At 37.5% G+C, this 72,089-nt stretch overlaps 3 protein-coding genes across 3 annotated transcripts; 1 reads left to right on the forward strand and 2 right to left on the reverse strand.

Moving 5' to 3' along the window:
- Window positions 1-5,398: 5,398 nt before the first annotated feature.
- Window positions 5,399-8,636, reverse strand: LOC139721413 (cilia- and flagella-associated protein 90-like). The gene is made up of 3 exons (XM_071632729.1): window positions 8,463-8,636; window positions 6,936-7,052; window positions 5,399-5,975 (listed from the first exon to the last, which is right to left on the reverse strand). Exons 1-3 carry the CDS (start codon window positions 8,634-8,636, stop codon window positions 5,817-5,819), a joined length of 450 nt encoding a protein of 149 aa, XP_071488830.1. The 3' UTR covers window positions 5,399-5,816.
- An 8,086-nt stretch (window positions 8,637-16,722) lies between these two features.
- Window positions 16,723-52,966, forward strand: LOC139721452 (RING finger and SPRY domain-containing protein 1-like). The gene is made up of 14 exons (XM_071632768.1): window positions 16,723-16,826; window positions 18,727-19,308; window positions 21,595-21,647; window positions 29,342-29,454; window positions 32,575-32,760; window positions 40,933-40,999; window positions 42,257-42,388; window positions 43,556-43,671; window positions 45,258-45,401; window positions 46,284-46,395; window positions 46,981-47,083; window positions 48,263-48,415; window positions 50,505-50,609; window positions 52,804-52,966. The coding sequence occupies exons 2-14, from the start codon at window positions 18,872-18,874 to the stop codon at window positions 52,964-52,966; spliced, it is 1,884 nt and encodes a 627-aa protein (XP_071488869.1). The 5' UTR covers window positions 16,723-16,826; window positions 18,727-18,871.
- Window positions 52,967-66,806: 13,840 nt separating this feature from the next.
- LOC139721453 (uncharacterized) lies at window positions 66,807-69,938 on the reverse strand. Its single transcript, XM_071632769.1, has 2 exons — window positions 69,864-69,938; window positions 66,807-67,572 (listed from the first exon to the last, which is right to left on the reverse strand). Exons 1-2 carry the CDS (start codon window positions 69,883-69,885, stop codon window positions 67,193-67,195), a joined length of 402 nt encoding a protein of 133 aa, XP_071488870.1. The 5' UTR covers window positions 69,886-69,938; the 3' UTR covers window positions 66,807-67,192.
- Between the last annotated feature and the right edge of the window lie 2,151 nt (window positions 69,939-72,089).

The following is a 72,089-nucleotide window of genomic DNA, read 5'->3' on the forward strand; positions in this document are numbered from 1 at the left end:
ATCAGTCGAAGAACATGTTTGCTTCTTGTGTGTTTAGGAAGTAGTACACTTAGGAGTTTAGGATATTATTTGTAAGAGAAGCTCAGCAAGAGATCTGCTTGCTATTTCAGTGTACAGAAACTACCAGGTAATTTAATCTGAAACATTCCAAGTCCTAAACACCCTCCCGAAGACACTATAATGTACATGTAGCTTTGCAATAAGTTATGCATAGATTGTTGTCTTCAGGACATGTATTATAGCTAAGGACTCATATATGCTCCGCAGGATGTATATATATTTCAAAAGGACATATGTGTACACACTGTAACCCTTATTCCCAAAAGACTGGGATGGTCTCACTTATAGTTTCTTCTTTGATTGAAAGTTCACCTGAAGTTAACATCACAACATTCATATTGACTCATCCTTGATCAAATGCTTTATGTCAGTTTGACTGGAAGGGGTCTCTGGTATTCAAAGAAAAAGAAGAGGACTGCCATGAATGCTACTTCTCACTACAGTGAACTAAAAACATTTGTTATTTGAACACTGATATGCTATTCTGATGTCATTGACAGGTGAAATCTTATAAAAGTGAAAAAAATTATTTTGTTGTAGCACAAAACAAATTTGGCAGTTCAATCTCGAAAATCATTTTGAGAAAAAATAAATGGATGTGTGAAGGTAACAACTGCTGATATTAGCTAGCAAGTACATTATGTGTGTGTGAGTGAAAATATTCTTTGTTCGACTCTTTAACTTAAAGTTTATTGCGCTTCTTTCATTCAGTACACTTGCATTTGTTCTTGCATCATTCACATTGTTCATGAGTTTTTATGATTGTTCAAATAGCCCTGTGAGTTGATTGTCCTTCAGTAGGGCATAGGAACATATGTACAGTTGTACATACATACTCTTATGTGTTCAATTTTGTTCGACTTCAGAGGCATCTGTCTATACATCAAGTGTACTTGGGATCTATTCCACCACAATGAAATCAGCATGAATGTTGAAAGAATATTGTCTGTTTAATAGTCCATCATTTAGTGTGATTGTCCTCTGTAAAGTAGCATGAAAGGCAGAAACAAAGAGATTTTGGTTTTTGTCCTATTTTTTTTTTCAAAATTAATTATTGTGTAATGTTGCTTTTCTTTTTAACTACTGAAAATATCTTGAAAAGGAAGGAATTTCGTGAGTACAAGGGCTTTTATCAGACAAATATTTAGAAGATAGTGATCATAGATGGATATCAAATTGCTTGGACATGATATCCCAGGAGCCCTTTGAAGCAGCTATTTCACATGTTATAATATGCTCATGTATTGCACACACACACACACACACACACACATACATATATATATATATATATATATATATATATATATATATATATATGTGTATATATATATATATATAGATATAGATATGTATATGTATATACAGCTGTATATATATATATATATATATATATATATGATAAAAACCTAAAATGGCATTAAAACGCTTTATCCTTGCAAGGAAAGCGCATGTTTGATACCATATATAACAGTGCTTGACACTAACTTTTTCTCTCTGGTGGCCCCTTCGGTCCGCTTAAATCATTAAATCATTAAATCTTAAATTTTGGTGGCCCAAATAAACAGAAACATAACAATCCAGTTAGAATCTTAAGTGCCTGATCAGGCCACTGCTAATGTCAAGCCTTGATAATATAGATAGATAGATATGTGCATAACGTGAAGTTGTCTTGGCCACGTATGTGATGGGTGCTGCATTGTATACAAGTTTTCGTAACAAAGAAAGAGCAAATGGACATCTGCCGCAATGTCCGCTAGCTCTTCTTCCCTCACTACTATATACAAGTGTGAATATATATATATACTGTATATATGAAGAAACAAACTGGTAATGCATTTTTTGCCAATAAACTCGTGCTCTATTGGCCAAAAATGCATTACTAGTTTGTTTCTTCATTTCTTCGCGGAGCCAATACGTGAAATATTAACATGTTTGGAGATATATACATGTATATATACATAACATTATGAGTGAATGAATGAATGAACTGGGGCTGGTACATCTAATGATGTGGCTTTTGCACATTTTATTTTGCCAAGCTTTCAGCCTTCTCGACTCAGCCTTGATTACAGGTGTTTATGTCTCTACATTACGTAGTTGGTGTTTAAGCAGATGTGGTTATTGGTTGTGTGATATACAGTATATATATATATATATATATATATATATATATATATACCACATGTATATAAGTAATTTATAGTCCACGTGATGGTCAAATGATATTATCAATAATATGAGAAATTAAAGAACAGAAATGTATAATGTTGTCAATACCCACAGTTTATTTACAGAACACACAAATTTTCAGGCACCCAGCCCTTTGTCAAGTAATTTTTAACAAAGGGAAGGGTGCCCAAAAATTTGCATGTTCCATAAACTGTCGGTATTGATAACATGATACATTTCTGTTTTATAATTTATACTAATACACTGTATATACTGTATATAGATATATGTATGATATGCATATGTATATGTATTTTGGGGTAATGTAGGTAACAGTATGTCAAGCCTTCACACTGCAAATGAAACGCATAAGTGGTGCATCATTACATTGCCCTTTTGTAAATCAGATCATAAAATGAAAAATAGGCGTAAAATGGACTCCGTCAATATAACCTTTAGAGTTTTCGAATTTAAGCAGGTGAATCATATTTCAATTTAAAGCTTAGCATCTTGCAAATATTTGCCAAAAACCAAAAAAAATTATTTCCCCCGACATACGGCTTTTGTGATGATGCATTACGTTTTATTGCATACTACAGTCAAATGAAAAACAATCAAAAACAAATCACTGTGAAAAAAAGGACAGTGACACAAAGACGTACCTACACAAGCAATTTATTGACATCTCTATAATACAAAATCCTGTGCCAAAACGCATTCTTCAGATCCTAAAATATTTATGGTTCCAAGTCCAGACCCATCAGTTTTAATACAGCTGTATTACAAATCTCTATTCCACACTCGTAACTAATTATGCTACTGTATATAGATTGTATTGTAGTGGCTTTCTTTTCAGCAATGTTGCAAGTTGACTAGTGAGTGGATTCACAAAATGAACACCAAGCCGAAAAATTGTCCCCTGAAGATTTAAATTACTGATTCCTTCTCGAAATGGGATCACACCAATTTCTCATTCTGTCAGTCTAGTTTTCAATCGTGAATTTAATGGCTCACCAAAGTTGTCTTAACCCTAATCCCACCGGGTTTTTTGAGGGACTTGAAACCACCGGGGGGTCTTTTCGGCGCCCCCTTCAGATCTCGGTCATGGATCGCGCGATCCTTGCGAAAATTTGCACTAAGGTAGAGGCTAATGTAATCTACAGAACTGTATAGTTAGATTTTTCACATTTTAATTTACGTATTTTATATCAATTAATTTATGGTAATTTATGCAAAAAATTGCCTATAAATCAAAAAATAAAGCTCCAAGACTTCTAATTTTTGGTGAACATATTCTTTTCAATATCCTCAACAATAATATTGAAGCAAAAATTCGGCTTCATAATAATTTCTTATGTATTTTATTGTTTATTGAAATTCTTATGTATTTCGTTGTTTTTTACCTTTTGATTTTGTTGTTTTTTTCGTCAAAATTTGTTGCAGAAAATTTTTAAAGCATAATCAGGCTAAAATAAATCATTATCAGCCATTGAAAGTAAAAATATTTCTTTTTATATGAATTAATTGCAAAAACACAATTTACATTGGATTTGTACACAAAATCATGTTTTTGAGCAATTTTTGAGTCGACAAAGTTTTTTCAAAGGAGCGTGGCTTCAAAACGGTATGCCTGGGAGCAACAAATTTGGTCTCAAAAGTTGCGCGATACTTGAAAGAAAAGTCATAAAATGTCGCAGTGAGAGCATTATGCGTTGCGGAATAATCACGCGAATCATCGGGGGGGGGGGGGGGGGGGGCAAAATGCCCCCCCCCCCCCCCCCCCCCGGTGGGAATAGGGTTAAAGAGTAAAGATACATATGTATGAGCAAAATATTGTGCAGTAAGCCTGTTCTACCAGGAATGTGCTGGGGAAAATTAAACCATGCATATGATCCTCCACAACACTTGTAGCATTTTTCCAGATAAGTGGTGTCCACGCACACCTCTATGAAGGAGCTAGTGTGTGTGGGTTTGTTTATGTGCGGGTGTCTTTAGTTGGTTATCATGGCTCAGCAATTCAGAGTACATTGTATAGCCAATACGCAAAGCACCATTGTAGAGCCCTGTCACAGATGCACTGTTGAATAGCTTGATATTATTGTCACATTCTGGTTGCCTAGCGCTCCTCTTTTTCCATTCATGTGATGCAATTCAATCCATGTGTGCCTTTAGTTCACTACTACTTTTTCCACTCTTTGAAATGGGCATAAAAAAGTTAAAAGGTTTTCAATTTGACAATTTTTTTTGCCACTACAGTCAAGGGTCGTCATTGTGATGCAGCTGCAATTCCTCACATGGTGATAAGAAAAAATCTTCAAAAATACCTCTGGATAAAAGACATGACCTGGGTTGGTTGGTTGGCAAGCTTTCTTGCATTGTGCTTGTTCCTCGACTCATTCCAGTCACATTATATGCATAGACAGTATAAGAGTGGGACATTTTGCTAAAAAGATTTGGGGTTACGTCACACAAGTCAAAAACCTAGCTTGCATAATTGGCCACTCAGAGTTTGTGATATGCAAGATTTTTGGGGGGATGAGAAATATCACATGGGAGAAACAATTCAATTGAAATAATAGTATTAACTGATTCATGAATGCCAAAGGCCTTGCAAAATATGATGGACGCTTTACACTGTCATCATAAGCTTAATAATACTCTAACTTTGTTTTAGCCCTTCTCTTCTCATTCCTGCTCTATGCTGACAAAGTTACAGTAAGTACTGTAAGAGTGAAAATTTTCGCGCATTTCGCGCAACTAGAAACTAGCGCAAAAATAAAAGCCCGCGAATATTTTTGCTTGCCATATGTTCCTGTGCGTGACGTCCTGATTCCGCGCAATTAAAAACACGCGAAACTCTTCTGACCCGGCCAAGCGCGAAAAATTAGTAGCACGAAAATATTCACTTTTACAGTATCTCAGTATTTTTAGTTTAGCAAGGTCATAGAGCCCCCCCCCCCTCAAAAAAAAAGTAATTTAATAGGTCCACAGTCGTGAAACCTTACAGTGTACACGAGTTACATGTATACTGTATACGCCATACATTTCGTAAGGGTTATTATTTTCATGAATTTTGTGAGTCAGGTGCCATTCACGAATTAATAAACACACAAAATTATCAACTGTGATCCTGACACGAATGTGAGGTGCACGCATACATTTCTCCGTTCAGTACTGTACTCCATTTGCGCATTCACTCTTATCTTCAGACACAAATACTATACTAAGACACCAACTGAAAGTTACTCTTTAAAGAATATGCCACAAGATTTTAAATGTGTCTGCTTGACATAAATTACGGTAGATCAAATTGTGCATCACTGTTATTGTTCATCATAGGCTCACAGAATCTTCAAAGAATTTTGGTCCCAAAGACTATACATGATGAGCACAGAAGACTGTTTCTTCAGGGTTACCATGATTTCCCGGAGTCTCATTAGGCACCTAAGCTGCTTCTGTTGTCCTCCACTTCCTGGCATATGGCACGACATGCCTGATGCTTTCTGCTATACCTGTCCATATTGCCAAATTGGTTTGATAAACTCACAGAAGGTGATGCGTAAGTGTCAATAGTCATATGATATTTAGTATCCACCGCCTGATACGTTGATTCCATTCCGTCGATAGAATTCCGAGTTGACGTGGCCTACCCGCACATGTGCTCGACCAGGGGGATCAACAAAATCTTCAAGCTTGTGGCCATACACTGTGGACGACAGCGTTGGGGTGACTTTTACTCTCTCCTGCAAAGTCAAAAAATATTGTAAAACATAAATTTACATTAATCATGTGCTTATTGGTGGCCAGCCGGGGTGGCTGCATTATACCTAAATGGGTCGTCCATGCAAAATGTGTACTACTTGTCTTCTTGACTGAATACATAAATCAATCTTAATTAAATAAATGAAGCAATTTGCATTGCCTTCGCAAACTTCTCTGATAGAATGTGCAGGACACATCAACTTCTGTCCATTTCTTGTACTGATAAATTCACAGGTCACAATTGAATTCACAATGCAAAGAGCCAGATTTATACAGTGGTCTGCAACAACCTTTGAACCATGGACTCTCAACACATGGAATAATCTTTAAAAACAAAAGCAGTTGAAAACAAGCTGGCAAAATGTGGTTATTTACATGGAAGTGCTGCATGCTGGCTTTTGTCAATTTGGTTGAAATTTCTCCTGTTCTGTACATTCCAATACGTGCCTCGTGCATACATGAATATTCACAAGTTTTCATGCAGACCTAACACTGTCCAGTTTTTCAAATACTTCAGTCACGAGTCAATTTCAAGAGAAGGCCTGTAATGACATTCATCTGCACATACAGTGCTCAGAGTTCTGTGAACTGACTTATTGCAGCAAGACAATTCACAAATACTATGCAGATACTATGGCAGCATAAAAACACACACACAAACAAACAAACATCAGCTGCACCTCTTCAGATCGTTGCTGTGGCAAGTCATCACAAATTGCAACGATTGCAAACATGTTTATGAAGTGGACACAAAAATCCCTGTTTCAAGCTATCAAGGGTATTGCTGTACCGCCTTTTGGCCAGAATGATGAAATAAGTAATGAAACATGTAATACATAGATCTTACTGAAGTGTAAACACCCCAAAATGGATGTGGTATATAATTCTCAAACCGCAAGCATGTATTGGGGGGGGGGGGGGGGGATATTGCTTCTTTTTACCTCATCATTGACATGAAGTCCTTTTGACTTTGCATGCTCTCTGTCGCAACGATGTAGCTTCATGTTATACCCCTCTGGCTTGTTGAATAGTCTGTCGTACGTGGAGTGGGCCTTTGGCTGCAGAGAAACAATATGACAAGAAGCCATGAAAACAAAATACATTTGTATTATAAAAATGATGAACTTGCATGGAACACAATCATGAAATGACATCACATACTGCATGGTCATGGACTTTCAATTTTGAAATACGTTCATAAGTGAGCGAGTTTCTAATTTGCAACTGGTGATTTTGCATTACCATTTCAACCCTGTCTGTTCCACAGGGAATATTTTATTCTTTCTCTCCTTTGATACTGTGCAACACCCCTATGCAGGGATCAACCAGACAGACTTGCATTTTGAGTTGCGATAATGACATCTTGTCATAGCCATGTGTTGTGATATAGCATTCCTTACAGTAACTGCGACCAGCCCCAACACGCAGTGTTGGGGCTGCGCATTGTAGCAGACATGATCATGACAGGCGAAGTATAGCGCCTAAAAATCAATATGAAATCGCAAAAATTCTGCAATATGAAGACTTACAGGTGAAGATGTAATGTTGAAGACTGACTGCGTTCAACTTTTGGTTCTGGCAATAGTCCCTTTCTGCTCGGTTTGATGAGTTAAATGCGACTCGGTCGAGAGGAACTCGGGAGAACTACATCTTATACAGTCAATGGATTTGAGATTTGTGCGCATGCGCTGGCCATCAAGTCGTGTAGCTTTGTGGCAAGGCCTTATCATATTGTTGGCAAACCCTCTCGCTGTATATTGCGTTGCTTTCTGGGTGGGTGCGCGCGCGCAGGCCTTGTCAGAAGGCTAAACGCATTGCGACTCCGCCAGCACATGAATATTTACGTGCGCAGTGTACTGCATACTGATTTCGAAAATGGTGAATGGGATGGGGAGCTAGGACTACGGACCCGTATATGGCCGTGAAAAAAACGTTTTTTTCAAGATCATTGGACCAGTGTGAACAAGAACAAGGTGAACGAAGGGTATTAATTAGATAAGAATCTTATGTATACTATAAAAGTACGTTTTTTCCTCGTGATATTCGAAACTTACGGAGGTGCGAAAATCTGTGACAGACTGTGTATGTTTTTCAAGCTTACCGATATAGCACTCTATTGACTCAGGACGCTCCCACAGTGTGTAACTGTGTATACGGAGCGTCCCGGGGTTATCCTTACAGTAGCTACTACAAGTGGAGGATTGATTAGTACCAGCAAAACAAGTGAAGTACCGAGTTCAAACTTCCAACTAAAAAAAAAAAGAAAAAAAAAGACCATTCTTTTTTTTTTCATCCCTCCAAATTTCCGATACATACATAAATGTACTAGTAATATGATAATATTACTAATATTTAAAGTCTAGACGTTCTATAGATATCACAAACGTATTTCGTATTTCCGACACGAACAACATGTGATTGTGAAAAATAGGCTACCTGGGGACCATAAAAACCTGAAGGATGCTCACCTCAACTTTACTGTTAAACGCGTTCATTTCAGCAGGATCGTTCCTGGTTGTAGGAACGAAGCTGAACGCCGATTTAGACGCCAGTGGATGGCCGTCGTCCATCAAACCTGGGTAATCTTTCAAAGGTTTCCTCTCGGTCTCAACAACTGATTCTGCGGTCTTTTCCAACTCCATTTTCTGTTTGCCTTGTTGTCAGCTTCTTAAAGTGTCAAAACGGTATATTCAACAAAATTTAGCGTCGTCAAATTCTCAGGCAGGAAGCATAAAGCTTGCTATAATGTAACTGTGCCGTGTTAATCTATCTCACCAATGTAGCTTGACCACAGAATGCCAAATGCAGAGAAGGCAAGCAGTCATATACTGTACTGTACTACATGCCGTGATACTGGACGTGTACAAAACTAAACTTCCGGGTATACAGTCGTTTCCTAGACACGGGTACACATTGATCCAATGAATATTCAGCACTAAGACCATAATAGCACTCAATCTGTGCGTTCATTGGTTGTTTCCTAATTGATTGGGCTAGACGCGGTCACAGTCCCTTGATGTAAAATTGTAACGCTTTCTAGTGGGAAGAAAAAGGGGGTTTACAGATGGGACAATTTAATTACAGTAACTTCGTGATATGGCAGAGGGCGGTTGCAAAGAAATAACCTGGCTGATTTATTTGTTTGCTTATTTGTTATTTTGGTGTTACGTTTCTTATTCTTACAAAACAATAGTGTGCCACAAGATAGACTTGTATAGATCTTTTATGGTGTGAACCCACTTCCACTGAATCACAACATACGCTTTTGCAGCACATGTATTTGTTTGTTTGTTAGTTTTGATAAGCTCGTATATGGGGTCTTATGATAGATGACAAAATTAAGCCTCTTTTCTCGTCATGCTTGCGGTAACGTGGAATCATGTAGGCCTATCCATAAAAAGCCGAAAATTTACAGATGCACGGCCATAACAAAAAGAAAAAGCAACAGCACGAAAGGGAATTTTTGTGTCCGTCTTACGAAGACCAATAATGCTTTTCAGTGTGAGTATAACATAGGAGCCTACTCAGATGAATTCAGGAGTCTCAATGTTTCTAACCTCCTGGCAATTTATTTCAACTAAAAACATTGTTATTTCTATCTTATACCTAAAGCATTCAATCAAAAAATATCGTGTGGTTTCTGGTATTCCACAGTTTTTGCAGGACCCGGTGTCTATTCTTTAGAAAAAAAAATATTGTTTATGCCAATATCATCTATTTCTAAACATTCGTAAACATTCGTAAACACAAAAGACACGCAGTAGCCTGTTTAAAGACGCTCTAGATCACAACTCCTCGATAGTTCCATTTTTGTTTCATTGGCTTGTGTACAATTCTTTTCTCTTGTACGCTTTAAATGAACGTATATTTTGTGTTTTATGTTCCATCTTTGTTACCGTGTTTGTAACTTTGTGTTTTTTACTCGAATTGTACTTTGTCCGTGATGCAGGGCCCCTTGGCAGAGCAGTTCCAAGCGAGCTGAAAGGGCTACCCTGCTAAAAGAAAACTGAATAAATAAATAAATAAATAAATAAATAAATAAATAAATAAATAGCAGCACATCGATATATTTTAGGCCTATCATCATTGTAGACATAATCAAATTACAGGGGCCGTTTTGTCTTGACTTATTTTGTTTTGTTTTGTTTCCAGGTTTTTTTTAAGGGGGGGGGGGGCGTCGGGGGCTGTGGGCCGATGGGTGGGATGGTATATGGTCGACACCTTCCCTGCTTCGACGGGAAGAAATTCCGGGCGATTTTTAGTCATAGGTTTTAAAGAACTTCAGCCTATGTAGAATTGCATTTTAAGACAATGACCATGGTTTAAACTATGTCTCTTGTATAGACTGTGCCCTAATGTTCACACACACACACACACACACACACACACACACACACACACATATTATATCATATATATATATATATATATATATATATGATACATATATATCAATGTTGGCAAAATGATGCCTCTCTCATGTCTTATAATTATGTCATTTAAATGTTGTTTATGTATAATTGTATTGTATATATATTTTGTAAAGCATATATGGACAAAAAAGATTATCCATGATAAATGGACAATAAATCAAATGAAATGAAAATGAAATGTATATATATGTATATATATATATATATATATATATATATATATATATACATAATATACGCGCGCGCGCACACACACACACACACATACAATGACGGGAGAAACAATGACTTCATTAAATTTTGAAGCCACATTGTGCAATAATGTATAGGGATATGCTACACAACCTCTGATTTATAAAGGTGTGTCAGCTGGAGAGGAACCCTTATTCCAAGGTTTTATGTAGAATTTTGATCGCTTTATAAACAACAACAGCAACATCAACAACAACAACAACAACAACGGAGATTGTGAAAATGATGTGTGATAATCTCCTTGATTATCATCATCCTTATCAACATCATAAATCGTTTTGGCGGATTGATATCATCATTATAGCAATAATGAAAAAAAAAAAGTTAAATTGCTGAAATTAACTTTTCTTTTATACGCAGTTACTTGCTCCCACATGGAACTTTAAAATGTCAGAAGCTGAAACGTAATGCAACTTACGGTATCCGTGATGGCGTTTATTCTGTTTAAAGACAGGCATTTATAGCATTTGCATCAACTTGCATCGATTCTGCTCCCGTGTGAGAGATAGTTATAACAAAAACAAAACAAAACAAAACAAACAAAGACACAAACACATCCAAAGTCATTTACGAAGAATCAAGGACAGATGATGACAGTTTGGAGATTATCTTGATGTTGCTAGTGGAACTTACTCAGTACAATGTGAAAGGCCGCCCTCAGCGGCATGTATCTTGTACAGGCTTGGCATCTTCGATCATCAATGATGTATACATACTGTATACATTTTTACTGTTACCTTCGCAGTTATATGATTATCGAAGATCGATTCTCTTAAAAGCGCATCTTAATTACAAACTATAGATGATCAACAAAAATAATTGAAAACATCGCGACATTGCCCGAGACTGCGGATAGGGAGGAGAGCTGTGAATGATTATTGAACATGAACACCTATACTGCTAGTATAATGAACAATAACTTACTTGTTATAATCACTTGTCATATATTGTACAATTCTATATAAGTATTACTATACATTATATTCCTTTATATGATACCACATTATGCTCATAACTATTACATAAATTATACATTGCACTATATTTCACTACCACTACTTCCTACTATACTGCTGATGCTGCGACAACACATGCATATCATGTCTGTAGTGTCAGTATTTGACTCTATAATAATGTTAATAAAAAATCTCTTAATTTATATCCTACCCGGCAATCCAATTAATTTCATTTGCCTTTAACAAGGACTATTTTTTTTTTTTTGCCAAATCTGTATTCTCTTTTTCTGGTTCGAAAGTTTAGAATTCTCTTGATAGTAATAGAAAAGAAGCTTTAAGTCTGAATTCCTTTACCTTTAAATTAAAGAAATTTTTACATTTCATAATGAGTTATATCTTTGTATAAAGCCTTATAATTTCAAGTCCCTTTTTTTACCACAATCGTTTATCGTTTACTACAACTCCTCTTTACACTCCTTTGAAGACATTTGGGGCGAGGTAACAGCTGGTATTTTAATTCCTTCTGCACTGTACAACTGGTTGTTGAATGTCTTCTTTTTTTTGGGGGGGGGGGATTTGCAGGTGCATGTGTTCCCTCCTTAATACACGCAATGTATAAATCTTTAATAATTTTTAACCGTATTATTGTTATCATATATTGAGTCATATTGTTATTATCGCCAGAACGACAATGGTTCATCCGCCTACAGCATGTGGCTTATCCGACCCCAAATCTGCATTAGAGAAGAATTTGCTATATAACTGTATCAATGTACTTTTTTTTCTCTATGTTTCGGTCATTGTTGTACCCGTGCTCCCCATCTTAATCTTTAACTCGATTTTAATGGGACCTATGATACGCTCAACAAGCTCGCTTTTAAGTAGGTTCCTTCATATTTCTTTAGCATCCATTCACAGATTCAAAACGTCATAGATCGACCACTATATGTTTTATATATTTGCAATATTTTATGTATGTCTCCAGCTTGATATCATGCACTTCATTTAATTTTGTTATATTTGATGTATTTTTTCATCGAGAAATAAGAAAATAAATCGAAATCGAAATCTTTATTTTGGGGAGCTTATATCCCTTATGCCTCACGTGCCCTGGTTTGACCCATCATCTTCCTCTTTGAATTCCTTCTTTCTTCTTTTTGTTTACTATGTATAGGTGTCTCCTCCTCCCTCATTCATTCCACACTTAGGCCTACTTATACCTTTCCTCTTTCCCTTAATTACAAGAGAGCTGTTTGTTACACTGTGTCTGTATGTGTGTACTTTCTTTGTCTTGTCTCTCTTCCTTTACTTTTTTGCCTCGTTTTATCTGTTTTGTAACTAGAGATCTTTTTTTATGAGGGTCGGACTGCAGACTACAAGCTCTGCTTTTTAGCAGCCCCCTCCATTTCCAACCATTTTTTCTGTACTTGTCTTGAAATTTACAAATCTATAAATTGTATCACTGTTCTTGTTTTTCATTGCTGTTTATACTTTTCATGAGTATGTGTATTCAAATGTGGCAATTGTGCGATGTGTTGGAAATGAAATAAACCGAATCGAAATTAATAGCCATTAGAGAATCTTTCAAATAGCGATGAGTTCCCTGGAAGCGCTATATCCTGATTACAGTTAGTATTGGAAATGAAGTTCGGTTTATCGACGAGTCCTCAAGCGCAAAAGAAGAAGAAGAAGAAGTTTGAAACCACTGAATTACTGAACTTTTTTGTTGTCTTTTGTTGTTGTTTTTACCTTACGTAAAACACACACACACACGCACACACACACACACACACACACACACAAACACACACACACACACACATACACACAAGCAACTGAGTTACCCTGCCCCGCACACAGAATCCATTATCGCAATCGAAGACAAATTACATTGTATATCATTACCTGCATATAGAATTCGGTATAATTTATTTCCCCAAAGTTTTGTAACATACAGTAAAAGAGGGGCTGAATTACTGCTATAAAGTTAGCCGTGCAAAGCGGCTGGGAAAGGAAGGTTTGGTATAGGATAGGAAAAACAGAGGAGCAGAGGCTATAGGGAGGAGGGGAAAGTCGGGGAGGAGCCTTGAGCGTTGTTCTGGATTTTTTTTTTCTTTTTTTTTTGGGGGGGGGGGGGGGGGGGGGTTGGGGGAGGGGGGTCTTCAAGTTTCAAGGCAGAAAAACCTGTAAGAAACCCGCGTTCTGATGTTTTGACACTATGTGAGATAAGGGATGCTTTCAACATTCATATATAATACTGGGGGGGGGGGGGGTGCAGGGGTTGGGCGTGTTTAAATGGGTTGGAGTAATATTTCATTCTCCAGAGCTCAACCTCATATAAAATTAATGTTGATCACATTGAACAACAAGAAGAAATTTATTGTAATCATGTCATATCGTCGTAACAAATCCTGTTGAATTGAATTGAATTGAATTGAATTGAATTGAATTGAATTATAAATCATATTTTTGCCAAATCAGATGATAGACGCCATAGGTCAATCACGACACTTCGATACAGTCGAACTCCTCACAGACATGCCATGCAAGGAGGTTGATACGCTGCAGGATCTATATATATTGGTCCGCTATATTATCAGCTGGTAATCGTCGTCTTTTGGTAGTGGGGAACGAACAAATCAAAACAATACATTTAGGAAAACATCCCCAGGAAATAAAAAACAACAACAGGAGAATCGGACCATCTTATTTATGTCAATTAAGTTTGACTCCCATTTTTGCATGACCAAAGGACAAGGTAAAGACTTGAAGTTATCTTGAGATGTTTTTTCTGGTAAAACGTTACACATGCAATTTGGTCACATTTTGAAAACAAACAAACAAACAAACATACAAACAAACAAACAAAAGTCCCCGAGGAAGAAAAAAATTACTGGAATTTGTCTGCGTGTTGACGGAGTGTGTGGGAATTATTTCAAAGGCCCAATGAATTGAATTTCTGATTTTTTCATGTCAACATGTCCTTGCTTAATCATATTATTATAGTGCGTGTAAGTTGAGGATGTTGATTTGAAAAAAAAAAATAAGACTACAAAATAATGTTTACGTCACTGGTGTTTTTAAGGGCATCCTCACGTTTAAATTTTGATCTTAAGTAATCTACTTTGAATCTCATCATTCTGCATGATTATTATTGCCTTATATTAACTCGATTTGTTTGATGCTTTTGCAAGTTAAAGTTATGGTCATCAAAACATTAACTTAGGCACAACTGGACGATCACTTCTTGATACACAAAACCGAGAGAAACCTAAGTGTGAGTCACTGTTTAAAGGGATCGTACAGTTTTGGCTGAGACCGAATTTCATGTCTGTAACATTTTTTGGTGAGATAATGAGAAACCTCATGAAATATGACAGAACATGTAATTCCATGAGGAATTCAATGTTTTGATAAAGGTTTTGAAATGGCTGAGATATCCAAAACAGAGTGATTCTAATAGAGTGTGGGACCCACATCATTTTTATTACGATCGCTTTGTTTTACTATGTTTTTGCATGTTTCAGTCATTCCAAACCAAATTTTCATCAAATAAACTTTGTATTCCTCTTAAAATAGTATGCTCTGTACTATTTCATAAGTGTTTTCTTTGTATCTCGCAAAAATTTAAAAGTCCAATTCTCATCTCCACCAATACTGTACCATCCCTTTAATCTGCATGGTCGATATAAACGGCATTTTCCAAGGGGAATTCTGACGTAAACAAAATTAAATTATGACACGAGATGTTGTTATCAAAGGCCATCTTCACCTTCAAAAGCATAGCATTTAAGATATAAACTTTGACCCTTATTTGCATAAGCAGATGGCCTAATCGTATAAGATGATAATTATGATCGGTTGATCACATGTTATGTGCCTACAAAATGTCGATTATATAGGGAACTCGGAATGCAACATCACAAAAAACTTTAAGACTCAATTACAACATTTTCCGATTTAAGAGGAAATTGACCAAATAATAATGAGGAAGATACACCTCCATTGACATTGTCATGTAAATTAATGATTGGGGAAAATGTCTCCCGTATATAGACATACACGTATGCCGCCTATTAATCGGGTTTCCACCACGATGACGAGATGTCAAGTTGTGATACTGCTTCGTAAAGGCAATTGTGTCACCTACAACGTATTGAAATTTGGGATAAAGTTGAGAAATAAAAAACGTTCAAAAAAACAAAGTATGAGAAAATGAATTCTAAACAACATGAAGTCACCCCATATCAGAATTGTCTGTCTGAAACGTTCTCATGTAGCCTTATATAATATATAAGCAAAGCTGGTGACTCTCGACCTCAAAGTTTATGTCTCAGAAAAAAATACCCCCTAAATGATTAATAATTTGGCTACAAAAGTACTTTGATCAATCATTTGATTCATATAAAAAACAAATAACAGAATGACGTCATGTATGATCGAACGTAACTGAAAGTTTAACCGTATTAATGTTGATTGCCATGATAAATGATTGAGGAAAATTTTCGTGTGAATTGGTCATGTCAACGACATTTTGAGATATCGGCCTAGGAAACTGAAAGAAAGATAAACGAATAAAGAAAGAAAATTCTGACGATTACAAAAACGCTAATGATTTTCAATGAACACCGTAGTTTCTCACTTTTTGTCACTGTCTGAGATTTAAAAAAAAAAAATTAATTCCTCTGCAAATTACTATGCGGCGAGTGTTGCTTTGATGCTAATAATCACCCGTCTTACAGAGATCGGTGATTGACGTAAGTACAGTGTCGGTGAGCCGGTAGTCTGCTTCCCAGGTACAGTCTATACACAATATTGCAATACAACGATCTACTGTAACAAAGCCCATATTATCATTGCAAAATATGATCAGTTAACGAAACTTGTAATTTTCAATAAAAGCCTTACATAATACTAACACAATCAAATATTAATATCCGCGGTCACTTTCTTTAATTTAAAAATATGTTTATTTTGACGAGCACAAAGAAGTAGTAATGTCCATATTTACTAATCCAGTGGCCTTCACCGTAGACTAGTTGCAGTTCGTGTTCATTCGTGTGTGTTACCTATGTGTGTACGTACGTATACGAATGGGATGGTGACAATCTCGGGTGGACGATGGGGTCGATCTACTTCCTACTTATTTGGGGGAGATGTGAGGTCGACATTGCCTAGACAGCTAGACCAGGTGACATATAATATCTCGTGTATACTTCTTTGTGCAGAATGATGGCGTATTTACATCTGCCAATAATTCTAAGATAGGTAAGAATTGTACTGTAATAACGTGCTGAAGACAAAGTGCGAGTGCGAGTGTATGCATGACCGCGAACGATGACTGCACTGCGTAGTCTAACGAGTAACGTAAAACACTAGTAGAATCTATAGAGTGTAAGAGTCACTACCACGACTACACACGTACGTATACACCGGTGTCCGGTCGGTCTTTCTGCTGATGATTAACGCTGGGAAGCAAAAATCATGGTAGATCTACACCATCACTGTTTAATGTGTTATTTAGTAATATCATAGGAGACCCCCCTACCGTTTTACACTAGTGACATGTCTTGATTAGAAATCTACAGTAGTTAGTCAACAAAATGAAAATACATTCTACACTTGATAATTTTACAGTCGTGCGATCATGCAGTCAATTCATCATCTATTTTCCATCTAGCCTAATATTTAGTAGTTATTTCTACTAGATCTAGAAATCTAGTGTAGATAGGTGTCCAACACATCGACACTGCACTGTACATTGAAACCGACACCCCTCTATTAGCTATTTATAGCATTGCGCGTAAAGAACAAACTTTCATGCATGAGACTGCACACGGTCAGTGCCAGTGGTTTTGCATTTTTCACTGGGGATTTGATGATGTCAAAATATTACTGAAAAAAAGAAACGATAATGAACAAGATCAACAGCAAAACAATGATATTGTAGATTATGAATGGCACATATGTGACATAGAATAAGCATTACGTGCATTTCACACGTATTGTCAATAGAGGGTAGGGGTGCTTGTTTCAAAATACGGCGCAACTGAGCACGTCAAAATAACATTTCAACCCACGCGTTCGAAGCAGTTTAGACCGTCTAATATCTTGGAGCGTGTACCGCAAATCCCATTTTTGATGCGCGCTTGTGAATTCAGAGTATTTTTTTCACATGAGTAAAATTTGAGGCAAATTGTGAGATATTTTAAGGATGTTTTGATAGAAAAACAGGGTGTCGATGTGTAAGACACCCAACTATACTCATGGACGTTAACATACCTCTGTGGGCTCTGTGTCTAGAACATAGAACTATCCAATGTCTACAGGGTACAGTCAGAGCACAGAAAAGACAGTAGAGTCTAGATGTCAACACTACAGCTAACGGTCAAGGATGCTAATGTACTTTCGTATTCACATAGATGTTTCAAATTCTGCTGAACCAATTGGCACCAAATTCACATGATATTAATTCTATACTAACATTGAATAACTTATTTCAAATCACTCGTGTAAATTTGAATCAAATTGGCTGTTGGAAAGTGTCACTATCGACGTTGTACCTGAAAGATTTTTCGCATATCAGTAGATGGCTGACATCAGTTTCAGACTGTGCAGGCAATGCAGCGTTCACCACTCCGGCGGCACTATGGCTCGTGAAGAGCAAGTTGTTCTGAGTGAAATGTGAAAGTTGACATCTATAGTGACTACATGTATATCAATGCTTCCTGGTGTGACTGATTTCTTTCAAGTTTAAGTGAGTGATTGGAAGTAAGCTAATCAGTGTATTGTGTGATTTTTCATTCTTTTTTTTTTTGCAATTTAGTTCAGTAGAGTCCGACATATCTACATGGATGCAAAAGTACATTAGCACCACAGTCGAGGCAGTCCGTCATACGTAATCCTGTCTGTTTGTTCTGCATGTTATTGCATCAACCATGTTTTTAGTTAGTGGTGAAAGCTTGAGCTATGATCGGATCAGAAAATTGGATTGGCAAATTTGCTGATAAAAGTGGTATTGGTTAGGAGATCGGCAGTATGATTGGCATCATAATATGTCTTTTAAAGTAGTCTTTTTCTCTTCTTTCCAGATTTGCGGCATCACCTCAAGCAGTGGAAAATCTCTGTTTCAGTGAGGGCGACAAACACAAAGGGCATGAATCGAACAGGAAGTGGGAGCTGCCAGAAGTGGAACCCCCTGATTGTTCTTGTGCCAAACTTGTCCGTGTTACATTCATGATCGTGTCCGCCTGGCTCTCCTACCTTCTGCTTCGAGAGACAGTCGTGCGGCAGTGGCCCCCGATCGGCCCTGCGATTGTCGGCTTCCTACGGCGCTGCATTACCATGGGCAACTCATGCATCAGCAAGGATCACAGACGCAGGACCCTCGACCATGGTGGCGAGCGCTACTCCGAGACAGCACGTTACGCCTCCCCGCAGAGCCCGACCAATCACAGCGCCCAGGCGGTGCAGCCCCTCAACTCCAACAGGCAGGCCCGGGCCCAGATGACGGCTGAGGGCACGCCCCGGTTCATGCAAGTGGTCCGAAACATGGCCGCTGCCCCCCTGGCCTTCCCATCAGACTCCTCCTACAACAGCGATGAGGACGAGTCTGAGCATGTAGATGCACTAATGCTAAGGACGTTGGAAGTCATTAGAACACTCGTGGATAAGTAAGTTCCCAGTGGTGCGCACCTATGGATGGATATAAATTTATAGAGGAGTTGTGTTCATCTGTGTGACGTCAAGTAGTGCTGCACAATTCCTATGGGACGGATTTATTTTCTGGGATGATGGATTGCTGGATTGTCATGAATTTCAAGTTTTTGTCACATTTTTGTCAGATTACCAACAGAATTATGTTCTTTGGTAGTGCAGTCTACTGTAGATGTAGAACCTTTGTTATGTTATATGTTGTTTTTTTTCACATGATTTTTAATGCCAAAATCTGCAGTTCTGTTGAGTCTCTTTGGCTTTCGTTTTACCATAATAATGTAAGAATAGATTATAGTCTCAACGATGAACAAGCATGGAATTTGATAGCAAATGATCATTTTGAAACAAATCTTCATTATTTTTTGGTCTTTTCTATATCACAAACTCAACCAAAATGACTTTCACTTGCATTTGTTACTTTTGAATGAATAGACTGTAAATCTGCAATGGTGTTTGCTTCATTCCATATTAGCAAAATCATTGAAAATTGTGATCACTGACATGACACTTGCAAAGTGAATGAAGAGAGGCTTTCATCACATTGGCATTGAACTAAAATCACCATTTCTTTGAGATAATATGACACAAGGCAGACAAGATCCATCCCCTGAAAGTGGAATGAAACCCAAATATGTACATTTGGATGAAGTGAATGCAGCTGTCTGTAGAACACGTTAGTGAAAGTTAAAGGAAAATCAGACAATCCGTTCAAAAAGTGTGAATAAAGGTTTGGTGCCGCCATCGCTGGATGTGAAGACTATGACGTTTTGTCACATCACGAATGGAAAATGATAAAAAGAAGTCTGCAAAATTTTATTTTTATGAAACATGCGCATTCCCTCGACTTGTTATGGCACGTGCTCAGGGTGTTATTCCCTCCGCTTTCTGAAAGAGCTAAGTTCAGTGCTCTTTTATTGTGCTAGAAAAGTGAAAATGTGTTGAATTTTCTTCATATTATCTTTTTCACAAAATGTTTTCATCTTCTCATCTGGCGATGGTGGCACCAAAACTTTAATAATTCATAACTTTTGAATAGATTGTTTGATTTTCCTCAAACTTTCACTGATGTGTCTTTCTAATATGGCTGCATTCACTCCATCTTCATGTATACTTGGGTTTCTTTCCCCTTTAAGCTCCTTGCCAACCTAATCAGGGTGGAAGCAACAGTTACTTGAAAACAGAAGAGAGTCCACTTACGCCTAATTTGACATTGTGACAGAGAGCTCAGTCAGCCTGTCTGGGCAGTGGAGCTGATTGAGAGTGTTCTAATCATGAGTGCACTGCATTTGCAAGGATTCTCCTATGAGTGACGTAATGATTAAAGGATGTAGCATTTTATGCTTTGCCGTCTGATGATTTGATCAATGGAGTCTGCTTCATTTCGATTCACTATTGAATTCTATCTGTCGTCATTGGGCAAATATATACTGTAATCTGAAGAATAACGAATGTAAAATTTTGCTCGTAGAGTCCTTGTGTGCACAGTATAAAAATGTAGAACTGAAAGGTTAATGCTCATATTCTCGCATTGTGCATCTACAGCTGTAGAAATGATTTATCACTTCTGAGACTCTTTGCTTGAAACCCCTTGTGCTTCTTTTCTCTTCCAGTGTGAGTGGAACCAAAGTGTCAGGAGGGGAAATGTCAGAGAGAATTTGTTTCTTTCCCTGTATAGCAATTGTGTATCAAACTTTTCAGTTTGAAGAAAAGAAAATATTATCTCTTCTGTCAAATGTCAGCTGTTGCTGTTGGCAATGCAGATGATCAAGGTGTGTGTGTGTGTGTGTGTGTGTGTGTGTGTGTTGCATTCTAGTCCACATCTTTTTTTTTCTTTTTTTTTTTTTTTTTACTACTTAGGGATATTGTAATAGCAATCACATTCTGTCAGGAGAATTATTGCTGTGTGTTGTATTATATTGCTGTATTTTTATGTTTATTAAGAGAAAAAAAGAAAACCTTGTAAAATAAAGGTAAAGGGGTATCATTGTTGTAATTCTCATCAGATATGATTTAAAAGTGCCAGTCATGTTTCATACCAACTTTACTGTAAAAAAAGGCTTATTTTTGTGACTACTGTCTTCCTCATTGAACTCATCTAAGAGTAATAGTATTATTTCTTTAGCCTACTAGATTAGTAGACGTTTGATCATGATATCTAAGATCAGTAATATGTGAAAAGTTTATCCCACCATTTAGCATATTAGCTGCCAACCTGAAGTTATTTGTTTTGTCATTTGTTACAGTGAACAAGAGCCCCCATATGCCATGCTGAGATTACATGAAATAGCAGAGTCAGGTAAGTCATAACTCTTTGAATTAGGTGATCTGAGTATCCTCTCCTCTCTTCTTCTTCTTCTTCTTCTTCTTCTTCTTCTTCTTCTCTTCTTCTTCTTCTTCTTCTTCTTCTTCTTCTTCTTTGTCTTCTTCTTCTTCTTCTTCTTCTTCTTCTTCTTCTCATTATTATTATCATTATCATTAACATTAACATTATTATTATATTATTATTATTGTGTGTGTGTGTGTGTGTATGTGTGTCTTTAGTAACATATTCATTTTCTGAGCTTGTTGGATTTCATTGATTATGTTAATGCCACATATACTGGAATGCCATCTGCAAAGGAATTGAATTATGCAAACTGTGCCGCAGCATTCCAATTACAAATGGTGAATACAAATTTATGTAAAAATATTGAAGTTCAGATTTCATCTGTACCTTCTAAGAAAGCATTTCACGTGTATCAGGATGAAATGCAATACCTGAAATTAAGTATGTTTTAATAATCAAACATAATTTTGTAAAGCTGTTTTTTTATTTAAGTTCGAACAATATATTTGTTTTGTGTAATTACGATAGATGACATTATGATTACTGAAAGGTGGCACATGTACATGTACGTGGGGTCAGTCTTAATTTCCCCCCTTTTTTTTCTTGACTTGGGACCATCATTTTGCAGCATTGTAATCAATATGAAAATTTGCCTCTTAATCTGTCAGCACTCTTTAGAGTCACAGTGTCCTTGCAAACTTCCTTGCATAACTGGCATATACAGTGAAGCAGTTGATATTTTGTCGTCTGAAATTTGTCGGTACACATTCTGGAATGCTCATCACATCAAATGTTCAAAATACCAGGTGTGTTACAGCTAATGAAATAGTTACAAGGCAGATGTTGTCCAATGAGCCTGCAATGTATTCAGATCAATATTTCCATTATGTGATACACTACTCCCAGAGAATTACTTTGAATAAAACTGCATACATATATCTGTACTTTGGGTGTATGATATACATGTGTAGTCTATGCCATTACCTGTGTGCAGTTATAGTACTAGTCTGAAAGACATGTTTCTTTGTAATTCTACTATCATTCAAATGTTTACATTGAGTAATAGCTGAATGATAGCACTCTATATATTGTAATATTTTGCAGTTATATGCTTCTGTGCTAGTTTCCGTACACAGTCAAATACATACGCCATTAAGACATAGTGTATTTTTGCCCAGCTTGTAGTACGTGGAAAACAACAACAAAAAACACCAGACTGCATTGATCATGGTTTGTCAGGCGTGATTAATCAATGGGAGGTACCTGTAGCTTAGCTATGATTTTTATATGTGAGCTCATGTAGAGTGCTGTATAATGGAGATTTTTTTTTTTGGATACATTTCAATACAAAGCAATGCAAAAGGCCTCAGTATATATTCCCCATCACATCTCTGAAATGAGTGAATGCTGCAAACCGTGTGTACATGTGTGTACAAGAGTATCTGTTTGTCGTTTTCAAGTGTTTACCTTTTTGATTATGGGCAGTAATTGGTTGGCTTTGTAAAGAGATCAAGGAAAATTAGAAGCTTCAAAGTAAGATTAAGAAGCTGAGTTAAAGAAAATGAGCTTACGATGTAATACATATAGTACACACATAGATGAGACATACATGTATATATCCTGTAGTCTGAGGCTGTTAGACTCGGTGAAATAATGATGAATCACAGACAAATGACGAATGAATAATGTGGGATAATATTTCACAAATCATGACAGTTAAAACAAATTTGCTGGTACATATTTTTAGATTTGAGGTTGAGAGCCAGTTGCAGAATGAGAAATATGTGTTTTTCCTTTTCAAGTAGTAAAGATTGTAGGAATTTCCAACCAAGGAGACAATACACATTGCATTCATGGTACATGACAGGTGATATCGTAACACTTTGGCAGTTTTTCAAACATCAGTCGACTCATAAAATGTTCAATTCTAAAACCACCATGAAGTATGTATACTGTAAAACATGATATATTCGCGGCATGAAATTTTCGCGAATTGGAGCCGACAGCCTTTTTCGTGGCAAGAAATTTTCGCGAATTGCCTCTTGCGTTCAATGCATATAGTGTAGATAAAGAAATTTCGCGTGCATTTCAATTTCGCGAATCTTGGCACTCGCGAAATTCGCGAAATTAAAATGCACGCGAACATTTCTCGTTTTACAATACTGTGTACACAGTAAGATGGCCAGTGGTTGAGTTGAACAGTTGGCCCTTATGCACCAGGTCTTCGATGCATAATTTATCTACTGGATGTGGGAGTTCAAAGTGCATACATGATAGTTTGACATGGAACAATTAGTTCCTAGTCTTTCAAAGGGAGCACATGCTCCATAAAGCGGCATGTGTATACAATTGTATGTGACCCGCTACAACAAAAGGATCCAAAAGTCGAAGGAGGTCGATTTTCTGAAAATGACATGGCATTATTCCCTTACTCTTCCGCTTTCATTTCATGTTATATAACATGACTCATAAAAGTGTGCGGTTGTGGAGAAATTGATGACTTTATGAGACCATATTGAGTGGTCTAGGAAATCAGTGTTTCAAGAAAACCGCCTTCAAAGTTTTCTTTCTGATGCAATTGTGATCAAAGGGAGGAAAGACAGTTTTCACTTCTTGCTCATAGCAACTTCCGCAATGTTCTTTCATGCTCAGTGACAGCGGTCTACACACGACCAATCAGTAACCAGGATGCCACGCACTGACCAATAAGATCACTCCCTCGTTGCTAGGGGCGGAGTCTATCTGCAGCGCTAAATCCAAGTCTTCAGACACGTTTCTGTTCCGTTGAAAGTTGGAAAATCATGGCCCAGAAAAACGCTAATTTCTTGCCTTTCCTTTGATCATTTAGCTTAGAAATATTGGCAGATGATAGATGCAATATTAGACTACAACATTATGCCAACGACAAAAATTCGATAGTTTTGAGGGATTTTAATGATATGACTTCAAACATGATTTTCTCGGCTCAGCCGTCAGTGACTTAAGGATCCTTTTGTTGTGGCAGGTCACATATTGTAGTGTAGATCTACTGAGACATCGGTGGAGGATACTTTTGATGTGAAAATGCCTTCAGCAGGAAACCATGTGGTTCTACTCCTTAACCTCAGCAGATATTCAGCTTATCATGATTTGGCCGAATCTGTGCTACCATTATTTGATAACTACTGAGACATCGGTGGAGGATACTTTTGATGTGAAAATGCCTTCAGCAGGAAACCATGTGGTGAGACATCTACTCCTTAACCTCAGCAGATATTCAGCTTATCATGATTTGGCCGAATCTGTACCTTGCTACCATTATTTGATAACAAGTTTGAAAACTGCTGAGCAGTATACTAAGTATGTATGTGACACAAGACATTTTGTAATGGACAGTGGTCAATAGGAAATACTGTGGTATTGTACAATTCTTCGACTCATCAGCCAGATGGAGATGATCTCCATTTTCATTTGTACCAGGGGCATGTACAACACATCTCTAACCAATGCGTAGATCCACCTTTTCTTGCGACCCAGGTGAATGTATGAATTGGCAACGTTTGGAACAAAGATGGCAGGCCCCTTTATATGAGCAGCGGTGTAAAAGGCTGTACAGGCTGTTGTAGTGGAGTAGACCATGTCTAATAGCATCACACTTACTTTTTCATGATGCATGAATGTTGGTGCTTGGTTACGGGCAAGTGTATGATGTGTCAAGTGTGTGATGCTCATGAGATAATGCATGTTAGCTACACTTGTGCTCAGCAAAACAGGTCACCCAGGAGAATCAAATGGAACTTGCACCAAAGGACACAGTGATGTCATTATAAAGACTTCCTGATTACAGATCATGTAATACAAAGCAATAAAATGCATTGATTATGGAAAGCAAACTTGAGACTGTGAAGTTCCTACAAGCCTACAAGTATGAATTTCTCATACTGTAGTGCCAGTGTATGTACAAGAGCCAGTACCATGTCTGTTTCAAGAAGCCCAGGGATCTAGATCAACAGTTAGAACCATGACGAGATAATGAGATAGAATGAAAACTAGTCTGGGTGAAATACGAAGGATTGTGCTTTTTCAGACTTTTAAATTGTGTAAGTTTCCAAGCTACGGTATCTGGTACAGTGTACATGTATGTATACACTGTCCAGCAATGACATGCAGTTACATGGCTTGTATTGATCTGTGATGGTAATGGATATCCAAAAAACAAACAAACAAACAAACAAACAAACAAACAAACAAAGAACCTCACATCGAATCCTGTATCTTTCTATGGAAGAAAAAGTGTATTGAAGTATATAATTACTTTGACTAATTTTCCGTGTGGCTGCATACATATCCTTTGGTATTAATTTGTCAATGATTGGACAGTGTTTCTCTGTTTCACTCAGAACTGCAGACTGGTGTCATGGACTAATAGGGCATTGTGTGTGTTTTATGTTGTTTCTGTCTCTTTTGCTTCATGTCAAACTTCCATTCACTGAGTCAGACTCGCAGCAAAGATTACAACAATAGAATATTGCAAGATTACATTTCACCCATGATGCTTTGAAATGATTCAGTTGTGACTGTGCTGAAACTCGTCCGACTGAAAGGCAGGGCAGACATGGCTTCCTCTACTGGGAGGGCCCTGTAAAACCAGACCCTCACAAAAAACCTGCACAGAATCATTTTTTTTTTGGGGGGGGGGGGGGGGGTAAGAGAGAAAGAATGGGTTTCTGTAGTCTACACCATGCAAACTTTTTTACTCTCCATTGTTGTACTGTAATGCTTCCAGGCATTGTGTTTCTAGCTGCCCGTATACACATCTTTATTTGTGCCCAACTACTTCCTTGATAACACAATGAGTTTGGAACAAACCATGTGTTGAACTTGTCACATGATTGAACCAGCCATGATGAACTGATTTGTTTTTTTTTGTTTTGTTTTGTTTTTTAATGATGAAGGTAAAAGCTACCTGTATGTAGTCAAGTTTAGAGGCCAAAGGTTTATGTTGGAATCAATAGCATGGATGATTGTACGCACATGTTTCAAAACATGTATGTGGCATTTACTATCCCGATATCATTAAAGATGACAACTATTCTCCTAATACTGAAAGATATAGAATTAATGAGTGAAGAATACAAAATATGAAAAAGTATGATAAGATGTGACTGTGAGTGAATTTTATATGTTCATTGCACTCTTATGTGTAAATTTGTGAAAAATTTCTGTGTTGCGGTGAGTGACCTAGATATACTCATAAATCTCTGGGCAAAACATTCACTTAGATTTGCATTATCTTTGAAGTTATTTGCATACTCAATGAGAACACATGGAAAAGTATAAGTATTTCCTTATGATTTACCTCTTTAAATATAATATTTGAATGCTGCTTGTTATCAAAATATCATGACCATACTTCTGCAGAAAATGAATACAATTGACCAAGTTTATTTCAGTGAAAGAAATGAGACAATATTCTGTGCACGTCCATGCAATGATATTAAAGTCTATTTCTGGATGTATGATGCCACACCATTCTGTGTCAAATAGAAGGATCATGCAATTAATATTAATGCTGTAAGCATATTTATTGTCCTATGATAGATTGAAGGCTTATATGAAATAGATGTAACGATGTGAAGTGGTATAAAGTGTACTTGTCATAAGACATGCCCATTGTTCTTTGTCATTGTATTTATAATCTCAAAAGCTTCTTTCTTTTTGTGTCAATATGTGACACTGATGCATCCGCCTCCATATAATATGCTGGATTCCAGCATGTCTGATCATGTTTATGACTGCAAGTTCTATGAGCTATAGACTAACCCTTCGCTTTCATAGAAAATGAATAACAGATGATATAATGCCTCCATGGCTTTTGTGCTGCACAAGCATGCACAAAACATGCAATATGAATACCTGTACGTTAAAGGCACAGTTTACCTTTGGGAGCATTGTTTAAAAAATGTTCCAGATATCACATTTGATGCATATGTGTAGGACAGTTGTATCACAAAACATCCTACCATGTAAAAAATTTGCAATGAAGCCCAAGATAAAAGGAGATATCACTATTTTTCTCAATAAAGCATAACTGTAGACGGTTTAGTCTAGAAACATTTTTATTACAACTATTATTCACATTTTATATATTTAACAATACTTAACATTAATCATACTGATTCAAATTTTTACATCGGTTGTTTCTATCCCTAACTCACATCTTAGAACTATTTTGAAGCACTAAAGCTGATTTTTCATTTCATCTGCAAATTATAAATTATGCCTTTAAGTTTAGAGGACAGTGCACTATTTCTTGCCAGTGTCAAATTCAAAAAGTCATATTCAAAGTCCAGCTGTAGTTGAGTCATACTCCATTGTTTATCTCCATACATTCGTTATGACTTGTTAGCAATGAAAAATAATCCCACAATTTTTGCAATGTGTTTACTCTTGTACGGTGAAGGCACAATGCAGAGTGGTCATATACACAGTGTAGTGTATACACATTTTGTTTTTTGGGCATATTATATGTTAGCAATATGTGTAATTGAATGCGTTGGAAAGCTTTAAGGCACGATTCCAAATCATAGTTGAATCAAACTAACCATATGAGTTTCTTCAAAATTGAACTTGCAAAATGGGTTAAATTCCATTTTTAAACGTTTCATAGTAAGTCCACAGGCTGGACATCAGATAGAGCAAAATAAAACCTTCCCAATGACATCTCAGTTGTTGCATTACAAGGAATATTTTTGAAGGCATGATTAAAAATGTCTTTCTTGTTATTTTCTCTCTTTTTTTTAGCAGGTTTAATCACAAATATTTCAAATTGACAAGACTGGAGTTCAGTTGTTTTGCAATAAAATTCTTCATTTGGAGAATGCTATGCCATTACCCAGTTGGATCAGAGATTTGTGGTGTTAGTACTGTGGCAATAAGTGTAAAGCCAGAGAGCTGATTAGCTGTTGTTCTTGCATGGAAATTCATCATTTAATACAGTAACGATGGTACCACAGCACAGATGCACATTCTCACAGCTCATTAGCTATGGTTGTGATGTGGTTGTTTGTATCGAGCATTTCCAAGAAAGTGATGATCTCCTGCACTGGGGACCTCCTGAGAAAAACAGGGATGGGTGTTATTATTATGTAAAAGTAAAGATTAAGCTACAGTTTAAGATGCCAGTTTTGAAATGAGCTCATGTGTATTGTTCTCTCTTTTATCAGAGCGCGTACACCATGTAATGCATTATAAGCTTGCCTGATGTAACAATTTATGGAATTCACGTTCCCACAAAATATAATAATAAACTTGAGTAGACTAGGTGACTAGAATGACTCATCAACACATACTTCTGCTGTTAATATTGTCAAATACCATGCAGGCTTTAATAAACACAGTTGCTGTTAAATGGATGTGCTGGCAAGCACCATTTGTACCAATTACATGATTGATCGGTACATCACAGTATGCTGAAATTTCATGTGTGCAACATGATTTTATGCTTTGATTTCACAGAATTAAACACACGCAAAATTCATCTTACCCGACTGAGCATGAAAAATTACTTGTAGGAAAATTTTGCTTTGACATTAGTAAATGGATATATGGGATGATGAGTTATGTGCATTTTATACTAATTACGTCATTCCCCACCCCCTTATCATTCTGATTCTGATTTGCAGAGAATGGCTGGTCAGAGGTCGTTCAGGCGATGATACGAGTGATCCCCATGGACGACCCCCTCGGTCCGGCTGTCATCACTCTATTGATCGATGAGTGCCCCCTCCCTACTATGGTGAGTTCATCATATTCTGAAGCTGTCTTGTTAAAGCTTTCCTTTGCGAGAGAGGTTTTGGATACTGTTGTCACTGCTTGAATAATAGAAGTGTTTCAGCCGAAATATGCCCCCAGTAGAGCAGTTTGAGGTTCGGAAAGGGGTGAAAATAAGACATAAAATGATTGTTACATTAAATTTTGTTGCATTTAAGTGGGGTTCCTGCTGAGCCTTTCGGAATTATCCTGTGAACACTGTACCATTCATGTCCTGGAAGAAGGACAGTGAATTCAGAGACTCCAACTCTCCCGTTTTCGACGGGAGATCTCCCGCCGAAAGCCCAATTTTGCAAAATCTCCCATTCTCCCGTTTGAGATTTGATTTCTCCCGCCCTGGCTCTGTGTTTCCCGGTGGAAAGGATTTCTTACTTATTGCTATCGTATGTTGAAAAAATAAGCCTTAGATAGCACCAGAGAACATCTAGAACCCTAGGAACTTCGCGCTTCGCACACATCAACTTGGAGTCTCCCGTTTGCTAGAGGTTTCGGGCGGGAGAATTTCCAGATCAGAAGGTGCTTGGGGTTGGAGTATCTGTGAATTTGGGAATACAATTTCAGTATGAAAGGTTGACATGTGCTCTTCTGTTGCTGTATACCAGCTGCAGATTGATTTCATATGATAATGGGAGGATGTTGCATCAAGTAAAAAACACCCTACCTAACCCTTGTCTTCGAACTGGGTAAGGTCTACTTTGTGTACTTGTAGACAGCAAACAGCATAAAAATGTCGCAAGGTACAACAGTTGTGTATATTTGCATAAAAATTGCCATGAGCCATTTGGTTACGATTATACAGCATGATCAATCTTTCAGAGATCTCATGGACGAAGATACATTTTATGGTCTCTTTCAAGATACTATCTCACTCCTTTTCTCACTCCGGCTTTCCCTCCTGTGTTTCCTTGTTATATAATGTAAAGATAAAAGAATCAATACTGTCAGTGATGCAAGATTCACAATTACTGTAAAACGAGGAATGTTCGCGTGCATTTTAATTTCGCGAATTTCGCGAGCGCCAAGATTCGCAAAATTAAAATGCACGCGAAAATTCTTGTCTACACTATATGCATTGAATGCCAGTGGCATTTCGCGAAAATTTCATGCCGCAAAAAAAGCCGTCGGCTCCAATTCGCAAAAAATTCATGCCGCGAATATATCATGTTTTACAGTATGCTATCCTGCACTACTTCTGAAAGCCAATGATACAATTTGTGCTTGCCTCATTTAAGTGAAAGGCTTTATAAAGGACACAATATGCTCATGTGGGACTATGAAGATAGAAACTGTAGAAATGATGAAGCTTTTTATATTTGGTGATCGAGGAATCACAATTTTCATGTATTCACCCTCATACTGAAACATTTTGTGATCCTCTCATCATACCATCATGTTATACAATTTCCAATTTGAGATGGTACAATGTAGAAATACTTGGGAAACATTTCTTTCATTGCCTTGGCTTAGTACTACACTTCCTCTCTAGATCTTATAGGAAGTATGCCACTCAGTTTGTAGTGCCATCAGTGGTACTTTAGAGCTGCTGGCTGCAGGGCATTAATCAGAGAAATAAAAACAACGTTATGCCATCTCTGAAAACATGTGACAAAATCTTGAATTGATTGTGACACAAGTACTCAAGAGCCACTTCTGTAATGTCATGACCCTGCTTGTCATGAGATCTCAAAAAGCGAAGGTTTATATGATGTGTAATGCTACCTTATAGATTCAAATGACTGAGTACTGTATACGCCATATATGTTTCACGAGGTTTTTATTTTCGCTAATTATGTGAGGTGGGTGCTAGTCACAAATTCAACAGCACCAGAAATATTGACTCGTATGCTGACATGAATGTCACTTGCACGTGTACATTTCTGCGTTCATCACTGCACTCCATGAAAGTGAATTCAACCACTCACGAAATTGTCAGGAAGTCTTGATTCGACTCGCTAGATATATGGCATAAACAGTAAATGGGGTGAAAGGGAGATGTGTGTTATATATCATTTCTGATTTCTTTTGTATACGCTATAAATTTAGAGAGTCTAATTTTTTGTGAATCAGACTTTCCAATAATTTCACATGTAGTTAAATCTATGATCGTAGAACCCGGCAATGGACAATTTTTCAGTATCATTCTCTCACATTTAGGAAGAAGTGCGCTCATTCATTCACACTGTAGGCGTGCCAAGACTTAGGCCTACTAAACTGTATCATCATGCAACTTCATTCGTATACTGTGTACTGCATACCAGCACATGTACGCATGTGCATCACATTCACATTGGAGTCAGGGTTACTACTTTAAACATTTTGTGTGTTGTTTAATTCGTGAATAGCACCTGAATCCCGAATTTTGTGAAGAACCAAAAAACCCATTATAACTGCCAATGATGCTTGTCATATGTGCCTAAAATTTTCTCTGTATCCATAGTGCTCTGAATTTACTTCATCTCTCAAAGTAACTCACTAATATGTGTTTGGAAAGTATCTGATCTCTTTAGATCACTCTGTATACAGGAATTCTTTTTACCAGTAAGAAGTTTGTAGTTGTTTATCGTAACATGTAAACAGTCCCCTTTCTTCTTGAGATATTTTTCTGCAACACATAAGTTATTAATGCCTTTTCCACTCTTATTTGTGCATGCCCTGTGGAAAGTCGTTTTGGAGCCAGACAGAATTGAATGTGCATTATGACAAGGAGGGAGACTCTCACAATAATGATTCTAATCTCCAGTCCTTCTCACAGGTCATGGGAATACACTATTGATCTTTTCCTTCTCTTTCTTCCACCTCCCCCCCCCCCCTTTCTGACAAATGTTGAGTATTAAAAATGCAGAACTGTTTGTACTGATACTGAGTTTACTGACACTACAGCTGCTGTTATCACTTACAAGTTTTAAATCAAGTGGGACCACTACTCAATCTATCCTTTTGACTTTCTTCTACTGCTATTCCTACATACATGTAAGTTTTCTACCCCCCCCCCCCCCCCCCCGACCTTGCCATTCTGGTGTGCACATCTCCATAGTTACCAAACTCTATGTCATCTTTTCTTCTTTTTCTTCTTCTTATTATACAGGAAACTGTCCAGCGATTGTATAGCGCCCTCAGTATATCTGGCCAGCTTGCTCAGGAGGCGAGGCTGCGGCCACCGAGGCATCGAAACATAGCCGCCGTGCTTGGCTGCATCGCTGAGAAGCTGGCCGGTCCCAAGAGTGTCTCCCTCCTGGTGCCGGAAATCATTGACTACTTGTTCAATATCTTGGTGAGTCCCTGTTGCAACCTCTGAAACTGTAATACAGGGGCGGCGGATCCAGGAATTCCGTAAAGGGGAGGCGTCTTTACAAAATCAAAGCAGGTTGCACATGCTCCCCCATTTTCTTCTTTGTATTTCTTTTGTTTCAACAAAAAAATGAAGAGGGGCGCGCACCTGGTGCCCCCCCCCCCCCCCCGATCCGCCACTGCAATAGGTTTCCGTAGGTCAACTGCAGGTCTGTTGTTGTTGTTGTTGCTGCTGGTGCTGAGGCTGCTGCTGTTGTTGTTGTTGTTGTTGTTGTTGTTGTTGTTGTTGTTGTTGTTGTTGTTGTTGTTGTTGTTGTTGTTGAGATTATGCTGTTATTGTTGTGGGGTTGGTACTTCTTTCTTTCCTTGCTTTGATATTGTACCCTGTCTGTGTGAATGGCACAGTTGCACTATTACATGTTGTTGAATCCCTTTAGTGTAAATGTATTGAACAGGAATTGGTTTCTGCATACACATTTATTTTCTCCTCAGCAGCTATACTACAGTTGTAGATATGACATTCTTATGTTACTTTTCTTTCCCCCTGACTAAATTCTCACTTACTCAAAATTAGTAAGTACTCTTTAATGTAAAAGATAAGAATGATATGTCTGAAGTTCTTTGACATAGAATCATGTGATCGTGCCAAACGTAGGCTCATCTACGTACACAGTTGGTATTACTATTACCATTAATCAGAATGGCCTGGAATTATGACCTTTGGCAAGCTTAATTACATGTAAGTGCCTTAATTGAGGGGTCAGAAATTGAGGTCCATACTCTACACAAAGAGCAACACATTGGCCTATATGTTTACATCACCTAATTCACTTGAATATTACTAATATAACAAGCTCAGACTATGTGATTACGTCTATGCATCTGCATGCAGTCACCAAAGACAAGTTTTTACATCATTGTAAAAGAGCAAAGATTGTTGAATAAACTTGTAAGAAGGATTGAATGTGAATAGCAGCATACTTCTTAAATGGGCTGGGCTGGACTGGACTGGGTGGGTGGGGCTGTTGACTATGTTCTATAATGTGCTGCCAAGCAATAAAACAATTGTATGCTAACTGTTGATTAGTCCCACATGCACATACATACAGTAGTTTCCATGAATGTTAGATGGATATTGAGGATATTGAATATACTGGCTACACTTTTGTAATAAATCTACTGGACTTTCCTCCTTAAGACAGATGAATCTTTTTAAAAAATCCTATTTTTCATGGACATCTGATGCAAAATGTCTTTTTTTAAACTGCATTTTTTGTTTGTTCTGTTTTTAGAGGTAAAACTAACATGCCTTTTGCAGTTATATTGCATTTTCATCGTTCTGTTAAACCTGTGCTTTATGCTTATTCATGCCTTGTTAAAACAATGATGACCTTACTTGTTAGTGCACATTGTACCGAACCCAGCAGACAGGAACTGTTGTACCTGCAACGCATCCCTGCAAAATTACTGTCTAGAGTTGTCCCGTGATGAAAGTCTACTTACATGTACATGAATGAATTCCTGGAATTCTTTAAAGTGACATTCTGGCTTTTGAGACATCAGAAACTGTACAAGGATGATAAAGGGATTTGAGACGAGGTAAAAAGGAAGATAGATGGATACCTTATACATATTGTAGCTGAATAGAGATGGACAGAATGAAGGACTGGTGTGTGACACAATATAGAAAAGCTAAAGATGGATAGATAGATGATAGAGAAATTGGTAGACAGATGGATAAATGAATAACTGGATAGAAAGAGATAAGGTGGATAGAATGAAAAACTTGTGGAACTTACTATAGAAAAGCTAGATTGATTTTTTGATTAATAATCATTTGGAAATACATTATCAAGTGCTTACAAAGCACATCAGGTACAATTCAGTAAAAGCTAGAGGCTTGTTAAAATAGAATATTCCCTTTTAAAAGTTGCTGAATGATGGTAGATAGATAGAGGATTGACAAAATGAAAGACTGGCATGTGATTCATCATAGGAAAGCTATTTTAACCACTAGTCTGTAATCACTCCAGCCTGGCTGTAATGGGGTTTTATTATAGCGTGATATAGTCATAGATTAGTATCGTACCACAGTGCAATTAAGTGTTCAGACCATGGAATACCAGGAGCCATTTTTCACCACATATATTATGTATGTACATCCTTTCCACTGGCTTCAAAGAAAATGATGCAACGATTATAAAAAAAAAAAAAAAAATGAAACTAGATGCTTTGCCCACAATGACTGAATCCACAAATACAATGTAATATGCACTATGGCATGCATTCGATGTTAAAGTGAACATATTTCAAGAAAGTAAAGGAGCATGTTCCGAAAAAATATTATTTTCAACATTGTTTGTCAATTATTTTTGTTAGGCAAGGGAGCAGTATCATCCAGAATTTGGTACATGTTCTAGATTTCAATACCCACTGTCATCCACAAAAAAAAAACTTTACCGACATATTCAGTTTTAAAACACTGTAACTTATAAATGTTGGCAATAATTGGGGGCTTCCAAAATAAGAAGAAAAGATGATGATGCACTGGGTTATGCAACAAGTCAGGTGCATTCCTAGTAGATTAACTATTGTTAAACATACTACACCCCCCCTCCCCCCTCCCCATGTCTATATTAGACATTACCACAAAATACAGTGCCCAAACTGAACAGGTCTATGTGTAAAGAGGAAGAAGAGGAGAACTTGTAAAACAATACTGCTACAAGTACCTTTAAAGGAAGATGGAGACGATAGGGGTTCCTCTTTCAGTATCTTCCAATCAAATACATCTACGCTGCTCGCAGGGCTGGTTACACAGCCAGCTATAAATAGAAACGTAATAGGTGTCGCAATTAGGGCCACGTGTGACTGGACAATCAAGCTATCCGTTTCCTGTTGGCAGGGAGCTGGGGTTAGAATGTTTATGGTTCACTAGACTTTGGTGAAAAGTTATTGAATTCTTTTTCTTTTTCAGATTGCCATTAGGGCTCACTGCTTTCCTTTCTCTTAAGTGAAAAATACAGATAATGCCACATTTTTGGCCTAATTTTTTGTTGGGGTTTTAGTTAAACAGTTTTTTTGTTTGTTATTTTGTTTTTTTGCTGATCTTTGCCGTGCCCACAGTATACATAATCTCAAAGAAAGAAAGAAATTTGGCCGTCCCAAATTTCATATTAATAGCTTTTCTTTCAGTTAAGTCAGGAATATCACAAAATAACTTTGATATTTATAAAGTTAATGGAGTGAGTGTTTGCCATGTTGGTGATTTTTGGTGTGTTACTAGTACAGTATTCATCGCATAATCGGGATCCTCGCTTAAATGATATACGCTTCCCAGAAACATTTCGAACGCACGTTATTTTCACTGGATAATCGGGCGGGGACCTCTGATTAACGGGACAGTTTTTCTTCAAGCGATCTTTGATTTTGTTAATATTTTACACAAAAAATCTACCAAAATACCACAACAATATTTCAAAGATTCGGTATCAGTTGTCGTTTACAACAAACTTACAAAGCAAGCTTCGGATTGGTGTGTTTTGACCTCCGTCCATCCAGTACACGTACATGCATAGCCACGAAAGCGCCGTGTATAAGTATCCATGCCATTGCAAAGCACATGCCTTCGCGAACATTCTTCTCCCCTACATAAGCAAAGCCATGTGCTCGCACTCGCTTGCAATTCCTACTCGATTCACATCCAATAAAAAACATGCCTCGCTCATACAGCCCAGGCTGTGTGCGTTGTTTAATCTCAGTCATACACTCTGAGGGCAAAGTCCATTGTTATCGCGCGCCTTCGTATCTTGTTATCTACTGTCTTTGGTTTCAACTTTCAATACAGCTGTACACTGTGATCTGTGTGTACGTCACAATCTTCCTCAGTTGTGACTGGGCAAAAGTTACGTGATTGAAATGAGGGCTATGAACAGTAACGTATTCAGTGAAATGGGGGAGAGAGTGGGAGGGAGAGCGTGAAAGATGAGAAGGGTTCAATGCATGTGCAGAGAGTGGGAGGGAGAGCGTGAAAGATGAGAAGGGCTCAATGTATGTGCGAATACGTAACGTTTTATGAATCTAGACTATGAGCTGACATTGATTACGTGTACACGCGTGATTGACAGAAGAAGAATCGAACACGGTTGCGATTACTCTACATCATTGCGAGAATGCAGGGAGAGCTGGAGGGTCGCGCCGAGGGGTAGCGTGTTGTGTATTCATGTACATGTACAGTACGTCAGTATGCATGTGTGTGTGTGTGTGTGTGTGTGTGTGTGTGTGTGTGTGTGTGTGTGTGTGCACTACATGTACATGTCGTATGCCGTTAGTGTATGGTGAGTATTCATCGCGAAATCGGGCACCTCGCTTAAAGGGGCCGTGTTTGCTACTCCCAACCTGTCCCGATTATGCGATGAATACTGTAGTATGTTTTTTCTGATGTGTTTCTTTCCATGCCCCTTTTTTTTTTTTTTTTTTGGTTAATATTTTTGTAGTTTCCTCTAACTGTCTCAGTCTACTAGCCCTTCAAATTATTGTTTCATTTATATTTCACTTGAATTTTCTCATCGAGCACTTCTTTTTTAATGCTGAGAAACCCATAAGCTGAAATTTGCTAAACTTTACCAGGGCAGTGGTAGTAAAATATCAACATGACAATTTTTATTTCAAATGTTGTCAATCTACTGCACACCTGTTTCTTACACAAAATTATTAAAAGTCAAAATTTGAAATAGTTTTACTATTAACGTGATTCAATGAATAAAGTAAATAATAATGTTCATAATTTGTATGTTGTTTTGCAAATAGAGACTACAAGCTAACTTAGCAGTGTCATCAATGCATAGATTGTTGAATTGATACTCTTTCTATGAAATTCTAAGGATCATAGTTCGGCCATGAATGTATATTTTCTGTTTAGCATATCTATCAAGCTTCTATTCTCGGATACAATGCAGTGGCCTTCTGTGCATTTTCAATTTTGTTTTGCATTTGTTCATTTGTATATGTTTATTTTTTTGTCTGTTCAATGTTTTTGTTTGGTTCAAGGAGGAATAACACTGAAATTTGGTATTTGAATCATGGCAGAATGTTGCTAAGAAACAACAAAGAATTTTGCATTAAGAAATGAAGGAAAATGAAACAAATAATTTACAATGTACCATGCACAAGGACTCTCTGCGTTGAAAGGACAGACAACAAATTTATGACCACTACTGACACAGAATTCAGCAAAAAGCTACCACATCCTTCTTAGGAGAGCGCTGAAGTGAAAGCAAGAGGATGAGTCCTCATTCGTATGATTACGTAGTAATGTATCACGGCCACATACTATGTGTGCAGCGAAAATGGAAGGGTGCCCGCCATCACTCAATTAATACTGCCATGCATACGCACAATGTGATTACTAGAGACATGTTGAAAATATGTGTGGGTTTTCAGTCCATAATAAGATGTGGATGTGTGGATGTTAAGAGAGTTGGAGTGTACATCTTTAAAATGACTAGGATGAGCATGTAACATGCTGTAAAAAGGAGACAGGCTGTTAATGACTTTTTTGTGTGTAAGGTAGCATTGCCAGGAATCAGCAAATCTGAGATGAAAGTGAAAATGTCACATATAGTACAAAAAAACCCAAACAAACAAATTCCTTGTACAGTTAATGATGTCATCGGAATGAATTTTCTTTCAGATATCCACACAGATTTTTGCCCACATATTCTGCTTGAAAGGTCTTAGCATGACTTGAAAATTCGAGTGTGACAGAATGCAAGCAAAAGGAAGCAAGTCACATGCCAGCAGTACCCTTTTAAACAAGAGCTAGATATAAAAGAGTGAAATAAAAACCAAAACCAAGATGAAATGAATGAAATGACTAAATCCTCAAGTTTGATTAACCTACTTATCAACCAGTCAACAATGAGATGAAACCAGTTATGCCCATTATGACCCTTCAGTCCAAGAAACCACACTTCTCTTGTTTGGTGCTCTGTGATGTTTTGCGAGTATTATCATTCATCGATTAGTACTTAATGAGGCAGAAATTAAAGCTTTCCTTTTATTTGAGCTCTTTTGTGATCGTGTATCTGTATGTATTTCAGTTGCAGAGTTATCAGAAGTCTCTAAATCGATAGATTTACTCTGGTGCTTAGATTGACAACACATTTAATTAGAATAAATGTACGATATGTCTGCCTCAGCTTGGCATAGTTTTATTGTTTGTTTGGTGTTTTTTTTTGCACAAATTTAATGAATTCGGCCAGTTTATTACAAACTCTGTCTGTAATATATTAAGATATGTTGTGAAATTCAGAGCTGTCATGTTAATGAGGACATAGAGATAATATCTGGAACAAAAATACCCCAGGACTTAATTGTTTAAAGTGATGTCAAATTTAGATAAGTTCTGTCTTCATTTTTCAGTCTACTGTGATATTTGTACATATAATGCATGTGGCATACATTTATGCCATGTTGTATGATCAATTCTTTGAGTGACGCATGAAATTCGGCTCCAGTTGAAAACAAATTTATTAGTGTTTAGTTTCCAGACATCCTGATCATCAAATGCAATTAATCAACCTTTATTAATTTGCAGAAAGAGCTTGTTTTATTAGAGATTATTACATTACATGAGCGGTTTCAAGCCATGGTGGAAATTTTGCAAAAATACAGAGTATTGTAAGATGTGGGCATTCACTGGTACTACTGGGTATGCTGCACAGAAGTTAACTCCACTGATTGGCACATATTCATGGGGGTTTCATTTTTTGCTTTTGTTTTACCTATTAAAAGACTTTTTAAAGGAAGCTCCCCCTTTTCAAAGTGGTAATGCATGTGAATGCATGCCATAGGATGCACTACATGGTGTTGCTTGAAGCCAATGGCACAATGATTAGCAGTGATGATGTGGATCATATGAAGAGAGAAAGATCAGGAGAAAAATGTTGAGAGTGTATACTGTAAAAGTGGAAATTTTCATGTTGTGGAAATTTTCGCGCATTTAGCGCAACTAGCACAAAAATAAAAGTACACAAATATTGTTACTTGCCATACACTCCAGTGGATAATGCCTTGATTTCACAGAATTGAAAATATGCAGATTTCATCTTACCCAACCGAGCGTGATAGATTTTTCACACGAAAATATCCACTTTTACAGTATTATGAACTTTTGTGCAGTATATTATACTCATGTGACAGAGAAAGAGAGAGAAAGAGAGTGGAATGTAACATGAGAGAGTCTGTAGGTATTTTAGTGGCTAAAACAGGCTCTCAGGACCTCTTCACACTGAACATTAATGATATTACCCCATTAAGTATCACAGTGTTTTAAGGAGAGTGAATCCCAAATATCATTTGAATTAAGGGAATGCACCAATGTTAGTAGAAAACAGCAGAGTATAAGGAAATTGGGACAATCATGGACCTAGGTCCATGGGACAATCCATTGAGAAGTTATGAATTGTTAACGTTTTGGTGCAGCCGTTGTTGAATAAGAAAAACTAGAACATTTTGTGACATCATGTATGGACAATGGTATATAGAAAATAAATATTTATAGAAAATTTAAGATATTTTTACTTTTTCTCAAATGATGAAAGAGCACTGGACTTACCTCTTTTTAAAAGAGGAGAAATGATATTACCTTCAGCATGTCAGTGACAAGTCAGGGTAATGTGTACTTTTAAAAAAAAAATGAAATTTTGCAGAATTCTTTTTATTATTTCTGTATATGGTTGTATACATGTGACATCACAAACTGCAGTAGTTTTCTCATCCAGTGATGACTGCACGAAAGCTTATTGTCTGATATTCTTCAAACTTTGCTAATGTGTTCTACAATTAGATATTGCTGTATTCATTCAATCTTTGTGTATATATCATATTTGGGTTCCATTCCCCATTTAATGCACAAGCTACCAGCTAAACCTGTGGACAGTGGCTGTACAGCTGACATTAAAGCCCCTCAGCGACCATTGGGGGGGGGGGGGGGGGGGGGGACAAAGGGGTGAACAGAATGGTGAACAGAATACAGCTTGAGGAATTTTATAACCATTACAAAGGATATACTGGTCGGACTTATCGTGGATTTGCTAATCAACTTCAGACATGCTTTTAATCAAATTTTTGTATGTTTTATTTTCTTTTGCAGACAAGTGAAGTTCATCCTCAAATCACATTGTATGTGCTCATAGCCCTGGAAAAATTCTCCCAAACAAGTAAGTCTTTGGGCCACCAGGCCCACCTCTGCTGAATTGTCTGATAATTTTGTTTGTTTGTGTGATGGGTCTTTTTTTTTTCTTTTTTTATATTTGTATATATTTGTTCTTTCAGGATTTTGTTCATAGTGTCACATTGCACCAGCCCTCTTCTCTTCCATGCTGTTTTTCATCTCTTACTGCTGTTCCATGTTTGTCGATAATCAGTTATGCCTACATCACTCCGCATTCATCCCCTTTCACATGAAAACAAGCTAGGCAATGAGCTAGTTTGTATTGATGGTGATGATAATGATCCCCTTTTCAGAGAAAATAATATTAATAATACCGTAACACAAATAATGAAAATTATCAGTAAATAAGTTTATTACACAAAGCTATGGGTATGTTCAACTGTGCATTGCATCAAGTATTGTCAGCATGAAAGATGTTACATGACAACTTGTCTTTAAAGAAAAGGCATTATTCTGTAGTGTCTTAAAAACTTTAACTGGTTGTGTATGTTCTTAGACAGAGCCCTGTTGCATAAAACTATGGTAACGTTACAATCAATCTTAAATCTGCAATCAGTGATAACTACCACAGAGACTCCAACTCTCCCGTTTTCGACGGGAGATCTCCCGCCGAAAGCCCATTTTTACAAAATCTCCTGTTCTCCCGCTTGAGAATTAATTTCTCCCGCCCTGGCTTTGTGTCTCCCGTTTGAAATGATTTCTTACTTTTAGTCTTCGCTTGTTGAAAAATAAGCCTTAGATAGCACGAGAGAGCATCAAGAACCCTAATTATTAGAGCTTCTAGGGCCCAAGCAGGCCCTGGACCTCGGCCGCAAGGAACTTTGCGCTCGTGATATGCGCTTCGCGCACATCAAGTTGGAGTCTCCCTTTTTCTAGGGGTTTCAGGCGAGAGAATCTCCAGATCAGAAGGTGCTTAGGGTTGGAGTCTCTGCTACCATAGCAACACTATTTCATAGCCAATCACAGCCAAGAAAGCATGAATGGTTACCATTGATTGCTGATAAAGTTACCACTAATTTTAGTGTTAAAGTAACCTAGGGGCCCTTATCTCATGTGGGAGATTATTCTAGAGAATTGGTGTAGCATGTATGAATGCTCAGTCACCAAGTCTTTACATTTGTTGTGAATGGGTGGAATTCTCCAGTGCATGATTTCATGTGAACCACAGAGATTATGCATTTGACAATATGATCTCAAATAAGCAATATCTGAAACATTCCGTCTCCCTCTCCCTGTCCCGCAGGTGAGAACAAGCTGACGATAAAGAAAGCTGGCATCGCTGAGAAGTTGGTGCCCCTGGTGCAGTGGGCGGATGGTAAAGACCTTGATCTCAGGCAGGTGGGATTCTGTGCACGCTGGTGCCTCGACAATCTCTGTAAGTAAACCCAGATAGTCAGGGACTGTCCAGTCTGTGTGTGTGTGTCTGTCTGTCTGTGTGTACTACACTGTATGTGTAAGTGATGCAGGTTACAGCCGCTTTTGAATGCCCTCCCAGATGCCAAAATATTTCATCCCACCAATTAATAGTCATCTCAAGGTGGTTGGTCTGCGGATACAATAGTTACCATTTACTGTATACACCATATATTTAGCAAGTCTAATTTTTCATGTATTGGGACCTTCCAACAATTTTGCAAGTGTTTGAATTTATGACCATGGATTACAGTAATGAACAGAGAAATGTAGGCCTGCACATCGCATTCATTATCAAGAGAGAATGATTTCACAAGTAAAAGGGACTATACAGTACTGGTTGAGGTCGGGATTCTTGTTTTGAACATTCCTAAGTGAGATAATGAGAAACCTCTCATAAAACATGAAAGAACATGTACTTCTAAGAAGGATTCAACGTTTATTTGATGAAAATTGGTTTTCAAATGGCTGCGATATCCAAAAAAGTGATAATAATAAAAGGCGACAGGCCACACCTTTTATTAGGATCTCTTTGTTTCACCTTGTTTTTGGATATCTCAGCCATTTCAAAACCGATTTTTATCAAATAAACTTTTGATACCCCTTAGAATTGCATGCTCTTTGACATGTCGTAGAGTGATTTCTGAATATCTCACAAAATGTTAAAAGCTAAATCTTCACCTCAACCAGAACTGTACACACCCTTTAAATTCATGAATAGCACCAACTTGTGAAATTTGCAGAAATAAGAACCTCACAAGATATATGACATATTCAGTACTTTCTAAGGCTAAGAACAGGGTTTTGTCTTCTATTTTTGAGGCAGTGGGGAATTCAACCTATAACTGGTTAAGAAAAGCAAAAGAGCGGAAGCTTTCAAAACAAAAATCTGGTTGACTTTCTGTGCTATTCAGAAAAGATTTTTCCGGCAGTCATCCCTATCAAGGAAAAACCACAACAGTTTAGCTCACGACCGCTGCATTTATCACATCACAGATGAGACCCCATATCTGGATGTGAATGTCTTTACCGTTTCTGAATTTCCCACGTGACTTCTTTGGCAATTGCATATGTTTCATATATTATTATTTCATTCTTTGTTTTTGTGTTTTCATCTATTTCTGCATAGTCTTTCTGCCCGGGAGACCTTTGACCTATGAGGCCATCAACTTGGATGGCTGCAATGCCATGCTCAACGACAACGACGTCAGCGAGTACCTAAAAATATCGCCCAACGGCATGGAGGTGAGACTAGCAGACTGTAGGTAACCACTGCAGTCAATGCATTGATCTATCTGGTTAGACCGGTGTGTCAGTGCTGGAGGAACAAGGGTCAAATTTGATGCGATATTCATCTCCCCCCCCCCCCCCTCCCCACCAATTCCTGCGAGCAGAAGAGACTGATTTATGGATGGACTTTGGGTGGACTTAATGTCCTTCATGTCTTAAGAACACTGCACAAGAAAAGAGAAACAATTGTGATGGTTTTATGGGCCGAATGTTGATGGCTTTGAGAACTGCATGGCGAAGATAAAAGAGCCATTAGAGAGGTCAGCAGTGCAGCCATGTACAGTTGTGTATGTGTGGAGAATGACAGCGAAGATCACAAGCAGGAGTTTTAAAGGAAGAAGAAAACTGTACCGGTAGATACAATATGTAAATGTAGGGACAATGTTCATGAGTGTAAAGACTGACAAACAGGCAATGTGCAACAAGGATGTGGTAATGATAGGAAATAGGATGAAGGAAATGTGGAAAATACAGAAGATTGAAGGGGGTTTTTGTGATTGGTTCAGTAAGCGTCAACCCAGGAAACCATCTATACCCTGGGTTACTGCATTGTGTAGCGCCATCTCGAGTTCTTAAGATGTACAGTAACACACTGCTATCATAGTGGCCAAATTTTAGCTCTTTGTGATAACAATTTTAATGCCAATTCATCCTTGTTATAGACATGTTTAACATACCTTCAATAATGATTATGAATTTTGTAAATTTCTTTCTAATAGAAATGTTATAAGAATCTTGGACAGAGCATTGCAATCCTTAAACTCATCCCGTGTTCACTTATTTTCATTTGTGGACTGATGATGCATAGTACAGTCTGGTGCTGCTGCTGCTACTGCTGAGCTTCACATGCATGCACTTCCTTTTGGGGTGGGGTCAAATAATGGGCCATTAATAGGTAGAGGTAGCAGTCAAAGAGGTGATCATTGCGTGTTTAAAGTATTACAGAGTGTCATATGATAATTGAAAAAAAAAAAATATGTAATAGCCAGTCATTACTAGTTGCGCAGCTACAAACTGTAATAGGAACTATCCCAAGAAGAATATAACAAGAAATCAGGATGCTTCAAGAAATTTCTTTTCCTCTTGTAGACAAGATCACAGAGCTCCTTCACAGTGGGGTGTGCATAATACTCTTCCCATAATGATTGATCCCTTGACAGTGACCCAGAGTGTGTATCCTCTACGTAACATTTGCACCCCCCCCCCCCCCTTCCAAACTGGTCATACTTTTGTGATGTTGCCTCCATAGGAGTTAACAATCCACAGTCCTGTTACGGCAAACATGGTTATAATGAGATTTCATTACAACAAAATAACCAAAATTATTATTTATCTATCATTATATACTTCATTTTTTTCAATTATAACAAAAATTTTGATATAACGAAACAAAACTGCTGGTCCTAAGGACTTTGTTATTACGAGAGTTGCCTGTATATGAAATACAAATCAAGAATGGAATGGATTTTCTTGAAATTAATTCATAAATGAAATGAGTCTTGGTAAGGCTAAGTTTCTCTTTTGCTCTGTGGTCATCCCAGGCAAGAAGCGATGCCTCATCGTTTGAGAGTGTCCGATGTACTTTCTGTGTGGACAATGGTGTTTGGTTCTATGAAGTGAGGGTCATCACCAACGGCGTCATGCAGATTGGATGGGCGACAAAGAACAGCAAATTCCTCAATCATGTAAGTTCATGCATGGCAGTTTAACGTCAAATAACAGCACGATGTATAAACCTTTGGAATGTGATAACTTTCAGAGCATTTAGTCGTTCATCTTGCTGGGGAGATAGATATACACTGTGACAATTATCCTTTTATAATCAAAAGAATTCAAAAGAATGAGAGTATGGCTCTTTGTATAGATAAATCCCATTAAGTTATCTGAGAAAATGATAAAATGATGTACAAAGTGATCTTACGGCAGAAATAGAGAAAGGAAGTTTATATGTGAAAAGAAGTCTAAAGGCATAGAGAAGTGAAGAGTACTTCAAATACTCAGATGTAATAGATTGAAATGAAACATTATACTTTCTAAGTTGTAAAAGAGCAAGAATAAATGAAAAATCTGCAGCTCCACGTGTTGCCAAAACTTGTTATTCTTTTTTTCTTCCATCAGGTATCTCATAATGATAATGATAATGAATAACACTGATATAGCACTGATATTTCTAAGCGCATTAATCCGGGGAAAAAATGTTGAAATAAGATACAGCATTATGTACATATGATACAACAACAACAACAACAAAATTAGGATTGAGTAAATAGATAAGTTTTCAGCAATGATTTGAAGTTATCAACACTTTCAGCATTATGAATGCAGAATCTCATGAAGGGAGAGAAAAAGAATTTAAGATGAAACAAGAAACTGTATGAATAATATCATGATCATGGCTCTAATTGTAGATCTTAGAGTCATTCACAAACAAGCCAATGATATTTCAAAACAATTTTCATTTTGATTCCATTCCTCTATTCAGGTAAACCCCTCATGTATATGATGTAGTATAATCATTTGCAAAGATTATGTAAAATTGTAACCCCATATTGTTGTCATGCCAACAGGAGGGTTTTGGCATCGGGGACGACGAGTTCTCCTTTTCCTACGACGGCTGCAGACAACTCTACTGGTACAATGCAAAGAGCAGACCTCATAGACATCCCCCGTGGAAAGCAGGTAGCTTATATCATTTCAATTAACATTCATTCAATTCAGTTCAGTTTAGTTAGATTGTAAGCAGTTCAACTTCTCATAATTCAGGTCAATTAAAGTTAATGCATTGTATGTATGTCAGTGTAATGTTAAGTTTTTACAGTTATGTATGTTCAGCACCAATTTTTGTTTTATTTTATTTCATTCCATCTCATTTCATATAATTGATTCAATTCATTTTATACAACAAAAGAAATACAAACGTACATGCATAGATGTAGATACAGTTGTTTCTTTGAAGAAAAGTTTATTTGACCGTTGAAAATATTGATTGTTATTTGTAAGTCTTATTTTCGTGTATGATGTATGTAATGAATTGCCCAAGGACATCTAGAGAAAAAACAGGCTATTGGTGGAGTTGATGGACAGTGGCCAAGTCTTTGCTGTGTTTTACAGCTAATGTCATGATTTGTAGGCGAAGCCCATATATAAATGAATACTGGCACAAGAGTCCCAACTCATTACCTAAATCTTACTGCGACTATCATGTCCAGATATTCACAGCTGCTTTTCTTACTGCCGATCTTGTTTTTCCATCGCATGTTGTAGGTGACGTGGTGGGTTTCCTTCTAGATCTGGATCAGAAGCGAATGGTGTTTTCTCTCAACGGCCACCCGCTTCCCCCCGAGAATGAGGTCTTCAGATCAGCACAGTGAGTTTCTGGAGGAAACTTTTATAAGGATTTAATTATCTGTTACCATCATGGCCCCTGCTAAGCGGCAGCTGTTCAGCAATATGTGTTTTTGAAAGTAAATTCAAAACAACAAACTTTCTCAGTAACAGGGACCAAGTCTGATTTATCTTGAATTATTACCTGCAAATAGGTGTAAAAATCATATCTTCAGATCCACACAATATTTCATAGAGAGAAAAAAAGATTGGAGTCCAACTATCATCATAATTATGTGGTCTAAGGCTCAACGAAACTTTAGCAGCCAAATATTGACCATATAATAACTGTCAGGTATGCCTGTCAAATTTTATCATAGGGAAATCAATATTAAGCAAATGAACATCAAAATGAGACATCCAGGTCTGTACTGTGATATTTTTCATGTCTTTTACCTTCTTCTACCTTGTCTCTGTGAAAGTTTGTGAGCTGCACATGAACTACAAGTTGCATTCACAATATAGTTTGTTATGGAAAGAGGATCAAGTGTGATGTGTGCTGTATCAATGTTCACATATATGAAAATCAGGCCTGTCTCTACACAAATTGAAATATCAATTGCTGCTAGAATGATTTGAGGTTTTCATATGAAGCTGAACTTCCAATGGGGCCTCCCGGCCAAGCTTGCACTGTAAACCTGATGGTGAAATGCAGACCAGAAAGGCTAGCAAGATCCTACGTACTGTGCGTGTGTACATAGTAATGACCAATAACAGTGCCTTAATTAGGGAATTATTATTATTTTTACTTTTATTGCCTATTCATAAAAAGCTTCCATTGTGCTATTGCACAATGATGACATCAGTCAAGCTTACTACTTTATATTTAAAATACATTTGGCGAGGTTTTTATTTTTGCGAATTTCACAAGTCTGGTGCTATTCGCGATTTTGAAAATTCGCACAAAAAATACTTCTCATCCTGACAAGAATTAGACGTGTACGCATACATTTCTCCAGTCAGTATTGTACTCCAAGGTCATAAAATTTAACCACTCGCAATATTGTCAGGAAGTCCGAATTAAAAAAAAAGAAAAAAAATAGAGTTCCTAAATATATATATGGCGTATACATTAAATCATTGCAGATCTACAGTGATGGCAGTCAGTGGTGCTGTGATTATGTTTGTTTTCTTCTTTCCCATGTCCATGTCCATCTGCCAGGACGGGGTTCTTTGCTGCAGCGAGCTTCATGTCCTTCCAACAGTGCGAGTTCAACTTTGGTATGACCCCCTTCCGCTACCCCCCAGACTGCCGCTTCAAGACCTTCAACGAGTACGCCAGACTCTCCGCAGACGAAAAGAAGATTTTGCCAAGGTTTGTAGTGTGCGCTCCAATCGCCTGTTGGCTAGACTGCCATAATTTTGTGATAGCTGTTATGAATTTCATGTTTTGATTTTATTTCTATGTCAAATTTAATGTAAGCTCACACCGTAAGTCTTCGGATTTTTTGATGAGTAACAATAAAAACCGATTGATTGATTAATTGATTGATTGATCGATTGAATGAATGAATGAATGAATGAATGAATGAATGAATGAATGAATGAATGAATGAATGAATGAATGAATGAATGGATGGATGGATGGATGGATGGATGGATGGATGGATGGATGCATGCATGCATGGATGAATGAATGAATGAATGAATGAATGAATGAATGAATGAATGAATGAATGAATGAATGAATGAATGAATGAATGAATGAATGGATGGATGGATGGATGGATGGATGGATGGATGCATGGATGAATGAATGAATGAATGAATGAATGAATGAATGAATGAATGAATGAATGAATGAATGAATGAATGAATGAATGAATGAATGAATGAATGAATGAATGAATGAATGAATGAATGAATGAATGAATGAATGAATGAATGAATGAATGAATGAATGAATGAATGAATGAATGAAAGAAAGAAAGAAATCAGCAACCTCAATTCTTGCAAGGGGCCACAAGCTGTGACACTGAGGAAAGGGAGCAAACCTTCACTGACCCTGACTCCAAACTTTCACCCTGCTTACAAGTCAAGATGTAATGGTTCAGAGTTTTGCAGGATTTACTGCGTTAGGCTTGCCATAGCCCGAGATCTGGAAGATACATTTGTAGATTCTATTAGCACGACAATCATCAACCCTGCTTCTCTCCACTCAAGTGTAAAATATTCTACTCGGCTATTCTGAAATCTAGCAGGTGACAGGACCTTTACAGTAGTTGCATCAAAGTTATTGACTAGTCTCCCTTTGATCATTAGACAGTATGTATCACATATCCAAAGTTGTTGACTAGTCTCCCTTTAATCATTAGACAGTATGTATCACAGTATGTATCACGTATCCGTAAACTCCTTTGTAAAAGCTCTGAAAACATATTTATTTCAAATCCACCATGAAACTCCTGTATGATGTCTAAATGATAAATTAAAGTTTGCCCAAAATTGTTTCCATATTCATCATTCTTGACTATGTTTATAAATTTGTTATATCTGCATTTCTGTAAGTGCTCTAGGCCTAATGGTAAGACATATGAAACATCAATTGTATTCTGTTGTATTGCATTGTAAATATGCTTGGCTACTTTCAGTTGAGTGACCTGTGACCTTTCTCCCCCCAAACTTAGAGAGTAATGCTTGCGAGAGAGGGAAGTGATGAAAAGTATTGAACGATGTCCAGTCTGTAATAGGGCAAGGTGGGGCGGGGGTGGAGGGGGATGTTTGGTGCAAAGTCAAAGGAGCGACATAGGAAGCTTGATTCAACACTTCAAGGCAAGACGTCCTCATGACCGTTCTGTGTTCTGGGCTCCAATCATCTAAATTTAAAGTTCTCATAGTCCAATCTCTGTTTTGACAGTCTCACCATGCTACCTTCTCAGGCATGATTTTAAAGGGATCGTATAGTTTTGGTTGAGACCTCATTTCGGGTTTCTAACATTTTTTTTGTGAGATAATGAGAAACCTCTTATGAAATATGAAAGAGCATGTAATTCCATGAGGAATTCAACGTTTATTTGATGAAAATTGGTTTCGAAATGGCTGAGATATCCAAAACAGAGCGATTCAATAAGTGTGGGACCCACACTTTATCACAATTGCTTTGTTTTACTTTGTTTTTGGATGTGTCAGTCATTCCAAACCCGATTTTCATCAAATAAACTTTGAATTCTTCTTAAAATGGTATGCTCTGTACTATTTCAAAAGTGTTTTCTTGCTATCTCGCAAAAAGTTAAAAGCCCAATTCTCATCTCCACCAATACTGTACTATCCCTTTAAAAGATGGTGGGGAGTAGGAAGGAATCAAGCTGGCATAGTTGTAGCTAAAATGTGGGAGGAGGAGGGGAATTAGATGCAGAAACAGCAGGAGTGAACTGTAATGACCATTTTTTAAAATTACTTTGCAGACATAAAAAGATGGAGTTGATACACCAGATGAGCATCAGCGACACTGCCTGTAGCCTGTGCTTTGACAAGGAGGCTAGTGTCATCTTCAGACCATGTGGACATGGGTAAGATTTCATCCCCCTTCTCTACTTCCTTGGAAACCTACCAGCACTGTAAACGGTGATGTTTTCTGAGGAGCTCAAAAACATATTCGCACTTTCTGGACTTTGCTCTAGGAAGTGAATATTGCTTATTCATATTTTTTTCCCTTCAATTTAAAAAGAAAAAAAAAGTCTCCTTGCATAAAATGTGATGTGCTGTCCAATCCATGCTAATGTACGGCCTGCACAGAAACTAATAGTACTTGTATACGTCCAAACACACATGCTCGTAAATGAATACTACTACTACTACTACTACTACCAACTAGCTAGTACGCCATAAGCACATGCATAAACTTACACACACACACATCCAGGGAGGCACCACTAACGAAGTGCATGATTCAACCTGTTCAAAATGTGCAGAGAAAATCATAAAGATATTTTCCGTGGGTTAACCCTAAAAAGGCCGGGGGGTGGGGGGTTTGAATCAACCCCCCCCCCCTTGACATTTTTTGCGACTACTCCGCCGCACGAAATTTTTTGACCGCGCCGTTCGCTGACTTTTTACTTTCAAGCCTCACACATCTTTTGACACCATTTTCGCAAAAATCGCGCATACCTACCATTATGACGCTGCACCCCTGCACAACCTTTTATACATGCCTGTCAGACCAAAAATGGCTCAAAAACGTGATTTTGTGTATAAAGTCTATGCACATGGAGTTTTCTCTTCTTATTCATAAAGATATGATTATTTTCACTTTCATATGCTGAGATCAATTAATTTTAGCATAATTATGCTTGAAATAGGTTTTGTCATAAATTTTGCGAAATAAATGATAAAACAAAAAGGTCTAAAAACAAAGAATACATAAGAAATTCATAAAACAATAAAATACATAAGAAATTGATTTTGATAACTGATTTTTTTTTTTCGAGTACATTGTTAGGATTGCTACAAAGAATGTTATCACCAAAAATTAGGATTCTAGGAGCTTTACTTTCTGATTTAGAGCAAAATGTATGGTTTTATTCATATATTAGCATAATTATTTTGACGAAAATTTCCATTTCTTTTTGTACAGTTTGGTAGATTACGCCACAGGTAATGCATGTGCCAATTTTTGTGGCGATTGCGCAATCGACGGCCGAGATTTCGGGGGGGGGGGGGGGGGGGGGGGGGTTGAATCACCCCAGGGCCACAGAACACCCGAAAAAGCCCGGCCTGGTTAAGGTTAAAGAATTTGTGCAAGCCAAAAGTACCACAAAATGCGCAAACATGAATGTACCACAAACATTTTTGCGTTTGCAGTATATATCACCTGTCTCTGTCTTTGCCTCTTCTTTCTGTTCACCTGTGATACACAATTTGCTCCCACCTCCACTTTGTGTTTTACAGTCTGAATATTATGTACATTTTCAGTCCTCAGTACAGTAATTAAAATCAGTTCACGGATGTGATTTGTGCATGTGCAAAACAATGGTCATTTGAGAATGTTTTATGAATTTGCCATTGACTTCAAAAGGGAAAGAATCCTTAGGCAAGCTCTATCTATTATGTGAAGTGATGTGTGTCACACTTGTTGAAACGTACAGGTTAAATTGATTCATTAATAATGTTTAACAAAAGCTCTCCATGCATTTTGTTTACATTGATTACTATGTGGCATACATGTATGAATGTTTCATCACAAGACTTTTCCATGTTAGTTGAAAGTCTGTGGTGCAAGGGTCATTTGGGACATAATGCACTAACTGTGAACTGGCTTATTGATGCTGGGCAAGTAGTCACTTAGTCACTTAAAAGTCACTTAGATTTGGAGACAGTGCATGTGTATTTCTTATTGACAAGAAAGAGACTTATCAGTTGAATAGGCACCATTACCCATTAATGTTACCATGCATGTACCCACAATTTGCAAAGCTATAAGTATTGACAGTCCATTGATTACCTGAAAAATATTCCATGATGCGAGTTGTATTAAGCCATTCAGGTGTATCAGTGCAGAAACTGTGCGCTGATTCAATTGAGATTTGATAGAGATTAAGTGGGATTAAAAGTGGAAACCTTCTTTTCATAGACATGTGATTTCAGACATCCCTGGTTATTGGCGAACAAGAGCCAAGGCAAGGGATGTGCGATTTGTCGAAGTAAACACAATAAGGGTAGAATGAAAAGAATTTTCGTCCCCCTTTTTTTTGTGCCTCCCCTCAGCGGATTCTGCCCGGACTGTGCCCTACAGCTGGAACAGTGTCCTCTGTGCCGAACCACCATCGTCCAGCGGCTGCGAAACAACGAGTCCATGGTAGTGGCGGAGCCCGGCAGCAGCAGCAATCCCAACAACAACGCGCAAACCGTGGACCTGGAAGGCTCATGACAGTGGCAGCCGTCTTTGCATGCATGCATGTATGCCAAATGCACACAGAAACAATTCTCTATCATCTTTTTACTTCTAATAGTCACTGTTATCTCCAAGTGATGTGATTGGGAGGGAGCGGGGTGGGAAGGAGGGACATGATGATGTTGCCCCCCCCCCCCCCCTCTTTTGCATCGCTAAAATTGGTCATGTGTTTTTTGTCTCTGACAGGATTTTTTTCTCTCCTGGTTCAGTGAGACTAGTATGTCATGTAATGAAATAGTGCTTGTGCATACAAGATGTTGAAACTGGTTCCTCATTGTCGTCGCCGTCATTCTCATCATGTTGGTATTGTAATGTTCATGCTCATGTCGAACATCAAATTTTAGATGATTTTTTTTTTCCATCCCCTTCCTGTCAAATAAGTGGAATCCCCTTCAGCAGGTGACATGACTGTTTTCCTTCTTGAAATCATTTCTACCCACATATATCCAAATGAGTGGTGGAGAAAGGGTTAGGGATTTGGGAAGGGCACGCAAATTTCCTGGTGGGGGGGGGGGGGGGATGGTAGAACCAAACATATTGGTGTTTCCATTGCCTTTGCTGTATTTATTTCAACTCATGGGAAAGCCTGCACTCTGCCAACTTGCGTATCCCTGTTACATTTTTGCTGTGCTACAGTGCTGTGCAATATGAGCAGTTTACAATGTGGAGACTATAACAGGAGAATCAGTATTATCTCATACTTAAACTCCAAAGCAATTGCATATCTTTTTTGACATTGAAGTGCTTAAAATGTACAATGAAATGGTAAACATAATACTAGTACCCTACATTATTCAAGATATGTTCAAATAAAAGCTACTTCCTTGAATAGCAGTTTAGTTTTTGAGGACATTAGTCAATTTTAATGCCTCATTTAAGAAAAAAAAAGAGCAAAAACTGGACATTTTGATTTGGAGAGCAGCTGATTTGCACAAAATTAGACTCACTAAATAAATGGTCTATACAGTGACTTAGCTACAGATGGCACACCACAAAATATCCTTGAAAAGTACACTCCAGGGTACTGGCTAGAAGGTCTCCACAGTTTTGATCTAATTATTATTTTCATTTTTTTCATTTATTTATTTATATATATATTTTTTTCTTCTTCTTCTTCTTCTTCTTCTTCTTCTTCTTCTTCTTCTTCTTCTTTTTTTTTTTTTTTTTGTTTTGTTGGGTATAGCTACGCAGCACACTAGCACTGGTCCGACAGTCCCTGACCAGTAAAAGTCACTGTTGGACTAGTAACTTTTTCTGGAATGGACCAGTAAAAAATAGAAAAACTTGGTACCTTCTGGCCCGACAGAAAGGGGAAACCAGTAGAAAAAATGGGTTAGTGTGCATCCCTGGGTGTAGTTGTGATGGACTTTTTACAGTTCATTGAATTCAGTATTTGCACAATTCCCTGGTGTCTTGTAGAAGAAGGAACCTCATCTGCAGTTGCCTTTCAAATAAAGTAGGCCTTGTTTGCACAATAATGTTAGAGATTTTGAAAAGATATTTGTGAGAGATAGGATTATTTATAATAGAAACAACACAGAATTTAACAGTATTTAAGTGAGGATGGGGACCGTTTTAGCATGATGCTATTCCAATATGTTACAAACTTCTGAAAGATAAACTTAGTTTTAAAGCATTATTACTTTTTCTTTCTGCTTAATTCTGTGCCAACTCTAAATAAAAAGTGACCTTTAAGACTGATTTGTGTCAACCCAAGAAATTCCTTTGGAATTAGATGGGGATGGAGGGGGGGGGGGGTGGTAACTGAAGATTGGGGGCAATAGAGAGAAGTGTAGGGTTAAAAAGAGAAAGAAGAAAAAAGAAGAGAAATAAGTTTTCTCAATAACATATGTTTTTCCTGAATAACATGTTTTCTCTGGGAAGAACATGAAATAAGTACATGATATTGTGAAATCTATTTTGTGAATGGACAGAGGAAGATGAAAATTCTGTAATCCCTCACGTGCAAAAAATCCTTTCAATACACCCAAGATTATGAAGCCAATGAAAATTAGTAGGAAGAGAGCCCTTTTCAGGGGCGGATCCAGGAATTTCTTTAAGGGGAGGCACTTTGAATTGAATGGGGGGTGCACGTACCCCCCCCCCCCATTTTTTCCCGTTTTATTTCTTTTGTTAAACAAAAAATAAAGAGGGGGCGCCCGCCCGGTGCGCCCCCCTCTGGATCCGCCGCTGCTTTTTTTGGTGCACTCATTTTTATCATGGATACACCGCTTGCAATGCAGCTTTATGTGTGATAGAAATTTAGAATTGTTTCTACCCCAAAAGGTTACCCAAGGTGAGCCATAGATGAGGGTTCTGATAAAAGGTTTGAAACCTACATAATGATTCGCCAACATTTTGCAGGCACAGGTTTAGTATTATGCCAATATCTGTTAAAACATTTTCAAGCTTTTTCTTTGAAGCTCTTACGTTTATTATTTTCTGTTTAAAGGGATAGTGTAGTAGAGGTGGAGATGTGGATTGAGCTTTTAACTTTTTGCGAGATACTAAGAATTCGCTTATGAAATGTTATAGGGCATACCATTCTGACGGGAATTCAAAGTTCATTTGATGAAAATTGGTTTTGAAATGGCAGAGATATCAAAAAACAAAGTAAAATAAAGTGATGCTAATAAAAGATGAGTCCCAATTTTTATCTGGATCACTTTTTTTGATGTCTCAGCTATTTTAAAACCAGCTTTCTGGTTGGTCGGTATGTATCTTCCGGCTGCTATGTATTTTCCTTTTGATGAAATAAACCAAGGTCTATCTATCTATCTATTTATCTAGCTTTCATCAAATAACATCAAATTTCCCGAGGAATTACACGCTCTTTCATATTTTGTAGGAGGTTTCTCATTATCTCTCTTAAAAAAGATAGAAACCTGAAGCCAAGTCTCAATCAAAACTATACCATCCCTTTAAGGTTGTAGAGTCTCCTTGCATATTTTTAGTCAGTCTTTGCCTCCTTTGTTTTTGAGGATTATTATTATTTTCATTTTTTTTTTTTTTTGTTACTTCTTTTCACATAATCAGTCACGCATGATTCAGCTAGGGATATGCATGACCACAGAGCAAGAAACCTTTATGATAAAATGAATGAATAGATTGAGGTGCATGGAAATCTGGGGCACACTCAATGTACAACCAGTTAATGCAGTTATGCACAGGTATGCTAAAGGATGGGTAAGCCTGCTATCACGTGTACAAGTGGCAGCGTGACCAAGAATTCTGGATGGATAATGTCCAAGACAGTGGGGTTAACAGAGATGCCAGCCAATACGATTTTACAGTATTTACTATATGATAAACAGAGTGAAATACGATGATACGATATTGCCTCTTGAAAGTATGACTTTTCATCTTTCAAATGAAAATAAAATGAAGCGAATATAAACCACTCAAAACTGCGGAAAATTGCATCATCATACAAAAAGATGGAATTCCTGCAACCCGTACAAAATCATTGAATAACGAGCCTAAATGGGTGGGAAATGTGCAGATGCTTTACAATTTTCGGTTCAGTGTCGATGAATTAGCAACATTTGACATACTTGCCCATTCTTACCAGGGAAGCATTTTTGGTTTGTTTGTTGTTGTTGTTGTTTTGTTTTTTTTGACATGTCACAGGCCCAGGGTCAGTGGGCTAGTGGTGGTGTCAAAATTTCATGAAAATGTGATTTTCCTCTCCAAAATCAGATTTTTAAAAGGAAATTCTGTCTGTTCTTGTATGTCAAGCAGTTTGCTTCTCTGGGTCAAGGTACACTGTCCGTCCTGATCCTGTTTTTTTTTTTCCTATTTTAATTAACCAACCTTCAACTCCCCTCCCCCCCCCCCCCACATTATACTATATTCTTGGTGGAACAAGAGGTCAAAGGTAGATTATTCTCTCTATTATGTATGTCCTCTTGTTTTTATTGTATTACCCTCCATATGTCTTCTGTGTATGTTGTATGAAAGAAAAACAGAATCGTTCTTAATATATATGTGTAAAGGGAATCAGTGACTTATGTGGTCTTTTGTACATTTGTAAAATGCCTGATTCTTTTAGATCTTCGACAATGTGATTCATAAATTTTGGATGCATCAATTGGTATTATAATGTATCACCGTATGTTCTGTACACAAGTACTGTATAAATGCCATGCATGAAATGCAAGAGAAAAGTCTGTATATTTTCTATCAAAGAAGAGGACTCATAGATGTAGATGAAACATAGCTGGTGTCATTTCTATTATGTTCGTCTGATGTTGATAATTGATGTAGAGTAGGTATCATCACAGATTTAACATGTGCTTCATCTGACGAAGACGATGAAGGATGAGGGAAATATTTAAACAACAACAAATGTTTTTTTGTCAAGTTTAATTAATGTATAATAGTATTTGGGGTTAGTGCAAATTTCCCAGAGTGTTGCCACAATGAAGCTAATGTGTGATGTACTGTTGGGAGTGGTGATACACAGTGAAGCACTGTCAGAAGGAGATCAAGAATGTGATTTATTATTTCCATAGAAAATGAAAGGCAATGTTTCAGCCACCCTTGAATTTGATAACCGTGCTTCTATTGTCCATATTCTGATTCAAGTTAATAACTGATAGATATTAGGAGTATGTTTTTATTTATTTATGGCACAGATTACGAGTTGTGTAATACTCTTTATGATTTCTTCTTTTGTTTTTTTGCTTTGTATGCTGGTTGATTAACGTGTATGTATTACTTGCTGCAATGAGGCATTGAATGACACTGAGAATTGGCCCATTCAGACACATTGAAAAAATTTAACAGGAATTACGATTCAAGTCACACTTTTTATATGCTCTGGTTCACACAAACACAGGCATGCACAAAATCTCGACTTGAATTGCACAAGTTCACGAAGATAAACAGCAACTCAAATCACACCGATTTGAGTGAGGTCAAGCTGCGGTTTCGGAGTTTGACGCGACTTTGACCCCACTGTTCTGCACACCACACATAATGGGATATGAAAACCTGATGACATTTTGCGTAGCGTTCATACACACTTTGCACCACAAATAATCGCGACTTTTCAGAAAAAAGCATGACTATTTCAGAAACATTGCGCTTGTAGTGGTGCATGCATAGCGATTTGGATCTCACTAATAATCACAGTTAGTATGTCCACACACATTTAAAAAAAAAAAAGTTTTTGTTTAGCGATTCAAATCGCGACCCAAATAATAGCGGCTATTGTCGACTATGTGAATGGGCCTAATGTCAAGTGACCTTGACCTCCTCTGTAGATAGAGGGCAGCAGGAGTCGTAGAATGTGGACACAACAACTTTATTTTTAGTGGAAGGACATGTGGAGTCATAGCAACTGTGTGAAGGTCTGTGCTAAATAATCCTGTAGAGCAAACAAAACAAAAACACTCTCCCAGAACTGGAGAGTTTATACAGGAGAGTTTACGATGGCATGACTGGGTACTAGTAATGCTTTTCAAAGACCATAGTACAGTGTATGCTGTTTTAGATGATTGACTAACATTTCAATACAATGTACTCGTATCCTCTTATCCCCAGTCTGAGTAGAAGGACAAGTGGAGTCATATTAATTGGGTTAAGGTTTACAGAAAATAATCCAGTTGAGGAAATAACAAAAAACAAAACATGGTTGGTCCCCAGAACTGGAGGGTTTATACAGGAGAGTTTATTCTGGCATGACTGGTACAGGTATTCGAAGAAGACCATAGTACTGTATAGTGTATGCTGTGTTAGATAATTTACTTACATTTAGATAACATTATCCTCCTCTTAGATTCTGGACCTAAAAGTTTCAATTTCACTGTCATTTTCTCTGCTGTCATTCATTCAAGAAAATACCATCAGCAATGGTTGGATTTTACCCTTAATGTTAAAAGTCTCCTAGACCAGCTCATGTCAATGTCAGTGTTTTTCGAAGTTGCTTACAATTACTGGTAACCTCCAATGGAATGTTGACGGTGTGTGAAACTCTCTGGCTCGACATGGCCTGGCATCATAGGAACACATCTTTATTCTGGAGAGATCCACAGGTTGTGGTTACTGCAGATTTTCATGTTCACCTTTGTAGTTGTATGGTGGGGAGGTTTCATATGCAAGCTTCTGTTGTGCAGTGAATGGGAAATTGCTCAGCATCTAGTGATAACCTGTAATCTGTTCATCTCATTTCACCAAAAGATAGCATATCAGCAGCCTGATCCGGTTCTCATGATAGAAATTGACGCGGAGTGTTTACTGCTATAAAAACTCAGTCTTTCATGCATATCAGTGTGGCTCAGAAGGAATAGATTTCTTCTTCCCTGCAGCAGAGTTTGGTTTTTATCCTCTTCATGTACAGTTGAACCTCTCGTATCCGGACAAGTCGGGACCGGGGCTCATCCGGATAAGGGATTTGGCCGGATACTGGAGACTCAATGCTTTACGGAATACATGTACATATACATACACATGTACTGATGTAGCCCATTGTAGTACCACATGTAGTAATGTGTATACTGCAACCTTTTCATTGTTACACTCGGTAACAGACCCCAGAATAGAGGTTCGTGTTTGCAAGAATGAAATCACTTTCTTTTATAAATTCTTGGGATGATTTACCTAAATAATTATTAAGAAATGTATCAAGTATATGTAATTCATGTGTGTTTGTGTAGGAGTTCTCAAGGAGTTGGGAATCCCCCTTTCCTTCCATAATTATCAAAAAAAAAAGAAAATCACGGCGAGATTGCGTCCGTATAATAGAGAGATCCGGATAAAGGGAGGCCGGATAAGAGAGGTTCAACTGTAATTAGATTACTATTCTTTGACTTTGTCAAGAGTTGCTCTTTTAGTGCACATTAACAGATTGCCAAAAGAAGTTTTCTTGTGACCAAATTAACACCAGCATTTTGCACTCATCAAAAAATGTAATATCGCAGTCATATTTTCTTGTCGTTACCTTTGGCAACTCTGCTGCTGATGAACATAATGGCCCAGAGATAATAGAATGCAGAATTCACATACATATTTAAAATTTCTCAAATTAATTCAAATCTAGTTAGTGGATTATGCAAATACATTGTAAGTTGATTGCATGCTGGTAAATGTGCATGACATAATTTGTAAGCATATGCCAACAAGTATGCAATAATGAAGGTACGCTGACATGCACAACGTACGAGGTATACCAATTTCAGGCTTGTTTTAGCCTAAAGACTGTTAAGCTAACATGTTGATCAAATTCAAACTTTGTAAATTTGGGTCAATATCCCCCAGTGATAGTTATCAAATGGCTAGTGTGACATTATCATCTCTTCTGAGCAAGGGCAATGTGTTGATGTGTTTACTACAAAATGTAATCAAGTTGTGAAATGGTTTGCAGTTGGTTGACTGTGTCAGAGCCCGAAGCTTTTATCATTTACAACTCATGTAGGTCCTATTTATTATTCCCAGTCATTCATCCCAAAATGTCTAATTTCTTTTTCTTTACATCGATCACAGATTTGCACAGAAGTGTGTGTACACTGTATAAATGAAACATCAAGATAATTTGTTAGATACCATGCCTGTAGTGAAAATGATAAGGTTAGACCCCTGGATGCATACTGGGAGAACCTTCAATGGTAGAAAGTTTATGAATATTTGGGGGGAAACTTCAGGAATTTGAATGTCTTTTCACCAGTGACAGGGAGGTCCGCATCACATATCAATCAACAAGTGTGGGACACTATCAACAGTTTACGCATTGTTATTGTATAAAGGTTCAGAAATAAAGGATGGACAAGACTTCCTTGTGAGTTTAATTAGAGACTGCCCAAGGCCAGGTGGGAGCTTTCTTCATGCTTTCAAAATAGCATCAGCTGAAATTTACTTTTCTCAAGGCAAATGGAGAGGTGTACTTATGAAGATTGAGACCAAGCGTATTAGTCATGGACAGAAGAAAGCTTTTCTGCTTGGAGAGGGTAAGGGTGCGTTCATGCAATACTTATTTTGGCCATAATCGGCGTTTCGAAACATGATTAGCGCAAAACACTGTTGCGTTCCGGCTCACTCTGATATGAGAACCATTTTAAAGTGAAGATGTAAAATGCACAAAAAGGTGCATTTATGATTGGCGATTCTCTCTTATCGTGTTGAATGGATCAGCATTTCAAAGTGCTGATTCTGTCTTCGCAAATTGAGCATAAACGCACCCAAAGACGCACAGTCTTGTTACCCTCTTTTTAGAATTCATGTATTCATCTAGGCTTATACATGTAGGCACGTGAATGGTTCAGTGTAAATTCTGCTGCTTGTCCAAGTAATGTACACCTGTTATGAATATCACAGAAATTTGTAATAAAATGAATTACAAAATTAATTTACATGTATGCCTTGATGATGCTGTTTCACGTATCTTGCCTTCATGCTAAGGGACTTATTTCAGTGTAAATACAAATTATTGTTTGCTTTCTGATTCCCAGAATTGACAGTTTTAGCCAGACAAGGAAGAAAGTGAACACAAATAGAAGAAATGCAAACATTGTACAATGTAATATCAGATAATCAAATGATAAAAAGATTTTATTACATATGCTTTTGGTACACAAAAAAACCAAGAGCCATTAACATATATACATACATTCATACAATACATTTGTACAAAAAAACATGCATATAAATATTCTGTCTCAATTTCTAATGTGTTAAATCAATGTTTTGAAACAGCTTGATCTTGTACATGAGACAGTATCAAATGAAAGTACAAAATTGCATACAAAATTATATATCATGTACTATAAATATATACACATAATAGGATTACTTTATTTTTTAAACAGTTATAAAGAAAATGGCATCACAAAGTTAACATGACAAGGATGGTTTGTTCAAATTTCCTTTCAGCTTTCATGAGGCAAGAAGTTATGAACCTTTATGTCAAATAATTTTCAATGGTATTAAATCATTTTGATAGATCGCAAAGTTTTGTCACATACTTGTCAAAGGTACCACACTGATTTTTTTAATTGCAGATTGGAAATTTAAAGCATGAAAGAAAGATACAAATGATGTGGTCAAGATTTTTTATGTACTTACATTATTTTCTCATCAATTATCATCAAGGTGAGTACAAAGCCTCTTAAAAGGATAATATCAGTGTCAGCCATATATGTCAACTTTAGTATGTTACACAACTGCAGTGATGTGTTGTAAGCTTCATGCTTGGGTATTATACATGAAAAAAAAAAAAAATGTTTCTCTGTAGAGTAGCACACATGACTCCCTGCAACAAGAAAGCCCCCTGATGTGGATCTTCTTCCCATACAAACAAAATATGAATACAGCTGCAATCATTGATGTGTAAAACTTCTCATTAGTTGCAGGCAAACTTTAAAATCTTTGGAGGGGATGGCTCTCTGTTCTAACAAAGTTTCAAAGTCTTTCCACTCCCCCGTGTGCACAAATCATACACAAGCCCTAAAACTTTCTTCTTCTTCTTTTTTCATTTTGCAATGTTTGACAGTTTAACATTTTACATATGCTGTAGAAAGAAATGCAAGAAACTTCTTGGATTAACAGACATTACAAATGGTAAATGCTCTTGGCTACCACATACGTACAATGTACTCGTACAACATATTGATAAATTCGTATAGATAACTTGACAACAAAAACAGAAGACTGGAAAGCCTGTGTGCTCTTATCAACTTAATTTTGCCTTCATAGTGTGGCGACCCGTACATACAACTATATTTGACATATGAAATGCCTAATTTCATTTTACACAAAACACTTCATACTGCCCTGACAGTAGTGTACAACTACAGTAAGTTTTTTTTTCCTTCTGAAAATGACAGTTACAATGTACCTTGGGACATGCTCAGATGTTACCTTTATGTCAGTAAGTAACATGGCGCACACACACATGTAGTGTCCTGAAGCATGCACAAACACCACACCACACTATAATTCAGTATAATTCAGGTACACTACACCACACCACACCACACCACACACATTCTCCAAAAGCAAATACTGTAAAAGCTGGAAACTTTCCATAGTGCATTGAAAATGTATATAAACAACACAGCAGCCATGATCAAAAATGTGCAGCATCATGCCTATCTTAACACATCAGTTCAACAATCGTGCTGACACAACTTCAAGACTGCAAACTTCAATTCAAGGGGATGTTTCACTCAAAAGTTGATCTCAAAAGTTAAAATCAACTTTAGAATTATGGTATGCTACTAATTTCCCTATAAAGTTTTATCAAGCTTTCAAAATCCACTTCAAATTCTGATCAAAATTTACATAATTCCTTTGTTACTTTAATAGTTCATCTTGTACATTTATGACTGCATGAAAAGGTCTCAAAAATTTCAATTGTCATTAAGAAGTTGGAACACCAATGAAGACACACATTTATGTAATTTTAAGTTGATCTTAAATTTTAAGATCGACTTCTTTGTGAAACACCCTCCAGGGTCCCATTTCATAAAAAGTTGATAGCAACTGTCATAGTAACGACAAAAATCCAGCGTCCTGATTGGCTGTTGCTATTGGAAGTTGCCATTCCAACAAGAGTTGCCATCCTAACATCTTTTATGAAATGAGGCCCAGGTCTGTACAGGAGAAAACATCCCTTGGCAATAAATATCTGATTTCATGCAGTTCAAGTGTTCAACATGCCAATTAAAGTGTGTTCTCCAAAATGCAGTGTAAAGTCAGTACGGTATCTAAAGAAGTCTTTTACACAGTGAGAATTTGTTCAATATAAAAGTATCGGGTACTAAGTCAGATCAGTAACAAACAGCAAATTAAAACAGATGGCAACATACAAGTACATACACAAGGGCTTGACACTAACTAACATCAATTTTTACTAGCCCTGGGCCACCACTAATGTTGAGCCCCACATACACACTCATACACACTCACAGTACTTTGACTAAAACCCTACAGAGTTAATAATATCTCTCAAAACATTGTACATGTACTCAGTAATTAAACACTACATTTTAAGCAGTTTAGTGAGAAATTCTTGCTAACATCAATTTGACATTGAACAGTTGGCAAGAAAAGTAAGCAAACCCTCTTATCTGTGCATTTCCTGAAATTAGAGCATTAGATGGGGATTTAACACAGGCCAACTTATTAGATGCCTCTCTTCAATGACATAAAATGTTGGATTAAGGTGTGATAGTGAATAGTCCCCTTTCAAAACCACATATCTGTGCTAATGGATTAGGGCATTAAGTTGGATACTGCAGTAAACATTGCCTTGAAAAAGTGTCCTTGTTTCAATAATCTAGGACAGAACTTACTGTTTCCTTTGTTTTTTGTTTTGTTTTGTTTTTCTTTTCATTTGTTGAAGGATCCTAGTACACAGGAATTTGGTCATGAACAGAGAACTCAATGAAGAAGTGTCTTGCATGGGGGATATGAATTGGGAAAATTCTGACAGCTTTTGAATGGTACAAATATTAATGGCAGAAATATTACTTTAATTAAATGATGTGGGTGTATTTCACATGGATTTCATGTAAGTGATGAAATTTTACAAATTATCATTAAAAACTATTAGTTTTGGCATCTTAAAGTACCATTATTATTCAAATACTGACAATGGCAATTCAAATCTTCTAAGATCTTTTACAAAGTACCATGGCAGCCTCCCCAAAATCAACTGTTAACATCAAAATTACCTCGCAGATTTATCCATGGACGCACATTCCTCTGCTCCAATCTGCTTGCCAACACGACAAATGAAATTTCTCCCAGGTACCTTACAAACCAGAAAGATGGTTTATTACATGCATGTTAAATCTGGGGTCACATAAAATAGAGATCTACTGCAGGGGTTCACTTAAACTGGAAAATCACAAAGTACCCGTACCAACATAGAATGAACGAAGGCAACATGCATCATCAGGGTAATCTGATAATCCCTTTTTTTTTCGTGATTTACAGTCACTAATATAATCCCTCTAGGAATAAAACCACAGTGATAAGATTATAATCACTATGGTATGCAAAGATGGCTCACATTTCAGTTCATCGATATCACACAACACATTTTACTGTCATAGCATTTCATCAACACAAAAATGCCTTTCTTCACATGACTGAATATTTCATGCAGGTTAAATTCTGCTTGCTCCACACCACACCACACAAGAAGGTGAACAATCTAAAAGCTAACCACAATTTTGGAATCTTCTGAGCACTCTAGAGCTTTTGTTTATATTTTTTTCTCGGTCCAACCAGGTCCAAGCTGAGGCAAGAAAACAATAATGATGTATCAGAGTCACTGAAAAATAAGTTTAGGTAGGGTTTGTTTGTTTGTTTGTTTGTTTGTGTTTAATGGAGCATACATCTGATATGAATGGCTTTCATTGAGCAATATATGCAGCAGTACAGGCATACATATCACCCAAACAAGTTCTCATTTCAAAGGGAAAAAATGGAGGAGATTAGAGTCTTGCCAAGCTCCTTGAAGCAAATATTTCAGGCTGGGAAAACAGCTCTTCGGTCCAAAAACACTTCCTTGTTTTCTGCACCGCAAATTCTATTCCACAGGCAATGATCATATATGTATTATCCATATCAATTAAAAAAACAACACCTAGGAGCAGGGATATCTTTATGATGATATAAGGCAGGTTATGTCAACATGACAATTTTCCTCTTTTGGGGGTGGGGGCTAATGTCGGTCCTTATGTCTATGGCTATGTATGAGAAAGTATGCTGGTAATTACACACAGATTGATAAGCAAAGTAGAGGTTTCAGAATGTTGTGATTTTGAACATCAAACCTGATGTTTATTTGCCAAGTGCAGTCAACCATTATTTCACCATGTCATTTGCGACATGAGAATTTTGCATCACATATAATGTCACTAGAAACGTAACCTACACGTACTCGGATCCCTCAAATCGACCTTTCAAGGGATCCATGGATTTCTACTTGAAGATAATCCTCTATAACCCCATTGTGTCCCAGTGTCCTTTGTGGAGGGCTGTGGTGGTTTAGCATGTCAGTTGGCTTGCAACATTATCACAAAGGTTTATCACAAACTCAAATTGCAGTCAAGATACTGTGGAAATTACCAACCCCTCTCCCCCCCCCCCCCCCATGAAAAAGAGTTTTTAGATAAATTATGTTGTAGCTCAGAGCAAGCGCATTTGCATGGTTAGAGAGATGTAGTATCTGAAGACTTAGGTATGCTCAAAAGATATCTAGCTTCACAGAAGAATGCATGATCTACACATTGAGTAATCGCACACTTGCCATTACTGAAATGAATATTGTACAGGACTAATCAGGTATTTGACATTATTTTCTCCTTTTGTATGTCTTTTTTTTTAGTGGGAGGGGGTGAAATGATTACTGAATGCTGGATTTAGCTATCTAAATATGTTACATATGAACCTTGTAGCCAAGCAAAATAATCATCTCACCTTTGAGACAAATTATTTGCTTGTTGAGGTGTGAGTTTTCCTTGCCCTCTACAAATTATTTGCTTATTATGCCACATTTGACACTAGATGAGATTATGATGTTACTTAATGGCAAATTACAAAAAGGTTAGAAAACAAGAGTATATGAAATGTTAATCTTCTGATAATAAAATCTTAAAATCTAAGATAGAATGTGATTACAGGCATAAAAAGATGGACTGCATGCCTGTGAGACATTGCTTTCTTCACATATAGAAAGTACTCAATGGAGCACAAACTGTCCATTTCACCTCTTTTTCATTAAAACCATGCACCTAAAAATAGCAATTCACTAGAAAAGTTGAAAAGTTTAGAGACATAAGTATTACCTATGGCAGTTCTGTGATAATAGAAGTGAAATTTGTGAAATTATTACTTTTTTAATTAGATGGGAGCTTACGATACCCTGCCATATTTGATTCCATTCTATATGTCAGTTTTTCTTTTTGTTAAGAAAAAACAAACAAAGGTAATCATATTTCATATTCTCACAAGCTCTTGGGTACACAGCTCTCTTTGAGTATTGTTCTTAACCAAGACACAAAATTCAGCCTTCACCAAAGTGGATGTGCTGCAAAACAACTTTGGATAAATATTTCAGCCAATGGAAGCAAACACTGCATTGGAATAGAGTGTGTAGCTAAATAGAATTGTGTGAAAGACTTCATTATCTTTCTGGTTTAAAAAAAAAAGTGTTTTTACTCATGTCACACTCACTTTCCATTGCACATGCACTCAGTCTTTCTGAATCGGCACCACGACTTCATCGACGTCCACTGGATTCTCCATCCCGTTACCGCCGGGTGGTTGTTCTGCCGGAGGGGCGGAGGGTTGTTCCGAAGTGGGTGCAGTGGGCTGACCTGCAGGGGGAGGCATTCCTGGTTGGCCTTGCTGGTAGGGGTAGCCGGGTGGTGGTGGTGGAGCACTCTTAGGTGTCTGCCCCCCGGCCGAGGACTTGCCACCTTTCTTGGCCTGGCGCACCGCCGTCTTAAAGATGGGTATCTTGTTACGATAGCGGCAGATAAAGATCAGGGTGCCGCAGCATGTCAGCAGGAAAAGGGCAGGAATCGCCGTGGCAACGCTCAGCACAATAATGGCAGTGGTCTCCGATGCAGCTAAGAAACATATGAAATGATAAACACAACATGCATTACATATTTTCCACATCAGTTTGAAAGCATGGGTACAGGAATCTATCTTCAGTAGTCTCAAGTTCAAAGGTACAAATGTTAGAAAAATGCAGAGACACATTCAGAATTTGTGGAGGTTGGATATATTTACAGTCAAATATCTTCTTTTTTTGTAAACATTTTGCCAAGATTTTGTTGTTGTTGTCACTGTTGAAGAAACATTTAAAAAGATGCAAATCATGACTTTTGACACCATCTCTAGATCTTATAGGCAGTAAACTTACTCCCTTTGAGTACATTTTATGGTTGTTTTATTTGACGGTAATATACATCAGAAACTTTACTTCCAAGTTTAAAATCATTTCACCTTGACTGTTTACAGTCAGTAAACATATAGATCTAGATTCTATCATGTATATCATATGCTAGATTACATACCGGGGCTTTCTTTACTCATTGAGGACAGGCTGACTTTGCTACAACACCCATTTCCCATAGAAATTTGTTTGCGCATTTTCATATTCAGGGCTCCTCCTTAATAGGTTAACAGAGCAGTCAACATGTGGAAGAAGAGACTGTGGTTTCTGCTTTTTCTATGAATGCCTTTTAGAATTTGGTTAAATGAGTAGAGTCTACTTGAGGGATGTTATTACATCAGATTAGGGATAATGGCATTAGAATCCTATAAGTTTCTCACTCTCCAGCAACTGGCATCTCTCCCTACCACTTAAATTGCATATAATAAAAAGCTTTATTAATAAACTTTATAGATCTAGATCCCGTCAAGGCCCTAACAGAGACTCCAACTCTCCCGTTTTCGACGGGAGATCTCCCGCCGAAAGCCCATTTTTGCAAAATCTCCCGTTCTCCTGCTTGAGATTCAGTATCTCCCGCCCAGGCTCTGTGTCTCCCGCTTGAAATGATTTCTTACTTAGTATCATCACATGTTGAAAAATAAGCCTTAGATAGCACAAGAGAGCATCTGAAACCCTAGAGCCCTGGACCTTGGCCGCAAGGAACTTCACACTAGTAATGTGCGAAGCGCGCATATCAAGTTTGAGTCTCCCGTTTGCTAGGGGTTTCAGGCGGAAGAATCTCTAGATCAGAAGGTGCTTGGGGTTGGAGTCTCTGCCCTAAACATGTTTCACGACGAGTCTAGACATTGTGCCTATGTGGCCTACTAACCCCGCCCAGGGCACTCCATTGTACAGTTGTGCTGTATTTTTGTTCTGGCTGCCATGCTGGTCACAGTTAGAGTGGCCTAAATCTAAATATAGCAGTTTAGATCTACAGATAGTACAGGAGAATTGTAAAGCTATCTGTAGTAGACTATCCATACCGTACCTTTAAAGTTTCATAATTCAAATTTAAATTTACTGCGTTCTTCAGTTTCAAACTTTATTGCCAATTGTGCAATAAGCCAGTTCGTAGTTTGAGCATGAGCAGAAAAAGGTCATTCATACCAAAACGCATGATGCGACTACTGATGGTTTTTAAATTCACAAAGGTAAATTTAAGCATGAGCTGTCATATAACGATTATTCATGCAATCCTTGTACATGATACTTGCCATTACATTCACCTGACTGGAAACCTGCACCTGGTATTTGGCAATATGAATATAACTTAAACATGTTTTAATGAATTCAATACAAAACAAAGAAATGGATCCTTCCCCCGAGGGTTGTTTGACGGATCATTCTGGTCACCTGGTCTCGCTATGCAAGATCATTTTTTGTTTAACGCGAACTGGCAATTCCATAAATTGTATTGTGGGCCAGTGGCAGTAATATGTTGCTTTGAATATGAGTGAAGTGCCTAACCAACTGAGAAAATAGAAAGGTCATTTGTACCAACGTGCACGTGCACATGTAGCCCGACCAGACGCCGTGCGCTAGCAACACTTGTGTACAGCGACAGGACTGTGTATAGACATACTAGTAGTTAGTGATAATGGTAATTCATGAATTATGAGCTATAAAAACCCTGTGCTGTGTACGAACTGGCTTATTGGAATTGGAAAGACAGCAAAACTCAGGATCAACGACAACGATGCACACATCTTATTTCACAGAGAAAAGAAATCAACCTTGATCGAAGAACAGACTCTAACTTAACTTAAATTACATCATCGTTCCAGAAAATCTGAAAGAACAAAACTGACAATGACATAGTTGGAAGGTAACTCAGGTTAGAACATAAATGTATATACGTGGGACTACACACGCTGGCGTCATGGCCAAATCATGTATGGCACGTCCTCTGACAATATTTACCTTCGGAACCACTGATGAGCATATTCAGCACAAAAACAATGGCGGGAGAGATGCACTTTCTTCCAGACGATGACATTCTGGTTATTATCTTTATTATTATTACTCTTTCAAGGCGGAAGACGTAGTGTTAGCCTGCGATCAACCTGCGCTCCTGAGGAAGAGCACTTGATTGGTCATGCATGCATCGAGCGAGCTCAGTAGACGTTGCCAGCGTGCATGGCTACAGCGCAGCGCGCAGATCACATCGGGATGGGCGTGGTTTTGTTTACATTTTTTACTCGCTGTCCAGACATGATAGTGCACGATTATGATTACGAGTTGGCATCAACGCATAGACTGCAGTGTAACATGAGACAAGAGTGATTTTGAAAAGCGAAAGATAATATGGGCGTCTACCACATCTACCACATCTACCACAGTGGCTAGTCTTTGTTCTTCATATTTGCTATGTATTGTATAATGTAATAATAAATAATATATATCATTATTTTATAAAGCGCTTATTACAATGTTTCTGAGCGCTAAAGAAAAATTAGGAAAGATAGATTCAATTATGGAATATAGATAACCTGCATAACGTGTAAATAACACTCGAATGGAAGTGAATTAGTACGGCAATTAGTACTGTAAACACAAACAGTCTGTATAATAAGCTTATTGAAGGAGGCAAGAAGAAGAAGAAGAAGAAGAAGAAGAAGAAGAAGAAGAAGAAGAAAACTAAGAAGGAGGAGAAGAAGAAGGAGAAGAAAGAAGTTCAGGTGCGAGTTTCTTCACTTTGTCTTCCTCTACAAATTATATTTGTTTAGATCGCAACTGCTGATCTGTAAATTAACAAACATGTCGGAAAAAAGGAACCAGTACGACTCGAACCTGTCATCTACTACTTTCAGGGCAGCGACACTACCACCAGGCTGTCCCTGGTTGCCAGCAGTGACACGATGAACATAAAACAAATACCCAAGCTCCGAAATTCCGACAAAGAAAGAAGTTCTCATTAGGTCAATGACCACATTTTGTTTGAAGGTTTTCCCTCACCCTTAATAAGGATGGGGACTGCGACAGGGTGACGTTATTCCCCCTGCTTTCTGAAAGAGGTAAGCCAAATGCTCTTTCATTATGCTAGAAAAGTGAAAATGTTGAATTCTCTATACATTTTTCTTTCTGAGTGACTATAAAGGTCACCTCTTGAGATTAAAGGGACTGTACAGTACTGGTTGAGGTATAGGATTCATGTTTTGAACATTCCTAAGTGAGATAATGAAAAGCCTCTTATGAAATATGAAAGAACATGTAATTCTAAGAAGGATTCAACGTTAATTTGATGAAAATTGGTTTTCAAATGGCTGAGATATCCAAAAAAGTGCTAATAATAAAAGGCGACATGCCCCAACTTTATTAGGATCTCTTTGTTTCACCTTGTTTTTGGATATCTCAGCCATTTCAGAACCGATTTTCATCGAATAAACTTTTGATACCCCTTTTATAGAACTGCATGCTCTTTGACATCTCATAGAATGGTTTCTGAATATCTCGCAAAATGTTAAAAGCTAAATCTACACCTTGACCAGAACTGTACACACCCTCAGGGTAGTTCGAATAAAATAAAGAGTGTGAATACTTTCATGATTTTGATGTAGTATGTACTATATCCTGCAAAGAGTAGGAAATAATTTCCCTTCCAGGACTTGATATAGGAGGGAATATTTAAGCAATAAAAACAGGCAAGCTCGGGTCACATTTGCAAAATATATCTTTGATCAAGTTTATCAAGGTGAATCATTAACTGCATGCATGGGGTATATGGTTGTGTATCCGTAGACATGCATACGTGGTTAATGTATACAGGTATTTTTCGAGGATATTTATACCTGCAAAGTTTCATGTTCAACGAGTATCTTTTTTTTCTTCTGCTTGAAAATTTTCCATCAAACGTGCCCACAGGTTCGTTGAATCTCAATCCTAAAAATATAAAGCTCCCTCCGACGGTGTCGGAGGGACACCCTTTCCTTCGGTCAACCTCCATAAACTTAGTTAAAAACGAACACGTGAACAAGCGGTGACAGATACACCGAATTAACCATTCCTACCGTATATAATCAGGGACGGATCCAGGAATTCCGTAAAGGGGATTACCAATAATATTTCTGGTGCTACTTCCGGGTTACATCTCATTTTTTTCTCTTGATCTTTTTTATTTGTTTTAACAACAAATTTTGAGGGGCGCGT

The sequence above is a fragment of the Diadema antillarum genome, unplaced genomic scaffold (assembly GCF_040938485.1).
Source record: "Diadema antillarum isolate AM-2024a unplaced genomic scaffold, OU_Dant_1.0 scf00000143, whole genome shotgun sequence".
NCBI classification, from domain to species: domain Eukaryota; kingdom Metazoa; phylum Echinodermata; class Echinoidea; order Diadematoida; family Diadematidae; genus Diadema; species Diadema antillarum.

Excerpts from the sequence above, each read along its gene's own strand:
- LOC139721453 (XM_071632769.1), bottom strand. The coding sequence starts at position 69,885 with ATGCTCATCAGTGGTTCCGAAG. Across the intron at positions 67,573-69,863 it reads GCTCATCAGTGGTTCCGAAG|CTGCATCGGAGACCACTGCC; the intron begins GTAAATATTGTC and ends TATGTTTCTTAG.
- LOC139721413 (XM_071632729.1), bottom strand. The coding sequence starts at position 8,636 with ATGGAGTTGGAAAAGACCGCAGAATCAGTTGTTGAGACCGAGAGGAAA. Across the intron at positions 7,053-8,462 it reads CGTTTAACAGTAAAGTTGAG|CCAAAGGCCCACTCCACGTA; the intron begins GTGAGCATCCTT and ends GTTTCTCTGCAG. Across the intron at positions 5,976-6,935 it reads GACTTCATGTCAATGATGAG|GAGAGAGTAAAAGTCACCCC; the intron begins GTAAAAAGAAGC and ends TTGACTTTGCAG.
- LOC139721452 (XM_071632768.1), top strand. The coding sequence starts at position 18,872 with ATGATCGTGTCCGCCTGGCTCTCCTACCTTCTGCTTCGAGAGACAGTC. Across the intron at positions 32,761-40,932 it reads ACTACTTGTTCAATATCTTG|ACAAGTGAAGTTCATCCTCA; the intron begins GTGAGTCCCTGT and ends TTTCTTTTGCAG. Across the intron at positions 46,396-46,980 it reads ACATCCCCCGTGGAAAGCAG|GTGACGTGGTGGGTTTCCTT; the intron begins GTAGCTTATATC and ends CGCATGTTGTAG.